This window comes from Equus quagga, chromosome 16 (genome assembly GCF_021613505.1).
Source record: "Equus quagga isolate Etosha38 chromosome 16, UCLA_HA_Equagga_1.0, whole genome shotgun sequence".
NCBI classification, from domain to species: Eukaryota; Metazoa; Chordata; class Mammalia; order Perissodactyla; family Equidae; genus Equus; species Equus quagga.
Window position 1 is genome coordinate 67,637,027 of NC_060282.1, and position 72,089 is coordinate 67,709,115.

Here is a 72,089-nt window from a genome sequence, read left to right on the forward strand (position 1 = left end):
TAAATTTGAATTTCAGGTAAACAATGAAGAACTGTGTAGTGTAAGGATGGCCCATGCAATATTTGGGACATCCTTACACTAAACATTTACTTATTATTTATCTGACATTCAGACTTAACCGGGCATCCAGTAGTGCGTCTGGCAACCTTACCCCGACTCATCCCCACTTCTACCCTCGTGCCCACATACAGGAATGCATCAAGGGCAGGGAGCTCACCCAGGACACCCAATCATCAACACACAGATGCTGGGGAAGGTTGTTCTCCACTCAATTATGCAAAACGGTTCTCCAATCCAAATCTCAGAGAATTAGGCTCTTAGATATTTTATAATAAGCTTTAAAAAATGCAATGATATTTACGGAATGTTTTTCCTAATTACAAAAGTAGTCTGTGTGTGCTTTCCAAAGATGGCTGCGACAATGTCTCCCATCTCACCTTTCTACAATGCAACCAAGAGATGGCATCTATGTCCCTTCTGCCTTGAATATGGACAGGCTGATGACGTGTACCCAATAGAAGTAGCAGAAGTGACATCATGTAAATTCCAAGGCCAAACCAGAAAAGGCCATGCAGCATCTGCCTCGCTCACTGTACCAGTCACTCTTGGAGCCCTGAGCTGCCAGGTAAGAAGTCCAACTATATGGAGGCCACCATGCTGGGGGGGAGCCACGCCACATGGAGAGGCCACAGGTTGGCGCTCCAGCGGGTGGATCCAGTCTTCAGATCCTTCTGGCCCATGGATCAGACATGTGAGTGAAGGAGACTTCAGATGGTTCCAGCTCCTGGCTGTTGGGTCACCCCTAGTCTCCAAGCCTTCCCAGCAGGAGACTGAAGTGACAACACGTGAAGCAGACATGTCGTGCTGTCTCAGACACAATGAAGCAGAGACGAGCCGTCCCTGCTCCAACCTTTCCAAATTCTTGACCCATAGAACTTGTCAACGCAGTCAAGTAACCAGTTGCTTTATGCCACTGAGTTCACAACGGTCTGTTATGCAGCAATAGTAACTAAAACGTAATACATGCTCATTGCAGAAAAATCAAAAGAGAGAAAATAACCACCTGTAATTCAACATGCAAAGGCAAGTGCTTTCAAAGTTTTGAGGTATGTGCTTCCAATACTTTCCTCCAGCTCTATGTGCACTTTCCCCTGTTAAACAGACACGGTGTCATAGCACAGGTCTGATTTTTGCCGTCAACAGTCCTACTAGAAAAAATTCTTTCCATCTCACCGAACAATTTAGTCTTTGACAGTAACAACTGAAATGGCTATTACCAAACACTTAGGTTGTTTCCAATTTTTTATTATAAATTCACAAACACTGAACATCTCTATACATACATCTTTCTGCTTATCTTTTTTTACCTTAAGATGAATTCGTGGAAGTAGAATTGTTAGGTCAAGGGCTTGCATATTTTTTCTTTTTTTTTTTCCTTTTCTTTTTGTGAGGAAGATTGGCCCTGAGCTAACATCTGTTGCCAATCTTCCTATTTTTTAAATGAATCGTATTTTATGTATTTATTATTGATTTATTCTGAGGAAGACTAGCCCTGAGCTAACATCCACCACCAATCTTCCTCTTTTTGTTGAGGAAGATTGGCCCTGAGCTAACATCAGTGTGCATCTTCCTCTGTTTTATACGTGGGACGCCTGCCGCAGCATGGCTTGGTAAGTGGTGCACAGGTCCACTCCCAAGATCCAAACCTGGGAACCCTGGGCCGCCAAAGTGGAGGGCATGACCTTAACCACTACACCACCAGGCCGGCCCCAAGGCTTGCATATTTTTTAAGGTTTTTGATACATAAAAAGTTTCCTCCAGAAACAGTATTTTTTTTATTCATGTGTTAAATCATTTTATGTCGCCAACAACAGTGTATGATTGCTCACTTTTTCCCACTCTCACCAGCAATGGAGATTCCGATCATTTAAAATTTTGCCAACTTTATGAACAAAAATGATAATTTATTGTTATAATATTACCCAGTGAACACTTTTTCATGTTTATTAGCCATTTGTATTTGCTTTTTGGCATGAATTGCCTCATGTCCTTTGCCCATTTTTCTATTGGAATATTAGTTGTCTCTTAGTGATTTATAAAAATTCTTTGGCTATTAATTATATTAATCCTCTGTCACATATGTACAAAAATTGTTCTAATTAGTCATTTGTCTTTTATTGGGTATGCATTTCAAATACCAAATATATTTGAAAGATAAAATAGCATCAATGAAATTGAATATTGTTACGTGCTTAGCTATCCTCTGAAATGTCAGCTGATTATCCCTAGAGGTATATTTATTGATGTTTATCAAGTTCAGGGGAAGAAACTAAACACAAGAAGTGGAAACGAGCAAAAGTACACACACACTGAAAGCAAGCACAGCCCTCTAGTTGAAATAAAAATGTAGTGGGGGGGCCAGCCCGGTGGCACAGCGGTTAAGTGCACACGTTCCGCTTTGGCGGCCCGGGGTTCACCGGTTCAGATCCTGGGTGCAGACACGGCACTGCTTGGCAAGCCATGCTGTGGTAGGCGTCCCACATGTAAAAAGGAGAGGAAGACGGGCACCGATGTTAGCTCAGGGCCAGCGTTCCTCAGCAAAAAGAGGAGGATTGGCAGCAGTTAGCTCAGGGCTAATCATCCTCAAAAAAAAAAAAAAAAGAGACATGTAGTGGCTAAGGGCACGGGACTTATTATTATTATTAAATTATTATTATTATTATAACAATATCCAACACTCACTTTGCTTAGCACTTTATATGCATTTTCTCATATAATTCTCAGTAAACTTTTAGAGAGGTATTATTAATATTTCCAACTTATAATTGAGGAAAAAAGGCTTAGCAGGAGTCAAATGACTAGTAGTTGCTATACTTTGATGTCCAGCTTGAGTTCTCCAAAACTAAACTTTATTGCCTGCCCTGGACATCCTGCCTAACCTCTCCAAGCCTCAGCTTCCACAAGTGGTCTTCTGAAGATTAAATGACACCTCGTACATATGATTCCTAGCACAGTACCTCGCACATGATACGCCCTCAATAAAAGGTCCGTCATAAAAGAGAAGTGTTGGCGAGGATGTGGAGAGACTGGAACCCCTGTGCACTGTTGGTGGAAAGGCAAAATGGTGCAGCCGCTACAGAAAACTGCAGAGGATCCTCACAAAATTAAAAATAGAATTACCATAAGAGCCAGCAATCCCACTTCTGGCTATTTATCTAAAAGAAGTGAAATCAGGATCTCAAAGAGATATTAATGCTCCCATGTTCACTGCAACACTATTCACAACAGCCAAGAGGCAAAACAGCCCAAGGTCCATTGACGGATGAAAGGATAAAGAAAATGTGTCTATACATACTATGGAATAGTATTCAGCCTCAAAAAAGAAGGGAATCCTGTCATATGGTACAACGTGGACGAACCTTGGAGACTTTATGCTGAGTGAAATAAGCCAGTGACAGAAAAACAAATACTGCATGGTTCCACTTATATGAGCATTCCAGAGTAATCAAATGCATGTCATTGCATTTAATCATTATAACTTGTGGGGCAGATAATTATTATATCCATTTTGCAGATGAGAAAGCTGAGTTTATTATTGTTCTCACCACCATAAAATAAAATTAGAATAGATAAACAAGGAGTAACCTTTAAAGTTAAATAAAAAGCATCTGTCATCATCCTCATCATCACCATGTGACCTGTCACACCAAGAGAGCCTCGCCAGCATATAAATATACCTTTCTACACCAATAGACGTTTTTTCTTAATCGTGCCCCATCATGAAATTTTAATACTACGGATATGCTGTTTACCCACTGTGTCCCTTCAGAGGGCCACAAACCAATGTACTATCTACTGAAATAGCTAAAATATTTTGGTCCCTGCATCCTCCCTCAAGAGTCAATTATCACCCCTTCGGGCGTGATTCAGCCCCATGACCCTCCCAAGCCTCGCTCCCAGGAATGCCTGGTCTGTGTTAACCACAGAAGCCTCTGACGGGCACGTCCTGCGTAACCTTCCACACTCACATCCTAACGTGGTTCCTTTGAGCAATATTGCCACGCAAACCACAGCAGATGCAGGACAGCCCACTCCAAACCCGGCCCCCTTCTGACATTTAGAAGCTTCATAAAAACAAATATGCAAATTAGGGCAAAAATATTGATCATCTATTTTTTTCTACAACTTTTAAAGGGGAAAAAATTCTCACTGATAATTTTTGAAAAGATGAGCCTGGGCAAATTATCTTGTCTGGGCTAAATCAATACAACTTTCCACGTGTTTGGCCCACCGTTGTATGACATATAATTGGTCTAACCATGAAAACTGGCAGAGAAGTGATGTTACACAGTAGTTTGGAGCTATTACATTCTTGGCTAACGAGACTTCTGTGTTACATTGCATTGCACTGCAAGATGAGGAATTCTCTCGGTCTCCTACATTTCGACTTAAATGATCTAATGTTCTGCTCAAGGTCGAAAAGACCATGTGTTCATTAATTGTGGTGAGATGGGGTTTTTGCTAAGTATTAAGAAAGAAAAATGATCATTTAACAACTAGGACGGAGGGTAACCATTGCTGAAAATAGTATCCTCAACCAGCTTGGAGGGTTTACTATGGAAGAAAATGTACTCAGGCAAACGCCAGTGACTTGCCACTTTGCCAGAATATTCTTCCTGGTGTGTGTTTTGGACCGAATTCTCTTATATACCAAACACAGCCCCACTCCACCCTCAAACTATTTCGAGTGAATTGTGCTTTGGTAGCATGCCCTCGGCCTCCAGTGAGGCAATATTAACAGAAATAACCATACGACGTTCATATTTATTGTAAGAATGTTGTTGAGGATATTGTTCGCCACGTAATACAATGTTCTTTACAAGTCAGTAGAAATTTATCTTTGGTTTCAGCCCGAGGAACAGTCGTCCTTCTCCTGGGCAGCCAGTTTATTATTAGATATAAACCATGAACAGCAAACCTGCGTTTGCAGATATGATCTTTGCATTTTCAACAGTTCAAGTCAGATGCGCCTCAGGTTTAACTCACAACCACCGCCAAGCTGGGGTAAGGAGGAAATTCTTGCTAATGAGTGGGTCTGACACCCAGTGTGCATGTGTTAGTACAGCTTTGCTGTTGCCTGAGGTATGCGGAGGGACCCTCATTGCTCTTCACCACACTGCCCTTCCTGGCTGAAGTGCTTGCCTCCTCACGCTGGCTGCTGGAAAACTCAGAGCCAATTGTATGCCCCCTTCTAAAGTGAATTAGAATTCACCGCATCCATTCTGGGTTCTAACCCCATTCTTCATCTTAATTAATTCACCATCTTAACGCAAGTGAGTTTAGAGTTTCCAGGTGCCCTTTCAATGAGCTCAGTGGGCTGCACGGTGTCATTTCCCCCTGAACAAGGTCAGAGAGCTCAGCCCTGTGGGAACCTGAGCTGAGCTCCCAAAAGGACAGAACTGGGCAGAACAGAGCAGCTCTCCGTGGCTCAGGGCCACTCCACAGTCGGAAATGCTTGCTTCCAGGAAAGAGTTCAGTCCTGGCTGAGGAGAGGGATGAGGAAAAGTAAAGAGGAAGTGGAAATACTCACCTTTTCCCCACACTGAGCAAAGAAAGTGTCATCTTACCCAGCAAATCAGGAGCAAAGCGTCAGTTCCAGAAGTTGTTTTGCGAATTACTTCTGGGTATTTCCAGCAGAGGGCGCTCTGGGATAGGTAGAGAGAACAGCAAAGCAGTCCACTTTTTCCTAGGGAGAAATCCCGAGAAGGCACACGTTGGTTGCCTACCCAGCTCCAGAATTTCTATACAGCAGGCACTTGGGGTAACATTCTGGGTGGAAGCCGGGAGACATTCGAAGGTGTGTTTACATAGAAGGCCGGGATGGATTGGAATCACCCATAGAAATCCCTGGGGCTTTAGCAGCCCTTCCCAACAAGTCATCAAAATAGGTAAAATATTTCCAGCAATTAAGACCTATTTTATTAATAATTTCCCTCAGGGGCCTGCCCGGTGGTGCAGCAGTTACGTACGCACTTTCCGCTTCTCGGCGGCCCGGGGTTCCCCAGTTCGGATCCCAGGTGTGGACATGGCACCACTTGGCACGCCATGCTGTGGCAGGTGTCCCACATATAAAGTAGAGGAAGATGGGCACAGATGTTAGCTCAGGGCCAGGCTTCCTCAGCAAAAAGAGGAGGACTGGCAGTAGTTAGCTCAGGGCTAATCTTCCTCAAAAAAAATAATAATAATAATTTCCCTCAGAATGCTCATACACTGCTAGTGGGAATGCAAACTGGTGCAGCTGCTATGGAAAACAGTATGGAGATTTCTCAAAAAAATTAAAAATAGAACTACCATATGATCCAGCTATCCAACTACTGGGCATTTATCCAAAGAACTTGAAATCACTGATACAAAGAGATTTATGCACCCCTATGTTCACTGCAGCATTATTCACAATAGCCAAGACATAGAAGAAACCTAAGTGCTAGTCAACTGATGACTGGATAAAGAAGATGTGGTATATACACACAATGGAATACTACTCAGCCATAAAAAAGATAAAGTCATCCCATTCACAACAACATAGATGGACCTTGAGGGTATGATAAGTGAAATAAGCCAAACAGAGGAAGACAAATACTGCTTGATTTCACTCATACGTGGAAGAGAAACAAATACACAGACAAGGAGATCAGTTTAGTGATTACCAGAGGGGAAGGGGGGTGGGGGGTGGGCGAAAGGGACAAAGGGGCACATATGTATGGTGATGGATAAAAATTAGACTACTGGGGGTGAGCACGACAACGTGTATTCAGGAATTGACAAACAATAGTGTACACGTAAAATCACACAATGTTATAAACCATTATGAGCCCAATAAAATTACTTTAAAAAAATAACATAAGACAATAATTTCCCTCAATATGTCCTATCAAAGGGTGTTCCTGTGCTTCATACATTCACTTAACAATCTCATTTTAAGTGCCTTTTATGGGCAAGCAAGATGCCAGATGCTGTGGAAATGTGAAATGTGTAAATTCAATCTCTGTCCATGATGAGTTTATAATCTAAAAGTGGAGTCTAGACAAATACACAGACTACCATACTCTGAGAGTCAGAACATGGCCAACACCATCAGAAATGCACAAATAGGGAATGGTAGAAAAGGAAAGTTCACACGGAGCTGAGGAGAATAGTGACGACACCATTTGTGGCTAGGGGCATACCCAGTCAACAGACCTACAAAGGACCTATTATCATAGATATCAAGATGCCCCCTGAGGTGAGAACTGATTAAAAAATCATTACAGTTAGTCTTGTAGAACTTCCAGACTTGGTACTAGGACCTTGCGTGTCTTTAATCTTCGTGACAACCAGACAAGGTAGACATTGTTGTTCTGGCAGATGAAGAAGCTGAGTGCAGTGGTCACCTGTCAAATGTCACCACAGCCGGGAGCTGGACATAAGTCAGTGGAAGTCAAAATCTTGTTCTCAGTACTCTCTTCTGCTTCTCCCAAGTGTGGCACTCTCCAGTAATTGTGCTTTAGTAAGAGACAGTGCTTTGAAGGGGAAAGCAGGAAGGGGAAAGCATTTAAGCGTCAAAGGAGCAAAGCCCTGGGAAGCCATGGGCCTTTTAGGGAGAAGAGAAGGATTTTTGAGATGGTCCCGACGACGCATCGCAGAGGCACACAGCTCTCTCGGTTACTCCCACACCTCTGATTTACACACTATACTTTCTCCCTCAGCAAAGCCACGAGTTAGCAGCCTCTTTTGAGTATTAATAATAGTGTTTTTCAGATGGCCTTAAACGGATCGGCCCTTGTGCTGAAAGCCGCGTCCTAACGGGAAAACGCCGGGTCGCTTTTCCAGAAATCCTGCAGGTGGCGCCCACGCCCTGGTTTCAGGAGTCACGGTTGGCAATCGGCACACATCAAACGTGCAACTCCTTTATTCTAAGTGGGAGAAGAGCAGCAAGTATAGCTCGGCTCTCTGTACCGTCACCTAGAACTTCTTCCTTTCAACAAGGCTGTGTTCACCTGGACAGGATCAAACCCGGGCTCTTCCAGCCGCCTCCCAGCCCAACAGCCACAGGACCCCGGGCAGCCCCTAACCTCCAGGGGGTCCCTGTTCCTCACCTGGAAAATGACAAGGGGAATCTAGGCAGCCTCGAAAGTCCCTTCTAATGCATAGATTTTATTTCAATTAATAGACCTGCCTGAAAATGTAAAATTACACATGTCGCTTGTATTATTGTTAGACCATACTGCTCCAAGTTGTTCAAATTGGCTGCCAATCTATGAATCTCTCCTGTCAAATTTGTCCTGTTGGGCTTTCAGATTCCAGTGTAGAACTTATATCAATCCCCTCTACATTTCTGTGTCTCAGATCTGATTTATTATTCTAGCTAGGCAGTGTGATCTTCTGGAATTTTGATCCCATATGTTGATAATCCCCTTCAACTTAATGTTATCCACAAATCTGATAAGGAAACTTTATTTATATTAATCCAAATCTTTGATTAAAATATTGACAAAGTCAAGGCTGAAGACAGTATTAGAAATCACTTTTCATGTTAGAAATGGCCCATTAATTAAGCATTATCTTGGATGTGCTTTTTTTTTTTTTTTCGAGGAAGATTAGCCCTAAGCTAACATCTGCTGCCAATCCTCCTCTTTTTGCTGAGGAAGACTGGCCCTGAGCTAACATCCATGCCTATCTTCTTCTATTTTATATGTGGGACACCTGCCACAGCATAGCTTGACAAGCAGTGTATAGGTCCACACCGGGGATCCAAACAGGCAAACCCTGGGCCATGGAAGCGGAACGTGTGAACTTAACCGCTGCGCCACCAGGCTGGCCCAAGGATGTGCTTTCTTTTTGAGCTAAATAATAATTCACCTAATTGTAATAGCGTGCAATCCATCATTTTCCATCTTCTACTGCATTGTCCCCATCGGCCCATCTCCTGGCAAAGAGGTGATGAGCGGAAAGCTGGGGGCAATCAGTGAAGCTTGAGGTCAGGGTCAGGTTAGGCCTGGGGCTGGAGTGGAGGCATCTAAATAGACTAAAACCGGGCAGTGACCGAGATAAGCAACACTGCAGCTTAAAAAAGCAGACAGTCCCAAAGTGGGCTGGGCTTCCAGATAGCAGGGTGACAAGTTCAGAGGCCCCCAGGCCTAAATGATAGGATTGAGACCTGCAAGAGAGCTCACCAGGTGGGAAGCAGGCGCACCTGGGTGAAGTCCAGGGCAGGTCAGCCTCTCCCTTTAACTCCAATTCCCTTTGTCTCCTTGTCTTTGGGGCAGAGCATCTTAAAGTCAGAGGAATCTTAGACATCTTTTCCTTCAAACTTCTAGTCTGTTCTACAACATCCTCGCAAAATTGGCAGTTCAGGCCATCTAGGGCTAACATGCCTCCACCAGCAGGGGGCTCACTATTTCACTGGGAAGAGTTTCACTCGCAAAAAACTTGAATTGCTAAGGAATCCTTCCTTAAATCAAGTGGAAATCGGCCTCCTTACGACTTCAACTCGCTGGTCTTATTTCTGCCTTCTGAATAAACCTAACTCTTCATCGTAACAGATACAAATCAAGGCAGTAAGTGAGTGTCAGCCTGCAAAACCAGAAACCAGTTTAAGAGGAAAAGTGTTTATTCGGGATCAAAGAATGGCAATGCAGGAAGCACAGATTCAGGTAGAAACCCAAATAGTGTCCCGATTACAGGAGAGGGGCTCAGGGTTTTTACGGGAAAAAGGAAGGATGAGGTGAGTTTATTAAAGAAGAGTTCCCTGGCGCTGGGTGAGGTAGGGCTAGGTTTGTACTGCACAGACTGGCTTGAGAGTCCATCAGGCAAAAGGCTAGACTCGTACTTCATTGATTCGTTAGCGATTCAGTCTTCAGCAAAGTCCAGTATCATCAGTCCTTACAAACAGGATATTCTCGTCCTTACTGACTTCTTGGAATGTTGGTGGTTTGGGCCAGTTTGGAAGATAAAGAAAACAAGACGTGCAAGGCAATTCCTCTGAAATGGCTGCTCTGGCTCTCTTTTAATATGGCTCCACTCGTGTCACCCTTCACAGTGAGCTTCTTAATTCTGTTCATATCCAGACAATCCTAGTACTTTCAGTCATTCTTTATTTGACGTGGTTTCGAATCTCTTTACCACCTCAGGTGCCCTTCTCCAACACACTCTAGTAGCCTGTCCACTTCCCTCATAAGTGCAATACCCAGTACTGAGCATGGTACTTCGGCAATGTGTCACCTCCCTTCCTCTTGACATTAGACTTCCTCTAACATGGTCTAATGATTTGAGGGAGTCACATTATACTCTTCACACATTCAGAACTTGCAGTCTACTAAAATGCACAGATGATTTGATGCAGTGCTATTCATTGCATGTGTACCCCCATGCGTCTATGTCAGACAACACTAAGTAATGGGACATATTGTTCCGTGGAATCCAGACATGTCCTCAGATTCCTTCTCAACACAATCTCCTGTCAGCCGCTGACAGGTGACACACAGATGCAGTGTATTTGATACCTAAGGGCCAAGTTAAACCACCCCCCGCCTGGACCTCTGCAGCTGACTTTTATGTAACCAATCAAAGGCCTTCACATTTATCCTTGATTGAATTTATTGATGTTAGATTTGGCCCATCAAGTCCATTTTCATCATCTGCATAACATAGTGCTTAACAGAATATCTATGACTGCATCCGAATGGTTCCCCCATCCTGTTTTTCTTTTATTATGGCTCCCTAATGTTTACTGGAAATTATCTATTTTATTTGCTGATGTATTTATTGAGTGGAGTTTTATGTTCTCTCTTTAGTTTAAAAGTATTTCCATTTTATATTAAATTAACTGCTTTTTTTTTTACTTATGTGGCATGACTTTTTATGTCCATTTCAATTATAAACTTTTACTGGGAATCTCCGGGGTACAAGCAGCCACAAATATGATGCAGATAATGTGCCATGCTCGCAATACCCTCTGGGAACGTCAGCAGGAAGGCACCTCTCCCTTCTCTTAAACTGGCCTGATCCTCAATTCATCCCCAAAATATTTTACCAAGATCGGTAGTCTCCATGATCACCAACTAGCATTTTCCTCTTTCATTTTCATTGTCAAAGAAACCATTAAGGTCCGGGCAGAAGGCTGGAATCCTTTAAGAGCATAAGCTGGTACCAAGCTTTAGTTTTCCTCTGCCGGGTATCCCACAGGACTATGCAGCTGGAAGAGTGTGGAAATGGAATGTTCTGGTTTTGAGCTTTTGCACTGCGTGCAACACACACTCTCAGCCGAGGTGGACAAAGAATCATAACGTTTTGTTCTCTGGTTCCGACAAGATTACAATCGAGGCTCGATGTTCCGTAATATGAGGCTCCTCTTGAGGGCAAACCAGGTCTTTCAGAAAGATGTATTTTAGTTCACTGGCAAGGGGCAGGTCTTTGGTCCCTGAGGCAGTACTGCAGTCAAGTGGTGTCCTCACGGCTAAGAATTCGGATTTTTCTACACCCAGCTTACTCCCACTATCACAGAACTCTGTATCCGAGAAGGTCAGGACACATTAGACGGATGCTGAGTCGAAAGCCAGTCTCACTTCCCACAGACATGCAAATTGGGTATTCTAGGAAACAGAATACGGTTCCCATGGCTCCTTCACCTCTCCCTGTCCTTTTTCCAGCCACCGCATTACTGGGGACGTGATACTCTGCTGGACAGTCTATGCTCTAATTGAAATTACCCGAAGACAACAGTGTGATGAAGTGGTTTGAGCAGAGAAGCTGCAAAGAGAGATCCATTTTCCAATCCAACTAGGAGGCTAACGATTATGTGTCACTCTGGAAAATCATCACCTCTTTGTTGAAATGAAAACTAAGTCCAAATGCATGTTGCTTTGTGTTGGGTCAGACCCTCTAACCTTTAGGGGGAGAGGTCAAGGCCCCCTTCCCAGCCTCACTCCCACCCCTAGAAGGGGCTCTGATGAAGGAGAAAATAGTGTCTATAAGATGCAAAATTTTAGGGCTGGCCCGGTGGCGCAGCAGTTAAGTTCGCACGTTCAGCTTCTCAGTGGCCCAGGATTCGCTGGTTCAGATCCCAGGTGTGGACATGGCACCGCTTGGTAAAAGCCAAGCTGTGGTAGGCGTCCCAGGTATAAAGTAGAGGAAGATGGGCATGGATGTGAGCTCAGGGCCAGTCTTCCTCAGCAAAAAGAGGAGGATTGGTAGTAGTTAGCTCAGGGCTAATCTTCCTCAAAAAAAAAAAAAAAAAAAAGAGAGAGATGCAAAATTTTAAAACATTGCTAGCGATTAGAACTCTGGGAGGAGACCCAGAGTTCCAAAGGCCCTGCACCCACCAACAAGTGGAGGGAAGAAGGACTCCAGCTTGTGGGGTCCTCTCCCCTCAACAGGCCCAGCAGGACCCCTGTGGGGCCGAGGTGAAAGGAAGCAAGCCCAGAGAAAGTAGACTCCAGCTTGCTCTTCCCTGGCCTTAGGATGTGAGGAAGACAAACTCTGAGGTTCCCATACTGTCCTCCTCAGCTTGTCAACAGGAGAGCCAGGAGGGATTTGGGGCAACCTAATAGCAGGAATGAAAAAGGAGTATCTGCCCGCATGGTCCTGGGTGGGGGCTGCGAGGAGACGGGCTGTGGGGATGTGGAAACCTGTCTTCCGAAATGGCGGGCGTTCTGGAACCAGGCAGCATTATAATATAGTGAAGATGGAATCGTGGAGGCAGGGGGCCTGGTCTTCCATCTTGGCTCAGCCTTGCACCAACAGTGTGACCTTGAGCCTCGGCTCCGTCATCTATATAATGGGGATAATGCTGGCACCCACCTCAGAGGGGTGGGGATGAAAGGTGGGAAGCACATAAAGAGATTACGGAGAAGTGAGGGCACAGTGAGCGCTCCCTGAGTATTAGCCATTGTGATTATAACGAAGCTTTTCAAGCCGAGGACAGAACACACTAATTCGATGTCAGCATGATCAGGGCCCTTAATTCATATTATAAAGACCCACATGGAGCCTCCTGGACAGGTGAGCACGAGCCGGACACCCTGGGGCGACCCACAGAGAGAATATGTAATAATTGAGGAAGCTTCTGGGCGAGGTCTTATTACGAGTCACGTCGACTTCCACCTCCACCCTCAGCAGCAGCTCAGAACCTGGAACCAGTAAATGCTAGATGCTGATGATAGGAAAGTGGGAAAATCATACAAAATCCCTCACCTCGTGGTACTTACGTTCTACTGCGGGGAGAGAGAAAACAAATAAATAAACCAAAACAAATATTATATAATGGTGTGAGTATCACAGAGGAAAACAGAACAAGGTAAGGGGACAGAGGGTGCGGGAGGCGGGACTTTAAATGGGCTGGAAGGTCTTCTCCGAGGAGAAGGCATTTGGGCAGAAAACTGACTGAAATGAGTTGCAAACTGGATATTTGGGGGAGGAGCTCCAGGCAGCAACAAGTGCAAAGGTCCTGGGGCTCAGAGCACTTGGTATTCAGTGCCTGGGGAGGCCCGTGGGCTGGAGAGAGGCAGCTAGGGGCTTCATTAAAAAGGCAACTCCCACCTGCACTGTGTTTACTCCTTCCTTTTTCATAGTGCTTGTCACCTTCTAACAAACTTTATAGTTCAGCTATGTAGCTATTTATTTTTCACTAACTCTCCCTGCTAGAATGCAAGCTCCCGCCACACAGGGATCTCATCTCTTGGCCTCGCTGATCCATCCCAAGCACCTAAACTGGCCCTGCACAGAGCATAGAACATGCAATAAAGGCTTGACGAATGAAGCCCTGACCTGAAGGCCGAAATAAAGACTCAGGGTTTGTTCTAAGGGCAATGGGACTTTGAGGAGGATTTGAGCAGGAAAGTGACATGATCAAATTTATTTTCTGGATCGCTTTAGCTACTGTAGAAGAGAAAGACCAAGACTGGCTGAACGAATGGACGATTGAGTAAACCCTAGCACTCACAACTCCCGCGTTCTGGGGGAGGAGTTTTGAGGTCCACCTCAAACGGGAAGCTGCCCTGCTACAGTCAGAAAGCAGAGCGGTGCCCTCGCTGCGTCCCACCCGGACCCCAGGGCTCGGCGAGGCCCTGGGAGAGAGCAGAGGAGAGGGCTGCGGTGCAGGGCAGCGGGGAGACCCTCCCAGAAGAGGCAGGGGACTTCCAAAAGTAGCAAACCTCTGCACCGGCACAGAGGCTGTTTCTGTGGTTGGAGTCTGGAGCAGGTCATGGGAAGCTGCAGAGACGGAGCCAGAAAAGAACAGGGCAGCCGAGGGGGTCTGGGCACGATCAGTGGGGAGATGTCTAGAGACATAGCCAGCTGAAGGTCCCCCCAGCTTCTGCAGGAGGAATTGGAGGTTAATGCTGGAGCTGTGCTGTAAGGTATTTCTAGTAGAGAAACTCACGCTAACCAGTGGTTTCGGAAAACAGAGGTCTCACTCTATTGCATGGTCCAACCATTCTCAATTAACCTTTTTTTTTTTTTGAGGAAGATTAGCCCAGAGCTAACATTTGCTGCCAATCCTCCTCTTTTTTTGCTGAGGAAGACTGGCCCTGAGCTAACATCCGTGCCCATCTTCCTCTACTTTATACGTGGGACACCTGCCACAGCATGGCTTTTGCCAAGCGTGCCATGTCCACACCCAGGCTCCGAACCGGTGAACCCCGGGCCACTGAAGCAGAACGTGCACACTTAACTGCTGAGCCACCGGGCCAGCTCTCAATTAACCTTTTTGATGTTATTATAAGGTCCTGAATTAAAGAACCTCTTTGGGTATGGATAAAGTTAACAGTCTCCTGGGGTGGAGACTGCTGAAAATTTCTGTCAAGATTCCAAGGTCCAAAGAATAGCACCCCCAACAGAATGGCACCTCAGTACCACCTGGGATGCCACCGTGGTCCACACACTTGCCCTTCTGTGTCAGGTGATTTTTATTAAGCAGCTTTAGGCAATCACAGGATATGTGACAGAGAGCAAAGGCTCTGTGTATCTTCCATAAGAGGTCAGACTCACTCGCTTTCTACATTTAATTTTTCAGTGCACAGTGATGGCTCGCCTCATTCCGTATTAGCGTGTGCTCTAATCAAGTGGGCAACCCGCCTGCAGAAAGACACTCGTGCGGCATAAATGTTCACACGTACAGGAAGGAGCTCGTGGAATTTTTCCTCTTCAAAACGTGCCTATAGTCTCCCATTGCCTCCTGGCTCTGGTTTCCTCTTGTGGCTTCTACGATCCTAGGCGAGGGATATTTTACATTTTCTAAAACCTTTTAAAAGCTTGAAGTTTGGTAAATTAGACAATATCGTCTTTCTCCTTTGGAAGAAGAAATGGCAGCCTTGTCTTTTACCTAAATCATTTTATGGGCCATTAATTGAATAGATAATGTTTCCCAGCAAAGGCTGAAGGGTCATTTACCATTTTCAACTCAACAACCACCCGTGGTCACAAGAGAGCAATGCGGAGAGAGGTGACACCGAGCTTTTATGAAGAGCCCGGACCTGGCTGGAATTAGAAAGCCACGCGTTTTAGTCTCTTATTCTGCATTTATACATGACAAAAATGAGATGACTACCAATTTTTCACTATAACGAGTCTTGAATTGGAAATTCTGAATATCAAAACGTCTGCTGGTATGATAGTTTCATTTTAGAAAATCTGAGGATCTATTTTGCTCTTTGATATTCAAGAAATAGCTAGATAAAACACCAAAAATTTCATCCCAAATGCCCATCCCTTGTGCCCTTGAGTGTCTCCTTGTTTCTTTTTTCTTCATGAGGAAGTTTGGCCCTGAGCTAACATCTATTGCCAATCTTTCTCTTTTCCCTTGAGGAAGATTGTCGCTGAGCTAACATTTGTGCCAATCTTCCTCTGTTCTCTGTGGGGTGCGGCCAGAGCATGGCTTGATGAGCAGTGCTAGGTCCCTGCCTGATCCAAACCTGCGAACCTCCGGCCGCCGAAGCAGAGCACACAAATTTAACCACTATGCCATCGGGCCAGCCCTCCATGTCTTCTAGTAAAGATATCAGGGCTTCTCACTGCTTTGCTAACCAGGATCAGAGGTGTACCTGGGTCTCAGAAAACAACTCTGCAAATGGCTAGATCACTAGAATCAGCAGAGAAAAAGGGACTCTCATTTGAAAAGATGTCACACAGTCAGAATGCTGAGCCCTTGGAATAAAATACAGCTCCATACCAAATCACCCTTCCGCACTCTTCCTTTACCAACTGGGATCGCCTGATTGTCTGATGAGGCCACGCTTCACTGTAGCAAAGGACCTGCCACGAGCAGAGGGGCTGCCACCGCCACTGGCACGGTCAGTTTCTTCCATCACAGGGGAGCTAGCATATCCTTTTTTTAAATAATACTAAAAGATACAGAACATAAAATTTACTATTTTAATCATTTTTTCTTGTGGGAAACTATGCACAACATAAAGTTTATCATTTTATTTATTTTTTTTTTTTGAGGAAGATTAGCCCTGAGCTATCTACTGCCAATCCTCCTCTTTTTGCTGAGGAAGACTGGCCTTGAGCTAACATCTGTGCCCATCTTCCTCTACTTTATATGTGGGACGCCTGCCACAGCATGGCGCTTGACAAGCAGTGCCATGTCCGCACCCGGGATCCAATCCGGCGAACCCTGGGCCACCGAGAAGCAGAAGGTGAGAATTTAACTACTGCACCACCGGGACGGCCCCACATTTTAATATTTTAAGTATACAGTTCAATAGCATTCATGTTGCTGTGCAACCATCAACACCATCCATCTCCAGAAGTTTTTCATTATCTCAAACTAAAACGCTGTGCCTATTAAAGTCACTCCCCATTCTCCCTTCCCCTAAGCCCCCAGCATCCACCATTCCACTTTGTCTCTAAGAATTTGTTTACTCTAGAAACCTCATATAAGAGAAATCATACAATATTTTTCCTTTTGACTCGCTTATTTCACTTACCATAATGTCTTCAATGTCCATCCATGTTGTCTCATGTATCAGAATTTCCTTCCTTTTTAAGGCTGAATAATATTCAATTTGGTGTGTCTACCACATTTTGTCTATTCATTCATCAATGGACATTTGGGTTGTTTCTACCTTTGGCTGTTGTGAATAACGCTGCTATGAACATGGGCGTGCACATATCTGTTTGAGTCCTGCTTTCACTTCTTTTGGGTGTATGCCCAGAAGTGGCATTGCTGGATCACACAGTAATTCTATGTTTAATTTTTGGGAAGCTACCATACTGTTTTCCACAGCGGCTCTGCTATTTTACACTCTCACCAGCAACACCACATCCTCTTGATGCCTATTCATCAATGTATTACCAATGTCTTTGGCTTAAAATATGGCCATTTTTCAATTCTGCCTTGTTGTCCATCACGTCAGAGAACGAGGACACAGAGACAAGTATGGCCCTGCAAATGGACTTCATGAAATGTTCCTCTCAGGGGGTGGTCAGCAATCAGCACATTGGTGGTCTGGGTAAAGAGAAGATTTTGATCTAGTGTTACACAAGCTCAAAATAAGGAAGAGAAATCCTCCAGGTTGCACCTGAAGCCTGTTGGGCACACATTCTCCCCATCCCACTCCATGCTCAAGATGGAGGCAGAAGCTCTGATGCAAAGTCATGAACGGAGTTCCCAAGAAGGAAGAGGAGGGTGGAGAGCTTTCCTGGAAGAGGGGTTGAGATGGCGCAGAGACCTGAGCCAGCACACCTGAGACTTCCCTTCCCACCAGGGAGGTGAGCGCTTCTCGGCAGAGCCAGGGCGGGGTCCTGGGGGGAGTTCCTGTCTGTGCTCAAAGACTGAGGATTAAAGGCAGGTCTTGGAGGTGTGATACCCAGGGCAAAACCACAGCCAGATTTTAAGAATTTACGTTTGCTTCAACTGATCTGTCTCTTCTCTTAGGAATCTGAAACCCAGTGGTGGAGACTGAAGGATGCAGCCAACCCATTAGAGAAGGGAGAGGCTTGGAGCCTGTTAGGGGTTGAATTGTGTTCTCCAAAAAGATAAAGTAAGGTACTCACCCTCCGTCACCTGTGAATGTGGCCTTATTTGGAAATAGTTTTGCAAATGTAATCAGGTTAAGATGAGGTCATTAGAGTGGCTGTTAATCCAATGTGAGGGGAGACGGCCATGCGAAGACAGGAGACAGAGGTTACACCAAGGAACGCCTGGGGCTACCGGAAGCGGGAAGAGACAAGGAAGGCCCCTCCTCTAGAGGTTTCGGAGAGCGCATGACCCTGCCAACATCTTGATTTCTAACTTGTAGCCTTCAGAACTGTGAGAGAACAAATTTCTGCTGTTGGCAGCCGTCCAGTGTGGGGGACGTTTTTGTGGTAGCCTTAGTAAATGAACGCAGAGCCCAACCCTAGACAGCACACCCAGCGACACGCGTTCACATCACTACTGTTTCCATGTTTATAATGAGAATTGTTGAGCTACGGAGGTTTTCTTGAGGAAATGATCACTTGTCATCATTTCAGATTTCCCTAAGTGTTTATGGGCCCTTGAAATCATAATCTTAGTTAAGGAAATTGTCTCTGGCTGGAAGGTTTTCTTTGTAATACATGTACATTTCTAATCCCTGCCCTTGATTCACTTTCATACAAAAATTATAAGCCCGATTTTGTTCAGATGTGCCTGAGCCAGAGTTGTACAAACGAATTAAAGTCAGGAGTGATTTAGCATGATAAAAGGAAAGTGAATGGACTCCACATTCTCTCTATTTCTCTTTGAAGATACAACTTTGCTGGGGGATGTTACACAGGTGGTTTCAGAAGCTCATTAGACTTTCCAGAATTCCCCCATGCTTCCTGAAAGGTCATTAAAATTTTCCAGCCATTTTCTCCAGTAGTCAGGGAGGGTCTGAGACCCTGTCCACCACTGTGGCCTTATCAGCTCTCTGAAATGGTGGGGCTCTGCAGCTCCCACACGTGAAAAGAGCTTCACAGGTGTTATTGGCTATCATCTCTTGTGTGTCATCTGCCCCTTTAATGCAGTGAGGGCAAAAGGCATGAAGCATCTACCTAATGAGCGATCTGATGAGTTCATTGCTAGGAGTAACTGAAATTAATTGACCGATACTCTTTGTATGCCACGTGGTTGGTGAGAAGGAAAATAGGATGGGAGTAGAAAATCAAACAAAATCAGAGTGGAGAAGATGGAAGAGAGAAGTAGTACAACACCAGAAAAATTCATTATCCTTTACATACTTGCACAACACACATACACAACATGAAGAGGAAAAGGTGCCATGTTTAACTGTGATGTCAACAAAAAATGGTCATGAATAGACAGTTCACAGAAAAGGAAGCATAAAAGACCTAAAATATGTGAAAAGATGATTAGTTACACTTATCATATGACAAGAATATGTGTGTTAAACTATGAGTGGAAATGCAATTTCTCATCTATCAGATGGGCAAAAATTCAAAATTATGACAACATACCCTTCGACCTGGCAATCCTACTTTGGGGGATCTACCCTAAGATACGCCTACACACATTCTAAATATACAAGATTATTTGTATCTGTATTATTTATAATAGCAAAGGGCAAAAACAATCTAAGTGTTCATCTATGGAAAACTTGTTAAATTAGCTATGGCTCATCCATGCAACGGAGAAAAGAATGGGGAAGCTTTACATGTACAGGTGTAGAAAAATCTCCATGCATGTATTGTTACTTTTTTTAAAAAAAGGTGCAAAACAATTAAAATATGGTGATATTAAAATATGTGCTCAAATTCTTTGATACTTCGGTAGGCAGAGCCAATGCCCCTCCCCTTGAGTGTGGGCTGGGCTTGGTCACGGGTTTCTCGTGAAGAGACTAAAAGCAGGAGCGATGGTTTGTGACTGCAGAGACTACGTTATAAAAGGCACTACCCCTTCCTCCTTGCCCTTTCTCTTGAATTGCTCCCTCAGTGTCATGAGGACACGCTGACAGTCCCATTTGGCAAGGAACTGAGGCCTCCTGCCAATAGCCACATGAGTGAGCCATCTTCTTGGATGTAGACCCTCTAACCACAGTCAAGCTTTCAGATGACTGCAGCCCTGGCCAACAGTTTGACAGACCTTATGTGAGACTTTGAGCGAAAATCACCCAGCCAAGGGGCCGGCCCCATGGCCAAGTGGTTAAGCTCTTGAACTCTGCTTTAGTGACCCAGGGTTTCACCGGTTCAGATCTTGGGCATGGACATGGCACCACTCATCAGGCCATGCTGAAGCAGCATCCCACATAGCACAACCAGAAGGACCTACAATTAGAATATACAACTTTGTACTGGGGGGCTTTGGGGAGAAGAAGAAGAAAAAAAAAGATTGGCAGCAGATGTTAGCTCAGGTGCCAATCTTTAAAAAAGAAAAGAAAAATCACCCAGCCAAGACAGTCTTGGAGTCAGGACTCTCAGAAACTGTGTGAGATAACACACGTTTGTTGTTTTAAAATGCCAAGTTTGGGGGGCGGGGGGTAATGTTTTATGCAGCGGTAGCAAACTAATGCAACAGTGTTTATAGCAAGCTATTTTTTGCGTAATAAAGTTGAAAATTTTATATTTATATTTATATTTATATATATTTATTTATATGTTTTTATGTTTCTTGGTTTTGCAATAAAGAAACACTGCAAGGGTACCCAAGGATTAATAAAAGTGGTTACCTGTATAAAGATATGTGGAGTGGGGAACAGGCTAGATGGGAATAGGGAAGAGAAAAAGACCTCTCAAGTTCTATGTTTTGATATATCTTCTTCTGTTTTTAAATTTAAATTAAGTATATATATATATTTATATACGTTTAAAATAACTACTTTATTTTCTTTTTGAGAAAGATTAGCCCTGAGTTAACTGCTGCCAATCCCCCTCCTTTCACTGAGGAAGACTGGCCCTGAGCTAACATCCATGCCCATCTTCCTCTACTTTATATGTGGGATGCCTACCACAGCATGGCTTGCCAAGGGGTGCCATGTCCTCACCTGGGATCCAAACCAGTGAACCCGGTCCTGCCGAGAGGCAGAACGTAAGCACTTAACCGCTGTGCCACCCGGCTGGCCCCTCTGTGTAAATTCTTAAAGACAGCTAATAGAGCCAAAAGCCATAGAAATGGTTCTGTTTTTTGTTTCTTCTCTTCCTATGATTCACACCTTTTATAATTCAAGAAGCTTATTTGGGAAATATTTATTGAGTATCTACATGTACAAAACCTCTGTAATGTGATTAAAAACTAACGATATCATTGATATTTGGCAATAAAACAGGAGAATTCCAACAAAACAATCTCACCCACTTGAAAGAAAGGCATTTTAAAGGCTTAAAAAATCATAACATATAAAATATGCATTATATATTATTTACTATCACATATGCTAGATGTTGTGTGTGTGTAGATAGAGAGAGAGAAATAGACAGAAAATCTCCTTCAATTACTTTTTTTAAACAACACGTGAGTATGGAAAATCCAATGTTCCAATCTGGGGCTGGTCTTGGTAATAGCTTCCTGGTAGAAGGAATCTGATCAATGTCATTCATATGCACCGACCTCCCCCGACTGTTTGGCTGCACAGAGTAATAGTTGTGCCTCCTCTCAGCCCCTGACGGAAGCTAACTCCCCAAGCTCTTGTTTCTCTCTCTATCACCTGGAGTAAAATGAACCAGTATCAGACCGTGTTTGGGAAGTACGATAGTTCCATGTAAGAATTTTTCTCCAAATCGTGGCCAATTTTCTAATTCTAAATTCACGTTTCTCCAAAATTTTTTTTTAGGATGTTATTTTTCCTTTTTCTCCCCAAAGCCCCTCGGTACATAGTTGTGTAGTTTTAGTTGTGGGTCCCTCTAGTTGCGGCATGTGGGATGCCACTTCAGCATGGCTTGATGAGCAGTGCCATGTCCGCACCCAGGATTCGAATCAGCAAAACCCTGGGCCACAGGAGCAGAGCAAGCAAACTTAACCACTTGGCCACGGAGCCATCCCCCTCTCCAAATTTCAAAATAGTATTTTTTTAAAACCCGCAGTTTTAGAATCATTTTCTGTATGGTCCATTAAATAGCATCAACCTAAGATTAAACAAACTTTCTTGTAGAACAATGTACTGTTTGTTCTAGAACCAACAAGTCATAAGGATGCCCATAACCATGCTTGGATGTCTTTGTCTTATAATTACACCCTACTGGTCACCAGGAGGAAAGACAGAATATAAGTATTAATAAATTTATTAATTTATGTGACACTTGTTGAGAACTTTCTACATGCTCTGTTCATCTGTACACCTTGCTGTGCTGGCAGCCCATGCACTAAAAAATAGAGGAAGATTGGCACAAATGTGCTGGGGCACATCTTCCTCAGCAAAAAAAAAGAAAACCATGTATAAAAATAGAGTGGGATAAGTAAGTACGTAGCACAGTGTTTAGGTGTTACATAGAAGAGTCAAATCATTACACTGGGGAAGGTGATAGTGGAGAGAAGCTACGCAGGACACAGGAACTCAGTCTTCAGGGAAAAGGACTTATCCAAGTCATTGTGACCACCGAGATCAAGGAGTTTATAATATTCCCACCTGCGAAAATGACACGAGCATGTACACAGAGGCCTGGAGCAGCCCAGATCATGCAGGAAACCTCAAGTTAGTGGATTCATCTGGAGTAACGGATACTTAGCACTGAAGGAGGCCAGTGGACAGGGCCAGACGGTAAAGTGTGCTGTAAGCTTCAGTAAGGAGTTCGAAATGTCTTCTGTATGCAGTGGGGGAACAGGAAGGAAAACTGAAAGCAAAAGACAGACTTGATGAGGAGGTGTTTGAGAAAGTCATTCATGAGGCTCTTGATTAAGGCGTTGCCCACTAGATGGAAGAGGGGAAATTTGAGAGAGAATCTGAAGCTGGAATGGAGCAGGACCTGGTGACCAACTGGATGGGGAGGAGCAAGGAAAGAGGAGTCCAGGGTCCTGAGTAACTCCCAGGTTTCTAGTGATGCCATTAAGCGACAGTAGACAATTCAGGAGGGACGGTTGGTTGGCAAAGGAGTTCAGTTTGAGATATAAAGAGTATGCATTTGGAAGTAGTAGGTTTGGATCTTAGGAGAAAGATCTGGCTGAAACTATAGAATCACCAGTGGTAGTAGAAAGCACCGAAGGATGAGCTTACTCGGGAAAGGCCTAGAAAGAGATGAAAAGGCTGAGGGCCAATCCAGGAGTCATCTCACACGGTGAGTATGTGTGAAGCCTGAGACACGGGCGCGCTATCCCAGCTCTGCCACCAAAGGGAACTGTGAGACTCAAATGAGAACACCGGCCTGTCCCCCAGCAAACACTCAGTAAAGGTCGGTTGGTATTATCTCGACTGGAAGACACCCCAAAGTTTTCACAGGTTCGTGGATGTGTAAGTGTAACTTCCATATCTAATAATATACACACTAAATAACAATATGCTTCTTTCTATTAAGCACTTGCTAGATTTCAAACAGTGCTGGGCATCTTGCATTAGTCTCTTCAATTCGCGTAGCATTTCTCTTCTACAGTATCATGTTTATTATTCCCATTTTACGGATGAAAAAGCTGAAGCATTGAGAGGTTAATTTACTTGCTCAAGGTCATACATTCATGGCAAGCACAAAGGGGGATGGGATGAAGGCAGAAGGCCTTGGCCAGCACGAAGCTACGAAAGAAATAACAAAGTTTGCTCTCTGTGCTCCCCATCTCCCCCTCGGGCCCGTTAGAAAACTTCTCTACGTGTAAAATGTCACTGAGATTAACTCTAGGTAAAATCATAGCCCCATGGTCCCAACCATGAGGACAAATGATTGCCAAAGGTGACATAAGCAGGAAGTAGATTTCCTGAAATTTTCTCTTGTAAATTTATGATATTATTTGATGTTTATCTTGCCTCTTTACACAAAGTAACAAAAAGATAACTTGTGAATGATTAGACTACATCTGGCACACAGTAATTATATTCAGGAGATAGAAAAACGATTGCTATGTGTTAGCATTATAACAAGAATAAATTATCTAAGTGTTTCACTTAACCCAGTTTATCTGCTCCCAATCAAATTTACAAACGGCACAGTTCTGTGTTCCAAAGGGCCATTTTAACTAACGAACATATCTCAACTCTTAATAAACATTCACAATCCCACATAACTTCTATTTTTTTCCTCATTGCTGAATGACTAGTAATGTAAGTTAAAGATTTTTTAATTGCTTCTTTTTCTTGCATATTTATTTGCATTCCTAAATTTACTTAACAAAAGATCTTCGCATTTGCATAGATCAATCTTGAATGCAAAGCCTATAGAATATACTTGCAAGGGGACAATAGCTCCGTGGGGTTAAAGTATTAGAGCGTGACTACCTTTCATTGTTTAAAAGACGAGCTAAGTGCTTCGTTTTAACCTAAATAGAGACCCCACTAGCATAAAGAACCAAAGTCCGTCACGGACCCCTGCAATATCTCTACACGATTACAATGAGACGAGAAACTCTGAAAACCCCTAAAGGTTTTAAAAACTTGCCAAAAAAACAAATCATCAGTGTCACTCATGGCTAACCGAATTGCAGCAACTGCAATTATTTTTACCACATACTAATTAGATTTATTAGGTCATGGTGTTTGGGCCGGGACTTTTCCTAAAGCAACAGACAAGTCCAATCTGGAGATTATTAACCAAGTGGGTCTATATGCCATAAAGCCCCTTCTGACCTTTTTATTTTTTCATGAGACATTCATCAATGAATGGATTAATAGGACCACAAAGGGAAAGTGAAGCATTTGTGTGCAATAATTTATCCTCTAAAAAGAATGGTTAACTGACAGATTCTATTGAATGCCAAAATCCAACATAAAATTTTATTCTTAAACTGACGCAGCTTAGGAAAGTCGTTATAAAATAAACATTTTTAAAAGTCCACAGGGAGAAAGCCTGGGAAAGCATGTCATGAAGTCAAGAGTCGGTGGTTATGATTCTCAATTAATTCTCCAGGAAATTTACTAAGCTTAGTCATTTATTCATAATCGACCCTAGATTTCTGATTAAAATGGGAATGCTGTGCTAACTCCATTCAAAAAACATTGGGGCCAGGGGTAAGTTATTTCACACGTACTTCTGTAATATTTGAGTTTTATAGGATGAGCACATCGTACTTTTGTAATCATACAAAGCAAGAATTTATTAAATTAGAAAAAATTGACAAAATGTTGCCCTTCACCCTTTTTTTCAAGAAAGAAAAAGGAATGTATGCAGGATGCAGGCTATCTTTCAATGACTCTAGCCTAAGAAATTTGTAGTCACTACTCGCCCCTTACAAAATTTCTCTGAATTACACCTTCCCAGATATCTGACTTTTCATTTCATTGCCCCACAGCTCACCCTCCAAAATGTTGTGCTAGACAAAAACATATTGTCTGAGTTATTTTTCCGCACAATGTACAAAGCTGAATCTTAGAGTCTCGATTCACCTCAATGGATAAAAACTAAGTCTATAAATCTTGAAAGAAGCAGTTCTGAAAACAGAACTTTGATTTTCTTACATTCTTGTTAAATTCTGATTGCCTTTGCCTAGTTACTTGTAAGTTTAATTTACATCTAATATACCACTTGACTACTCATTATATTTACACAAATACTTTAGAAAGTATTGAAAATATAGCTCAATTTGTGCCGTCAATTAAGATGAATCTCCAATACTTATTTTTCTCCATCTGTAATGAATTTGACCTTTTCTGCCTAAAGATAAGATCCTGAAAAGACCATTTGTCCTTTTCCTTTTGATAAATTGTTTTCTTCGTGTTACATTTGCACACTTTACACCATGAAACAATAATTAACATTTTCACAAATTCTCCTCTCCTCTTATGCACCAACCTGAGTTGCACGTTCTAACCTTTCTTATATGTCTGTGACAATGAATAGAAATGTTTATTCATAAATGCATAAGTTCTCTTGCTGACATGTATATTCCAAGAAGCCAGACATAGAAAGGAGAATCCAGTAATACACTGAAACTGTAGGATTCCACAAATAAATCTCCGACAAATGTAGGTAACCAGTGTTCATTCTGAATTGCTCTCTATGAAAGTTACTTTAATTGCACGCACACAGAGGACTAGGCTAGAGTAAATTAGCGTGTTTGTCTTGCCAGAAGGAAGCTAAGAAGCTAAGAGGTAATGAGTTTTATTAACTCTCATAATGTCTGCAAAGTAGCGCAGCATCAAAGTATCGGATCCCTTTTTAGTCACTCCCCGAAGACCTGCTTACAGGAGCAAGCGCATCAATGCCTAATTGATCAGCACAATGCCGGCTGATGCATTCCGCTTCCAGTCACTAGCTGCGTTCTCCCACCGTTTCCACAACCTGCAATGAACCTACGGAAACACGCACCACGCTGTACAGGATTCAGCGAGACCTGTCCCCAACGCTCATTTATTTAGAATTGGAATACCTTTGTCCATAGACACTATGATACAATCATATGAGGTTCTCTGGCGGGGGCAAAAACTTCCTAAGTCATTCTGATAATTTACACTAAAAAAAGAATTGAAAGCAAAAATGAAACTAAACAAAACTTGAAAACAAAGGATAAGAAATCGCTTTATTTATCGGTAATTCTAGCGCTTGAGAAAAGTAGAATTAGAGATGTAGGCAGACTTGTTCAGGAGATTTGGAGGCGAGCATTGCTCTCTAGTAAGTGTTCTCGTTAGGACGTTTGATTGAGAAGTATGGCTCCCCTTTTCTCGGACACAGCGGCGGCACTATTAGCATATCAGTCAGGATGAGAAGGAACCTTCATGGTAGTTAACTCAGTTTCAGATGAAGCCACTGCGCTAGAATCAGCGGTTCTCAGGGAGGGGTTCCCAGGCCGGCAGCAGCATCTGGGATCTGGTTAGAAATGCAAATTCTCGGGCCTCGCCCGGATTTACCGAAACTGGAACTCTGCGGGTGGGGCCCAGCAATCTGTGTTGTAACCAGCCCTCCAAGGGATTCTGAGGCAGGCTGTAGTGCAAGAAGCACTGGACTGTTTCCCAAACTATCCTGGTGATAAAAAATAACCCGGGGCCCTGATTAGAACTAAAGATTTCCAGAACTCCCCCTGGAGATTCCTTCAGCCGAGCCACTCCAGGGCCCGAGAGTCTGTACTGAAACCTGCAGGCAGGATGCTTCTCCTCCTCGGGCAAATTCGGGAAGCCGTGGCCTGAGTTCTCTCTCCAAGACTACTTTCTAGGTCTGGCCTGCCTTTGTTGCTTGAGTAGAACAGCATTTTGAAATAGAGAAAGAGAACAAAAGTGAGGGTGAGATGAAAAGGGTCAGGATTAAAAAGATTCCTCCTCCACTTCAGGGTAGAAGTGAAGGACAGAAGCAGGCTGAGGCAGGTCGAGAGACTGTGTTTCTAGTGTAAAGAAACGGCCAGCGAAAGAGGAAGGGAAGAAGGGAGACGCAGGCCAATGTCCCTGTGTGTGGAGATAAAGGAAAGATGGAAAATAGACTTTTGTTAGACTTTGGTTACTAACTGAAATGTCTTCCAGACAGAATGAGATAAGGGAAATTGACTACTTACCCTGGCGGAATATTCTTAAGTCAGTGTCCATAATTTAGGGAATTGGGTGCACGCAGCATTGTGATTTCCGTCGTGCATACAGCTCTGGCACTCTACATTAGCTTACTTTCCACATTGATTCTGGAAACAGTGCCAATGAGTAGGGCCCCCCATGCGCAGGCAGAGGAGCAAACCCTGTAGGACTCCAGGCCTCTGCTGACCCATGCCTGAAATTACACCCCTCAGATTTCTTTCAAAGCTTTTTAGTCTTGGATCTCCTTTAAGAAGGCAAGAATTAAGTCTTATTTATCTCAAGAATTCGATTGCTGGTCCTGCATAGGTCAGCCACTTTGGGAAAGAAGACCTACAGGCTATATCTGAGTAGAAGCAGCCTACATTTTTGGTGGCTTAAGAAAGCCCTGAGGGCTGTCTTGTTTGTTTAAAAATGGATAGAGAACCAGGTTAGAGGGTATGAAGATAAATAATAAATGAGTGACAGCTCAAGACCACAATTAGGCCAAGGTTAATAAGCCTCAATCCCAGTGGGTAATGAATCTCTCTTTGGAAGGAGACTCTACAGAAATGTCTCTCACTGATGTACCTGCTGGTATTTTTTTCACTTAAAAAATTTTTTTCTAAATCAAAAAAGTATAATCTTGATGAATTCAAGAACCTATCTGCTTAGTGTTAATGGAGTCACTTGGGAGAAGGAAGGTGAGCTTTTTCGTCCCGTCTGTGACAGATAGCCAGCCCTGGATTGGCAGCTGCTTTAACAGTTAGGTTTATTCTAATTTATATTCCACGCAATAAACCAGTGTAATATAAGTTAGTGTGTCAGTGTGTGAATTTTTAAATCTGACTTTGTCACAAAAGCATGATTGTGAAACATTCATCCTGAGCATCCCTCATCTGTCCTCAGCCATAACACTCCATCGCTGAAATGGACTGAGAAAGAGCGTTTAGACGCAGATGCTTTGAGTATATATATTTATATATAGTCAATTCCTCTTCACCAAGTTGGCTACAGAACGATTTTCTGCTCCTTCCCCATGTCTCCCTGTCATCACAGGGAAAAAAGATGTTGATGAGAAATACCCATTAATGGGGCCGGCCCAGTGGCATAGTGGTTAAGTTCACATGATCTGTTTTGGTGACCCAGGCTTTGCCGGTTTGGATCCTGGGCACAGACCTATATACTGCTCATCAGGCCATGCTGAGGTGGCAGCATCCCACACAGAAGAACTAGAGTGATTTACAGCTAGGATATACAACTATGTGCTGGGGCTTTGGGGAAAAGAAAAGAGGAAGATTGGCAACAGATGTTAGCTCAGGGCCAATCTTCCTCACCGAAAAGCATACCTTTAAAAAGAAAACAGCACACAGAGGCACTCACAACTAGAACCTACAACTATGTACTGGGGAGCTTTGGGGAGAAGGATAAGGGGAAAAAAAAAGAAAATTGGCAACAATTGTTAGCTCAGGTACCAATCTTTAAGAATAAAAATAAGAAAACAAAAAACTGGATACCATCTTCAAAAAAAAGAAGGAAAGAACCATTTGCTATTCTCTTCTGAAGAGTAGGATACAGAATGTAAGTTTTCTTAAATCAAAAAATGCCATAATCTCCCGTAGAAAGGATCAATGAAACAAAGAACTGGTTCTTTGAGAAGATAAATAAAATTGACAAATCCCTAGCCAGACTTACAAAGAAAAAAAGAGAGAAAGCTCAAATGAACAAAATCAGAAATGAAAGAAGAGAAATAACAACAGACTCCACAGAAATACAACGGATTATAAGAGAATACTACAAAAAGCTATACGCCAACAAAATGGATAACCTAGAGGAAATGGATAAATTCTAAGACTCTTATAACCTCCCAAAGCTAAGTCAAGAAGAAACAGACAATCTGAACAGACCAATCACAAGGAAAGAGATTGAAACAGCAATCAAAAGCATCCCAAAAAATAAAACCCCAGGACCAGACAGCTTTCCTGGGGAATTCCACCAAACTTTCAGAGAGGATTTAATACCTATACTTTTCAAGCTATTCCAAAAACTTAGGGAAGATGGAATACTTCCTAACACATTCTACGAGGCCAACATCACTCTGATACCAAAGCCTGACAAGGACAGCATGAAAAAGGAGAACTACAGGTCAATATCGCTGATGAACATAGATGCAAAAATTCTCAACAAAATTTTAGCAACCCGAATTCAGAAATACATCAAAAGGATCATACATCACGATCAAGTGGGATTCATACCAGGGACACAGGGATGGTTCAACAGCCGCAAATCAATCGATGTGATACACCACATCAACAAACCATCAACAAGGCCATCTATGACAAACCCACAGCTAACATCATACTCAATGGGCAAAAACTGAGCGCCATCCCCCTGAAAACAGGAATGAGACAAGGATGCCCTCTATCATCATTCTTATTCAACATGGTACTGGAGGTTTTGGCCAGAACAATTAAACAAGAGAAAGGAATAAAAGGAATCCAAATAGGGAGTGAAGAAGTGAAACTCTCGCTGTTTGCAGATGACATGATCTTATATATAGAAAACCCAAAAAAATCCATTGGAAAACTATTAGAAATAATCAATAACCAGAGCAAAGATGCAGGGTATAAAATCAACTTACATAAATCAGTAGCATTTCTATACTCTAATAATGAACTAACAGAAAAAGAACTCAAGAACACAATTCCATTCACAATCTCGACAAAAAGAATAAAATATCTTGGGGTGACTCTAACTAAGGAAGTGAAAGATTTATACAATGAAAACTACAAGGCTTTCCTGAAAGAAATTGACGACGACGTAAAGAGATGGAAAGACATTCCATGCACATGGATTGGAAGAATAAACATAGTTAAGATGCCCATACTACCTAAAGCAAACTACAGATTCAATGCTATCCCAATCAGAATCCCAATGACATTCTTTACAGAATTAGAACAAAGAAGCCTAAAAATCATATGGGGCAACAAGAGACCCCTAATTGCTAAAGCAATCCTGAGAGAAAAGAACAAAGCTGGAGGCATCACAATCCCTACTTCAAAACATACTACAAAGCCACAGTAATCAACACAGCATGGTATTGGTACAAAAACAGGTGCACAGATCAATGGAACAGAATTGAAAGCCCAGAAATGAAACCACACATCTATGGACAGCTAACCTTTGACAAAGGAGCTGAGAACACACAGTGGAGAAGGGAAAGTATCTTCAACAAATGGCTGGGGAAACTGGACAGCCACATGTAAAAGAGTGAAAATTGACCATTGTTTTTCACCATTCACAAAAATAAACTCAAAATGGATCGAAGACCTAAAGGTAAGACCTAAAACCATAAGGCTTCTAGGAGAAAATATAGGCAGTACACTCTTTGACATCATTATTAAAAGGACATTTTTGGATACCATGTCTTCTCAGACAAGGGAAACAATAGAAAGGATAAACAAATGGGACTTCATCAGACTAAAGAGCTTCTTCAAGGTAAGGGAAAACAGGATTGAAACAAAAAAACAACCCACTAATTGGGAAAAAATATTTGCAAGTCATATATCTGAGAAAGGGTTAATCTCCATAATATATAAAGAACTCACACAACTCAACAACAAAAAATCAAACCACCCAATCAAAACATGGGCAGGGGACATGAACAGACATTTCTCCAAAGAAGATATATGGATGGCCAATAGGCACATGAAAAGATGTTCATCATCGCTGATCATCAGGGAAATGCAAATCAAAACTACACTAAGATATCACCTTACACCCATTAGAATGACAAAAATAACTAAAACGAAAAGTAACAAATGTTGGAGAGGTTGTGGAGAAAAAGGAACTTTCATGCACTGCTGGTAGGAATGCAAACTGGTGTAGCCACTATGGAAAACAGTATGGAGATTTCTCAAAAAATTAAAAATAGAAATACCATATGATGCAGCCATCCCACTGCTGGGTATCTATCCAAAGAACTTGAAATCAGCAATTCCAAAAGTCCCATGCACCCCTATGTTCATTGAAGCAGTATTTACAATAACCAAGACGTGGCAGCAGCCTAAGTGCCCATCAACTGGTGGTTGGATAAAGAAGATATGGTATATATACATACAATGGAATACTACTCAGCCATAAAAACGGATAAAATTGTCCCATTCACAACAACATGGATGGACCTTGAGGGTATTATGTTAAGTGAAATAAGCCAGATAGAGGAAGACAATCTCTGTATGACTCCACTCATATGTGGAAGGTAAACATGTAGACAAAGAGAACAGATTAGTGGCTACCAGGGGAAAGAAGGGGTGGGGGTGGGCACAAAGTGTGCAGTGGTGCACCTACAACACGACTGACAAACAATAATGTACAAGTGAAATTTCACAAGCTTGTAAACTATCATAATCTCAGTAAAAAGTTTTTTAAAAATGCCATATTCTCATTCTATACAATTTATGCATACAGATCTAAACAGAACTTTCAGGAGTTAAAAATACAGCACAAAATAATTTTCCTATTGTACAGATCAAGAGCTCTAGAAAACCACAAATGTGGTCAGCCAAGTAAAAAGGGCATGAAGGATTAAAAAAAAGCACTCCAGGGCCCAAAATGCATAAGGTCGTGGACAGATCTAAAAACACCATATGGCTTCCTTCCAATATCCATCTTTACTTCACCTCTAAAGATTTAGCTAAAACAAAAGACTAGAATCTTAGTTTAAAATGCAGTCATTTCCCATCTGGTCATTTGTCTAAATTTAGAGTTGGAAATGAAGGCTGTGATAGTTGTTGTTTCTTGCCCAATAAAACTCATTGTTCACGTCTTTAATTGACTATAGAGTAGATGACAACCAGAGTTGAGGGGTGTTAAGTATTGTACAAATTTAAGAGTACACTACATGATTCAGAACAAAAAGAATTTTTTACCTTGTTGTGCTTTCTCCTTTGGGCTCAATCCCATTATTCTTTACCCCTCTCCTAAAGGCTGATATCATCCTTCACTTGGTCTGTTAATATGTCAACTGGGAATAGAATATATAACTATGAACAAGAGCACAACTTTGACAAGTTGGCCATTGAAGTCAGTATTTTGGGCTAAGCACATATTAATAACCCACAATTAGAAGGGACATCTTCTAGTATCTAGGTAAAAGCCAATTGATCTGCAATTATTTTTCCAGTTATTGTAATATACACTTAAAATGTAGGGTGGAAAACATCAAGCTTGCATCAATTAAAAACCTTTCCAAGAAGCTGAAATTGCATTAGTTGTGTCATACGGTGACCAAAAGGAAAGCTACAGGGGCCAGCCCGGTGGCACAGTGGTTAAGTGCACACATTCCACTTCCGCAGCCTGGGGTTCGCCGGTTCGGATCCCAGTTGTGGACATGGCACCACTTGGCAAGCCATGCTGTGGTAGGCATCCCACATATAAAGTAGAGAAAGATGGGCACGGATGTTAGCTCAGGGCCAGTCTTCCTCAGCAAAAAAAAGAGGAAGATTGACAGCGGATGTTAGCTCAGGGCTAATATTCTTCTTCTTCAAAAAAGCTACATAAAACTATCATCTGCAAATCCATACTATGTATTACCTGAAAATCAAGATATTTACATAGTAAATTCTATTACTCAGTGAAATAGTTGAAGAATGAGGTGTTCTGATCAAATAACCTCATTATGGTTAATATGTTCATCATATTGGGACTATCAATATTCAAACAATTGAAATAGGATTATAATCTCATAATACCCAAACTATAGTGAATATAATGTATTCTTTCTCTGTGTGCTTCTGGGTCTTCATTAAAAATACCATCATTGTGTGACAGAGATGAAAAGGTGCTGAGGTTAAAAAATAAGACAAACAACGCAATTAAAAAATGAGCAGAGGACTTAAATAGATATTTTTCCAAAGAACAAATACAAATGGCCAACATGCACATGAAAAGATGCTCAGCGTCATCAGTCATTAAGGAAACACAAAGCAAAACCACAGTGAAGTTATCACTTTACACCCACTGGAATGGCTATAATATTTTTAAAAAGGAAAATAACAAGTGTTAGCAAGGATGTGGAGAGATTGGAACCCTCTTACGTTGCTGGTGGGGATGTAAAACGGTGTAACTGCTGTGGAAAACAGTTTGGCTTTTGCTCAGAAAGCTACACATAGGATTACTATAAGATCCATAAATTTCACTCAAAAGAATATACTCAAAAGAATTGAAAGCAGAGATTCAAACAAACACTTACATGAGAATGTTCATAGCAGCACTATTCACAATAGGCAAAATGTCGAAATAACCCAAATATCCATCAGTGAATGAATGGATAAACAAAATGCGGTATATCCATACAATGGGCTGTTACTCGGCCACAAAAAGGAATGAAGAATTGGTACATGCTACCATGTCCATGAACCTCAAAACATTCTGCTGATCCTGGGGGTCTAATGTAGAGCATTGTGACTGTACAGTTAATAATACTGTATTGTATACTGGCGAGTTGCTAAGAGAGTAGATCTTAAAAGTTCTTATCACAAGAAAAAAAATTTGTAGCTATGTGTGATGATGGATGTTTATTAGACTAATTGTGGTGATCATTTCACAATACATACTGATATTGAATCATTATGCTGTACACCTGAAACTAATATAAAGTTATATTTCAGTTATAACTCAAAAAAAATATTTTACACACAAACACACACACACACACAAACCATTATGCTGGGGCCAGCCTGGTGACACAGTGGTTAAGTTCACACATTCTGCTTCAGCAGCCTGGGGTTCACCGGTTCAAATCCCCCGTGCGGATAAAAGAGGAGGATTGGCAGCAGTTAGCTCAGGGCTAATCTTCCTCAAAAGAAAAATTATGCTGAGTGAAAGAAGCCAGAAAAAAAGATCCAATAGCCTATGATTCCATTTGTATGAAATATCCAAAATAGCTTAAATCTAGAGACAGAAACCAGATAGGTGATTGCCAGAGTCAGAGGGAGAGGGCAACAGAGAGTGACTGCTTAGTGGGTATGAGATTTTCTTTTGCAGTGATGAAAACATTCTGGAACCCTCTAGAAATGGTGGTGGCACAGCAGTGTGAATGTGCTAAATGTCACTGAACTGTACACCTTCAAATGGTTAATTGTACATGGTGTGACTGTCATCTCATCTTTTTGTTTGAGAAAGATTGGCCCTGAGCCAACATCTGTGCGAATCCTCCTCTATTTTATGTGGGAGGCCATCACAGCATGGCTTGACAAATGGTGCTAGGTCTGCAGCTCGATCTGAACCTGTGAACCCCGGGCTGCCAAAGCAGAGTGCATGAACTTAACCACTATGCCACTGGCTGGCCCTACCTCATCATTTATTTTTTATTTTATTTTTTTTTAGATTTTATTTTTTTCCTTTTTCTCCCCAAAGACCCCCGGTACATAGTTGTATATTCTTCGTTGTGGGTCCTTCTAGTTGTGGCATGTGGGACACCGCCTCAGTGTGGCTCGATGAGCAGTGCCATGTCCCCGTCCAAGATTCAAACCGACGAAACACTGGGCTGCCTGCAGTGGAGCGTGTGAACTTAACCACCCGGCCACGGGGCTGGCCCCCTACCTCATCATTTAAAGAAGGGTCAGTGTCCTCCGAAGTGCAATGCATGGACCACAGGGTCCATGAACAAGGTGATCTCTTGGGGTGCAGAATGAAGATACTTAATTCATATTTGTGTTTATTTAACCCTTTAAAAATTTCTATTTTTGTATATGCTTTATAATGTACATAAGAAATTACTATGGACTAACTGTACATAATTTCTAATGTAAAAATATAAACATATTGATGGTGTTTATCAAAAAGATTTTACTGTTAAGTGTGCATAATTCAAAAAATTGGAAACCACTAACCTAGAGTTACACTTTGATGTCAGTTAATCCAGGAGGGCTCTGCTCTCGGTAAGGACACTGCCTGAGTCACGTGTTCCCTGGGTACTGTTTCCACATGTTTGTAGTAGGCACAAGATGTGTTTAAACATCCAGCTTAAAATTTGCCAGGCTAAAATGCTTGGGCTTTCTTTATGTCATAGAAGTATGGTGCTTTACCTTCCATTTGCTGCAGCAGATCCAGAATTTTTTCCAAGATAAAAAGGCAGCCTCGCCTGTGGGGTTTCTCTGCATCCTCTCATGGGAGGGCAATCTGCCCTTCAGGCCCGTGTGTCTGCATCTGCATCAAACGACGAACGTCAGGGTGGGAGTCCTCTCTCCTGCTTGAATGGCCGTTAAGCCCAATGAATGAGTCTGCTGCCCAGGCAACACACTGTGAGGTGTGCTCTCCTGGCACTTGTTAGGGACCCGACCTCCAACTCAATGCAGTTCAACGCTTTGCCAAAGGCCGTCCAGAGAAATGGGGTTCATGTAGAGGACGTTCTGAAATGTGTGGAGACCTTCAATTCTGCTCTGATAGTCCACATTTTGCTCATCAGCCAGAGCTTCAGAGAATGGTGAATGTAGACCACGTGATCTTGTACCCGTTTGCTGGCGTTATGCCATCAGCCTATGTTGAAGGATGTTCTAAGAAGGAGCTCTAAAAGCCTAATTATTTTATTTTTATACAAAAGGTTCGTGAGGCTGCCTGGGGGAAGCACATTCAGGTGGAGGGAAGAGCAGCATGGTTAAGGAACAGCAAGGAGCCACTGAGCCCTGAACAGAGTGAGCAAGGGAGAAAGTTTGGGGGGGGGGGTGCATCAGAGGGCACAGGGCAGATGGTGCAGGTTTTGGAAAAATAGCAAAACAAAGAATGATTTATATATGGATAGTGGGAAAAGCTGCAATAATTGGTATTACACTGGAAAGTCGTTAAAAAGCCATTTTATGACATAATCCATCTGAAATAATAATGAAAAATGAGAGAGTATTATTTGTCACTCATTTGTCTATTCCACAAATATACATTGAAGTCCCTACTATGTGCCAGACTCTTGGGGAGTTTACACTGTGATAGGAAGGGATGACAATAACCATAAATAGGTTTTATAACGGTATTGAAGATGATAGGTGCTATGGGCAAAAGGCTGTGCCAATAATGAGGATCAGAATGGGCCACACTGACAACACAACAATTGGGCAAACACTTGAAGAAAGCGAGGGAGTGGGACCTGCAGGTCACTTGGGGGGCACTCTGCGCAAAGGCTCCAAGAGAGGAGCATGCCTGGCGGGTGACTGGAGCCCAATGGCTGAAGTAGAAATATTGGGAAGAGAGACGGAGGGGCACTAAGGGGCTAAATCCTATAAGGCCTTGCAGGCTATTGGGGGGACTTCCGATTCTCCTGGGAACTGAGGAGCAGTTGGACGTGAAGGCCTGACTATGCAGACACCGGCCAGAGCCCATATGAAAACGGAACTCTGCCCCACAACCTGCAGCAATGTGCCCAGGAGACCAACCCCTCCTCTACAGTAACCGGGCCAGGAAGCCAGCCCAAGATAACCCAGATTTGTAGGAAGCTGGATTGCTATCTCCAGTAACAAGCCAGGAGCTAAATAATAACTTCTGTAACAATCGGCCCAAAGTGGTCAGGACTTGATTAACAACTACCAGCTTCCCTGACTTTTGTCCATTTCCAACTTAGGACCAACCAGAGAAGGCCAATATGCTCCCCTAACCACTCACATAGGGTCCCAGTTCTAACGGTCTGCCCCCAGCTTCCCCAGGCCGACAAGCTCTGATCAGGACACACCTGCAGCCTTCCCTTTTTTCACAATGAAGACTTCCCACTCCTCTGCCTGCTTTTGACTCTCTGCCGCATACAATGATGGTGGCTGACGCCCCTGTACAGCAAGCTCTGAATTAACAGACACAGCTTTTCTCGCTTGCTTCGTCTTCATTTGTTTCACAGAAGGGTTTGAACAGAAGAGTGACATACATGATCTGCCTTAGGTTTAAAAAAGATCAGTGTCACTGTTGTGTTGAGAACAGACAGGACCCGGGCAGGGAGCAACGGAGGTGGCGAGGACTGCTCTGACCAGACATTTGTGTGAGGCAGGGACCCCAGGATCAGCTGACAAATTCAATGAAGGATAAGAGACAGGGTGAAGGAGGACACCAAGCTTTTCGTTTCTGTCTGCCTGTTGGCTTGTTTTTGTCTAAGCTATTGAAGACTGGAGTGGCATGAACCGAGATAGGTCTCGGCTGGAGTGGGCTAGGCAGGAAGACCATGAGCCTGCTTTTGCACTAGTTAAGATGGAGATGTCTATTGGATCTCCCAGTGGAGATGTTGGTGGGGGGGGCGTCTACGGTCGGAGAGGAGGTCCAAGCTGAAGATACAAATATAGGATTTGCTTGGGGGCCGGACCAGTGGCACAGTGGTTAAGTTCGCACGTTCCGCTTCTCGGCGGCCCGGGGTTCACTGGTTAGGATCCCGGATGCGGACATGGCACCACTTGGCAAAAGCCATGCTGTGGCAGACATCCCATATGTAAAGCAGAGGAAGATGGGCATGGTTAGCTCAGGGCCAGTTTTCCTCAGCAAAAAAAAAGAGGAGGATTGGCAGCAGTTAGCTCAGGGCTAATCTTCCTAAAAAAAAATAAAAAAGATTTGTTCACATAAGGTAATTCTCAGAGCTATGAGACTAGAAGAGAATAAGTCCAAGCACTCAATGTCCGTTGTTCTGAAATACGCTTTCTCTGTTTTTTACCCAGTGAAAGTAGATCTGCTTCCCTGTTTCTAACTGCTGCATTGTGCATTGGAACGGACATATCAGTTTAGTCGTCCACTCCCTTACTGTTGGATATGCGGTTTTTTCCAACATCTCACCATTACAAACACCATCATAAACACCCTCTTTGTGTACACGTGTGAGCGTTTATCTAAGGGCAATAATACCAAGGAGAATTAAATATTCTTTGAACGTACGATTTTAAATGGCTTAGTAACATGCACACTGTTAAGGTGGAATTATGTGCCCCCAAAAAGATATATTGAAGTCCTAACCCCAGTACATCAGAATGTGACCTTATTTGGAAGTAGGGTCGTTACAGATGTGATTAGTCAAGATGAGGCCATATTGGAGCAGGACGGGCCCTTGATGTACTATGACTGAGGTCCTTCTAAGAAGAGAAGAAAGACTGACACAGAGGGAAGATGTCAGGAAGCAACAGAGGCTGAGGTTGGAGGTACGCAGCTGCAAACCAAGGCACGCCCAGGACTGCTGGCAACACCAGAAGCTAAGAGAAAGGCGTGGAACAGCTTTGTCCTTAGATCCTTAGAGAGAGCCTCGTCCTACCAACCCCTTGGTCTTGGACTTCTAGCTTCCAGTACTGTGAGAGAATAAGTTTTTATCGTTTTAAGCCTCCCCATTTGTGGCCCTTTGTTAGGGCGTCCTTAGGAATCTAATACACAGACACACCATAATTTATTTAACCATTTCCTTATTCTTGTACATTTAACATCTTGCCAATTTTTTCCACCATTGCATACTATTACAGGGCAAGAAAATCCTCACCTGGGAGAAAAATAGTGGCTGACATTTGTACATGGCTCCATATGCGCCAAGCACTGTTCCAAGCACTTTATGTATATTGTCTCATTTAATTCTCACAACAATTCTATTACATAGATACTAACATCCATGCCCATCTTCCTCTACTTTATACGTGGGACGCCTACCACTGCATGGTGTGCCAAGCGGTGCCATGTCCACACCCGGGATCCGAACTGGCGAACCCAAGGCCGCCGAAGCGGAACGTGCACACTTAATGGCTACGCCACCGGGCCAGCCCAGATACTATTATTATCTTCCCGATTTTACAGATGAGGACACTGAGGCACGGTGAGGTTAAACGCCTTGCTGAAGATCACACGACTAATGGAACAGCAGAGAAGGTTTCTAATCCAGGTGGACCTGTTTCAAAGTCTGAGCATTGACTGCTCATTAAAAAACATCGGGGTAAAAATATCTTTCTCAGTAACACTTGTAACAAGGGTTGAAATTTATACATGTGCAACTGAAAGTTATAATAGAAAGTACTGTTCCTAAATTAAAGTCAAAAATGAAACGAGCAAGAGAGAGAGTGTGGTGACCCACAGACAGCTCAGGAGGAAGGAGAGTCCCACAGGACGGAAAGTCCTTGGACACGCCAGCCAGCAAGATCATCCACACCCCTCTCTCTGATTAGATGCTCCCCAAACAACCTTCTGATTGTCATCTGGTTTCCCACGTACATGTGCCTACCAGAGAGAAAGTACTATAATCCATAAACATGGCACCTAGTGCTGGTGACAGGTGTATGTCTCATTGTAAATTAAGAAATTGGCTTTCTATTGTGTGTGCATGTGTGTGTGGAGGGATGTTCTTCTAAAAGGGTGGGAGGGTATTCTGAAACAGGTTTTAAACTGTTTCGAACAGCTCTGAAGCCATCCTTTCTGATCATCCTGCTCCATCACAGGGAGGGTGAGGAGAAATGCATATGTGTGTCGAACAGAAGACAGGGTGGAGGAGAGAGCTATAGCTCACTTAACAAGCAGCAACGGGAGCAAACTTTAGAAGTCATTAAATACGTTATGTGATAGCTTCATAAAGCTATCCAGGGATGTGTGAATTCACTCTTAACTGAAAAGTGCTTTGTGAAGTGAGTTTTCTCTTGGTGTAATAAGGAGGAGTAGCTACGTATCTTATTTTGGAAAAAGAAAATAAAATGTAAAAGAGAATCCAGGTCCCCATGCGATCTTTCTCCAGATTTTTTTTCAAATATATTCATTTCCAAGGTGTTGCCACATCCAACAGAAGAATGGTCAGCTGGTTCATAAGATCTCCTGTAACGATTTGCATTCTGTGGTTATCCAAATGATTTATTATGTTGTGTTTTTAAATTGTATTTTTTTGTGGCCTGTGTAATTATATTTCTTAATCCAACAATAAAAAATTAGTTTAAGAATTTTCACCGAAAAGAATGTACACTGGAGCTTCATTCTTCTGGAAAAACTGCAGCCCAATAGGATGTGCAGGATGATGTTTTCACTGTTCTAGATTCCAAGAAGCTGAGGAGAAATAAAAAACAGCTGCGCTGGAGCTGGCCCCGTGACCGAGGGGTTAAGTTCACGCGCTCCGCTTCGACGGCCCGGGGTTTCACTGGTTCGGATCCTGGGTACGGACATGGCACCGCTCATCAGGCCACGTTGAGGCGGCGTCCCACATGCCACAACTAAAAATCCACAACTATGTGCTGGGAGGATTTGGGGAGAAAAAAAGCAGAAAAAAAAAAGATTGGCAGCAGTTGTTAGCTCAGGTGCCGATCTTTAAACAAAACAAACTGCACTTTTTCTCTGTTCTCTTGGGGAAACTAGAGCTCTAGGATGGAGTTACCTCAACTTAAGACGGCCTCTTTCATGTCACCAACCGTAACTGTCACCACCCCCAGCACTGGATGGCCACCAAGCCCCTGCCTGGTGAAGTCTATGGACCTCCTTCTCAAAAGAATATTGTTAAATCTACAAAGTACAGAGCGTTACCAAAAAAATGACATTCAACACAGAGGTATTCAAGTATAGTCCGTGGATAGAATCAGAGGATCCACGAAATTGGATACGATAATAAATACATCTATAGTTTCACTCATCTCTAACGGAAATTTATCACTTCCTCTAATGACAAGTGTGGTCAACAAACAGCAAGAATGTAATCATCACCAGAGACCGTTACTAAGAGAAGCCACAAGTTTCTCATATCATATTACCATTGTTGCATACATCTTGATATATAATTTTTATAAATTATATATGTTAGTATAAACATGCATAATACTCTGAAATTTCTTCACTTAGATCTGCTGCTAAATCTTATTATCTAGTGTATTAATAAATAAGCCAATATATCATTTTTAATATTTTTCATAACTACTCCAACATAACTCATTTCTCTTATAATCTTATACATTATATATTTTATTTATAGCAAAATACACAAATCTTAGAGGTTAGCTCGGTGGATTTTTACAGATGCATACATCCCTGGAACCAGTACTTAGTTCAAGACACAGACACTTTTATCACCCGGAAGCTTTCTCTGCGCTCCTTTCCAGTCAATAACTCTCTCAGCAACCCCTGTTCTGTTTTCTATCACCACAGCTTAATTTTGCCTGTTCCTGAGCTTCATATAAATGGAATCATAGAGCATATACTCTTTTGCTTCTGATTTTTTTATTTAACATGTTTTTGAGATTATCCATGCTGTTTTACCACTAGTTTTTAAATTTTTTATTGCTCTGTAGTCTTCCAATATATGACTATACCACAGTTTGCTTACTCTTCACTTGTGTTGGTACCAGTTTGGGACCATTACGAATAAAGCTGCAGTAAACACTGTGGTATAAATCCTTCTGTGGACACAGGCACTTACTTCACTTGGGCACACACCTAGGAATGCCATTACTGGATCATAAAGTAGGTATATGTTTAACATTATTAGAAACTGCCAGTCTTCCAAAGCGATTGTAGGATTTTACACTCCCAGCAGCCATGTATGAGCACCCCTAATCCTTGCCAGCACTTGGCATTGTTAGTCTTTTTACTTTTAGCCATTGTAGTGGGTGTGTGGTGCTAATTCATTTGATATATATCTGATATAATAATATAGTATATAACATATCAATATGTTATATTTACATATAATGTATTTATATATATTATATTTGATGCATTTAAAAACATTCTGAGCAGGGGGTCATCACACACACAAAATTTAAGGACCTCTGTAAAAAGACTATTTTCACAAATTCCTGGAACCAGTAGAATTTTTTTCCCCAGGTAGCTGAACACTGAAGAAAATTCTTATTGTGCTAGAATCCAGACTGTCTTATAGTTACAATAATTAGTCCAGAAATTTGAAGGAAAATATTAAAATATTGTGTTAGTATACCAAGCTTAACTGCTTTAGGATGAGACAAGGTCCTGGCTCCCTGAGGAGTTTCTAATCTAATGGGAGAGAGCAAACACGTCTTGGTCCCCAAATAAATCAAAGAATACATCTATTAATTTAATGGTTTTACCAGACCTAAAATGTCAAACAACTTGATGTGTGCAAATCAAAACAACTTCCCTTCTTTACTTCTAATCTGTTGCAGCATATTTCCATTTTTAGAAGTTAAATGATAAAAAATTAATTTATCATATATTCTTCAAAGTGTCCACCTATTTCTTTCAATGCCCATCAAGGAAAATTGATGGAGGAAAGGAAATATCACACTCTACTGGGTGACTGAAGAGCATTTAATAAAGGGACTATGGGTCCAGCCTGGTGGCCTGGTGGTTAAGTTCAGCACACTCTGCTTTGGCAGCCTGGGTTCAGTTCCTGGGCACACACTACACTGCTCATCAGCAGCCATGCTGTGGCAGTGACCCACATACAAAATAGAGGAAGACTGGCAACAGATGCTAGCTCAGGGTGAACCTTCCTCAGCAAAAAACAAAATAAAATAAAACGACTATGTACAAAGCAGAGAGAAGAGTTAAGGGAAAATGAAACATAACACAGAATCCTGCAGCAAGAAGTGGGAGGCGGGAGAGGTAACAAAGAGCAGGAAGAGGGAGCCATTTCCAGAAGCCAGAAAGGGTAGCTGTATGGTGATATGGTGGACAGACCCTAACACGGCCCCCAAATATCCCCACCTCCTGGTACTCACACTTTTGTGTAATCCCCTCCCCTTGAGTGTGGCAGGACCTAAGACTTGCTTCTAACCCACAGAACATGGCAAATGTGAGAAGACATCAATTCTGTAATTACATTACATAAAATGAGTGCCCAGTTCCTTCTCACGCTGGCCTTGAGGAAGCACGCTGCCATGTTGTGAACTGCCCTACGGAGAGAGCCACACGGCAAGAAATGAGGACAGTCTCTGGCCAACAGCTAGCAAGAAACTGAGGCCTCAGTCTGACAGCCTCCGAGGAACCAAGTGCTGCCAACAACCACATGAACTTGACAACGGATCCGTCCCTGTCAAGCCTTGTGATGAGACCGCAGTCCTGTCGACACCTTGACTGCAGCTTTCAGAGGACCCAGCTAAGCTGTGGCCCTGGATTCCTGAGCCACAGAAACTGTAAGACAATAAATGTGTCTTGTTTTAAGCCACTAAGTTTATGGCAACATTGTTACACAGCAATAGGTAACTAATATGGATAGAAACATCAGCTAGCAGCTGAGCCTTCAGTAGAGGATGCAGACAACCCATAGCACCACACAGGGAGGGAGGCAGGGGAATAAACTCTCATCTCACACCCATCCTACTGGAGTTCCCAACTGGCCAAACTCAAATGGAAGCCAGACAGAAGGGAGCCTATTACTGCAGTCCATACAGAGCATCCTCACAGGATACAGGCAGTGAGCAAAACAGTGGACCATGACCCCGGAAGGGCAAATGGAAGATAAACAGCACAGTAACTTTACTAAACTTTGTGGGGTTTGGGTGGTTTTTTTGTTTTGTTTGTTTGTTTTTTTTGAGGAAGCTTAGCCCTGAGCTAACATCTGCTGCTAATCCTCCTCTTTTTGCTGAGGAAGACTGGCCCTGAGCTAACATCCATGCTTATCTTCCTCTACTTTACATGTGGGATGCCTACCACAGTATGGCGTGCCAAGCGGTGCCATGTCCGCAGCCGAGATGTGAACCAGCAAACCCTGGGCCACCGAAGCAGAGCATGCAAACTTAACCACTGCGCCACTGGGCCAGCCCCTAAACTTTGTTTTTAAAACTAAAATACTTACTTTTTAACCAATGCGAGCATTTATCCATAAACAAATTAAATATATGAATGACTCCTTCAATAACACAATCATATGTAAGGTATATGTGGAGAGTCATCTATATAGTCTCATTTTTATTTCCAGTATAGAGTTTCATTAAATTATATTATGATACAGTAAAGGCACACTGCTTTGTTAAGAATTAAATAGAAAAGACAATAAATTAAATAGAAAATGCAATAAATATTTCTTAAAAAGAAAATAAATTTAGATACTCCTACTAGTTAACAATTTGGAGGATAAGTTCTTTAATATAAATGTAGATTTTAAAATTATTGTAATATGAAACCCAAGGTATTTTAAAATCTAGTAGTCATGCTTCTAGCTGTGTTTTTTAGAATGTAGCTGAAAGGTACAATTTTTTTATTCCATAGAAGGTTCTTTTTCTCCTTCCTAAAGTAAACTTTCTTAACAAAGCAATCAGAGTAGATCTCCTGGCTGTTGGTTGAAACTGCTCAAAAATTGTTTCCTTTTGGGGCTGGCCTGGTGGTGTAGCAGTTAAGTTTTCACACTCCACTTCAGCAGCCCAGGGTTCACTCGTTCGGATCCCGGGTGCAGACCTACACACCACTCATCAAGCCATGTGTGGCGGGTATCCCATACATAAAGCAGAGGAAGATGGGCACAGATGTTAGCTCAGGGCCAATCGTCCTCAGCAAAAAAATGGAGGGTTGGTGGCAGATGTTAGCTCAGAGCTAATCTTCCTCAAAAAAATAAAAATTATTTCCTGTCAATCCAGGGAGAGATCACCTTGTTAGATAAAGGTCACATCAGGAAACTGAGATGTGATCAGAAAGGGAACCGTCCTGTAAGAGGCCTGAGCAGTTGCCTTCAGGACTCTGATAACAGAGACGCCACCCTCGTTAAACTGGAGCATCTCCTGAAGTAAAAATACTATTAAGGAAAATTTATACTTTGCTCTAAAAATACTTAGCTCTCAAAGATTCTTTAAAAAAAAGCAGTGGGGAATTTGATTGCTTAAGTATTAAACTGGTTTTTTAAGAAAAGTCAAAAGGAGAATACAAAGAAAAATATGGCTTGCAGCTTTAGAGGAAGCGTATTTTCCTGTCTGAACAAGCTGGTCCACAGCCTGGGCAGCGCTCCGTTAATGCAGAGAAGAAATACCTTGAGGAAACAACAAGCGGTACGTCACCCCCAAATCACAGTGCTAATTACCTCCCCGAGGTTTATTTGGGTAAAAATCACCCTTCATTAGATTTACGTCTTCAGATGTTGGAATACTAAATTAGGTAGTTGTCTTACTAATAAGATATCTTGGGTATTACCTGTGCATGCCTATTCAGACCAGTGGTTCATGAAAAAAGGAAATGGGGATGTGCTTATGGGTGTTGGATAATGTTGGTGGCAAGATCAAGAAGCCACAGGAGAGTTCTGGAAGATGCGATTGAAATGTCATTTTCATAATCAGGTTAACAAATCTTCTTAACAAGGACTTACGAACGCTGAAGTTCAGCTTCACTCCCCTCTGGGAGGCTGCTGTGTTGGCTTCCCAGGGCTGCTGGAAAGTTCCATTGATTGGGTGGCCTAGAACAACAGAAATGGCTTCTCTCACAGTCCTGGGGGCTAGAAGTCTGAAATCAAGGTGTCAGCAGGGCTGCACTCCCTCCATCGCTCCACGGAAGGGTCCCTCCTTGCCTCTTCCAGCATCTGGTGGTCCAGGTGTTCCTCAGCTTGTGGCCACATCACTCCACTCTCTGCCTTGTCTTCACTTGGCCTTCTGTGTCTTCTCCTGCCTCTCCTAGGACACTTGTCATTAGATTAGGGCCCACCTGAATAAGGCAGGATGATCTCACCCTGAGACCCTAATTCAAGTACTTCTGCAAAGACTTTTTCTCCAAATAAGGTCACATTCACAGGTTCTGGAAGCTAGGATGGGGACATATTTGGGGGGAGGCCACCATTCACCTCACTACAGCTACTGAATCTGAATATTTACTCCTTTGGATGTTAAATATCTTATCTTCTCAGTACAGCGATGACAAATCGCAGCAAAAAACAAAGGCTAATTTATGGGCGGCATCAGGGAGACATGAGGGCAAATGTCTTGCTTATACATTTACTTGGATTTTCTGGTTAATTCTTTCATGGTTATTTGTTAGAAGGCCAGATCCTGTAGGTTAACTAAAATTGGAGCAAGCTATGATAACCAAAAATTAATTTAAATGAGAAATCTTTGGTAAAATTTCTTTCCTTGACTTATCTTTTTTTTTCCTTAAGGAAGATTAGCTCTGACATCTGTTACCAATCTTCTTCTTCTTTTTTTTTGCTTGAGGAAGATGAGCCCTGATTGACATCTGTTGCCAATCTTCCTCCACTTTTTATATGTGGGTTTCTGCAACAGCACGGCTGACGAGTCGTGTAGGTCTGCACCTGAGGTCTGAACTCACAATTCCAAGCTGTGGAAGCAGAGCACACTGAATTTAACCACTACTCCACAAGGTTGGCCCCTTGACTTATCTTTTGTGACATCCTTTTAGGCTCCGGTCCCTTTGTGAGTCTCTGTCCAGTGCACCTACATGTCCACCACTCCCTGAGCACGGAATCGCATTTTAACTGATCATCAGGTTCCTCATGTAGAGCAGACATATTTGGCCAGTTTCACTCCCTGCTTCTGAGCCCATAACCATCATTCGGGTGCTGGACGTGGTACTTTCTGAACGTCAAACCTTGTGACTGAGTTTCTATTCAATAACGCTTTCATTCGCTCGTAGCCATGCGTTCTTTAGGGAACCAAAGTCACAGAGCTGCTGAGTCAAATGACATCTGTATTCAGAATTCAAGTTTCAGCCAATAACATCTTCACTATTAAATATACTTGTTTTTAACTCGGAGCGTTTCTAATCCATGCGGTGCTGTGTAGCAGCTATTCCGCTTCAGTCTTAAAGCATCTACATACATATATACAAAACATATAAAAATATATATATCAGATGCTCTCTTCCCCAGCCCAGCCGCCCTTGCAGCAGATGCTCCCTTGTTGGCAGACCCAGGCTCTGCCAACAAATACCTGCCAGGGATTTTAAATCTCAAGATGTAAATGTGGAAGCATAAGCAACGCCATTAGGAAAAGGGGGTGGCCCCAGCAGGCAGGCCCAGCTACAGGATGTGGAGGGCCCAGTGCAAAATGAAACTAACGGGCTTCCTGTTAAAAGGGCAGGAAAAAAGTGCCATTAGAAATACCAAAATATAAAGCTTTTTCCTTTAAAAATATCTCATAATATATAAAATGTAACACAAGTAAAAACAAAATTAAGGGGCTGTCCCGGTGGCACAGCGGTTAAGTGCGCATATTCCGTTTCAGCGGCCTGGGGTTAGCCGGTCCGGATCCCGGTGCAGAGAGGGCACTGCTTGTCAAGCCATGCTGTGGCAGGCATCCCACATATAAAGTAGAGGAAGATGGGCATGGAGGTTAGCTCAGGGCCAGTCTTCCTCAGCAAAAAGAGGAGGATTGGCGGCAGATGTTAGCTCAGGGCTAATCTTCCTCAAAAAAAATAAATTAAATAAATAAATAGTCAAGCTTAAAATTGAAAAAAAAGGTGTTTTTGGTGTCATAATTTCACAAACACAAATAATGATACCTTATTAATGTCATATGTTGATTGATCATAAGATGTTTCTGGCTCCCTTTCCTGCAAATTCATTTATTATGTTATCAAAATTTATACTTTTTCAACTTCATTTTCAACTGGTATAATTGAAAGTCAGTCTCGGTAAATGCAAGATCATAAATAATTTTTGATAATTTTTCATTTTGAGAAGGACTTTTCTGCTGATGGAACTGTTCCTGGAGTTGAGTTGTGTATTTTATGGGCTGTGGCAACTCCGGGATAAACTTCTGGTAAATTATCTCAAAATAGATTTTAGTACCTGTATAGCTGATGGTTCTCATGGAGTCATTTTTTTAAGAAGATTTAGCTCTTCATACAAATCCTTCGGTGTAAGTCAAAATTTAATTTTAAATGCAGATGTATACGATGGCATTGCAATGCTTCCCCTGACATTTCCTGTACAAGAAACAGAGAGTGGCTTCACGATTTGTTCTAATTCAAAATGCCTGTCTATGCATTCTATCACTGCGTCTTCAACTACAAGAGAAAAATTAATTTTAAAATGGGCTTTGTCAATAATTCGTTTATCTGAAGCATCCTATTAAAATAGTGGGTTTTTCCATCGAATGCGACAATCTTTAAATTTAATTTCTATTGCTAAGCCTAAACTTGGCAATGCTGCATCAGTTTTCAAACCCAGAGATCCTGAACTCATCGAAGATTCTAGTAACTCCTGATTCACTTCACTGCAATGTCCACCTGTACGCTTTTGTCTTGTAATAATTTACTGTCAAAATCTGCAAGCCGGAGGGGTGCTGCAGGGAAGGGCTCCAGGGACAGAGGTGCAGAGGCCCTCCTCTCTCACACCTGCGGGGGCCACCAACGTAGCCTCCACTAATCTGCGCTCAGGCGGCCGCGCCGCCGCCCGGGCTTGGCCCCAGGTTTGCGCGTGCGCACCGGGCACGAGGCCAATGGCTCAGGCGCAGGCGCCTCAGTTCCCTTAGGCGAGGGTCCCCAACCTGCGGCCCCGGTGATCGCTCCGCTGTACAGTCGGCCTTTGCTTTCAAAACACAAGTTCCAAGATAAAATTTTTTCTAATTTCAAGACTGCAACAGCAGCAGAGCATTAGACCAAGTGCGAGGGCCCTTCTCGAGAGGGGGTCTCTCGCAGGCCCATAGAGCGTCTGGCAACCGTGGTGTCAAGCAGGACATCTGATGCTTGCACCCAGCCTTCACTTTTGGAACAAGTTTAAAGTAAAGGGGATTTCAGATGAAACCAAAGGAAGGGAGTACTTGTGGCCTTAAAAATGATGGGGATTCTAGCACCTATTGGCTGTGTGCCCTTGGGCAAGTTGTTTAACTTCTCTGGGCCTCAGCTTCTTCATTTGTAAAAGAAGATAGCATTGTTCCATTGTTAATTTCCTGGCTTTGACCACTGTGCCTTGGCTAGTAAGAGGCTAACATTAGGGAAAGCCGGGTGAGGGGTTGCTGGGAATTCTCTACAATGCACTTGCAGCTTTTCTGCAAGTAGGAAATTACATCAGCAGCAGAAGGTTTGGAAGGAAAGGAGCCCTCCCACCCGCTGTTGGAAGCAGAGCCTGCAGGCACTGACAAGTCCTGGCTTCTCCTCGACGTTTTGTGGTGAACTAGCTGTACGTCCTTGCACACGTTGCTTAACTTCTAACCCCCTACCTTCCTGGGAAAAACATGGCTGCTGAATTAGGTTCTCAATGTCCTTCCTACTGTTGAGCTGTTAGAACAATTGACAGGCTTCTAGGTTCTCATTTACCTCTTTAGCTCTTTCTTATTTTGATTTTTTTTTTTAATTCATGCTTCCAACCCTCCCTGGCTGTGTTTTCCTCTTATTTTTTGTCCACTCAGTCTGTCTTGAGCTCATCCCAGGTTGGTACTTACCAGTGTCCATGAGCATATTTACATAAGCAAAGCACTTCTTTCCATAGGAAGAAGCCCATTGCTGGCATATCCAGCTGAAAGAAGGTGACCGTCACCCAGCTGTTTTCAGCTAAGCTGGAGTCCCTCAAGCTTGGTGGCACACTGAAATCACCTGGGGAGCTTTCCAAACTCCTGATGCTCCGACCCCCCCACAGAGGTTGTGGTTTGGTAGGTCTGGGTGTGACTTGGCCAGATTCCACTCTTTATTCTTGGTGCGTTTGTGATGTTCATCCAAGCCATTGCTCAGCTGCCATGATAATCGATCCTATTGAAGCATATTCAGTCTTTGCATAGGACATACAACGCCCGTACTGTATCTTCTCCTCGCAGGTAAAATCATGGCCCAAGAACATGCAATAATGCACAAATTACACCAAATGGAAATTGACATAGTTATATATACTTTTTGTTCGTACAATATGTGCATCGATACTTTTTTTTGAGATTATAAACTCCAATGGGACAGAGACCTAAACTTTTTTAATAACAGTTTTACTGTGATCTAATTCACATATCATGGAATTCATCCATTTAAAGTGTACAATTCGATGGTTTTTAATATATTCACAGAGTTATCAGGGACCTAAAACTTAACCTTCATTGCACAGGAAAGCAAAATGTGAAAGACCCAATCATTTTCGTTTGATTTGGCTAAGTTGTTTAGTATTTTTTTTTTTCTCTAGGCATGCTATTCTATACAAGCCTCGTTAAAGGAAAGAAGCTAATTATCAGTGATAAAGTCATCTTTAATGAAAAGAAGTGTCATTAATGAGAAAAAAAAAATGTCAGTTTTCTCTCAATGCTCATTCATCTTCCCCAAAAGGACACAGAACCCTTGCGAACAGTGATGATTAGATCTGAAATTTATATGCTCTGCTTTATATACTCTTTGATTAATCCATAACAACCAATTACCACTGCTTACCTTTATTATGAGATTTTCCCGGCACCATTACACTCCTGACTGATGAAAATGTGAAGAAGAGTCTATTAAGAACATGCACAATTTCATTCTAGTTAGTGCCAAATGGTTAATTGTCTTCCAAATTTAAGGCATCATGTTGTGATATACGAGACCACGACTATGTACAATGAGTCCATATAAGCACTTAGGAGAGCGATTAGCACAAAGTAAGTGCTCAGTGAGTAGGGCAATCATGTCACAGAAACCAGGACACTTCAAGGTAGTAGCTGTTTTTTTTTTTTTTTTTGAGGAAGATTAGCTCTGAGCTAACAGCCAATCCTCCTCTTCTTGTCTTTTTTTGCTGAGGAAGACTGATCGTGAGCTAACATCCATGCCATCTTCCTCTGTGTTATATGTGGGACACCTGCCACAGCATGGCTTGCCGAGCGGTGCCATGCCCGCACCCGGGATCCGAACCGGCGAACCCCGGCCACCAAACCAGAACGTGCGAACTTAGCCACTGCACCACCAGGCCGGCCCCTGTTATTATTATTATAGAACATCTATCTATTTTGTAAAATTAAAATGATAATACAAATAATGGCCTTTTTTACAATATTAATTTATAATTAAATCTTGGAAAGAACTGGCACATAGATTCTTCATGATTTTCTGTTAGAATTAAGGTGCATAGAAATAAAACAAATATTGTCATCTTTGGCTGCCACTTTTTTTTAATGAGGTCACATTGGTTTACAATGTTATGTGAATATCAGGTGTACGTCATTATATTTTGACTTCTGTATAGACTGCGTCATTTTCACCTCCATTTTTTTTATTGAGGTCTGCCACTTTTCAATCACACGATACCCCACCAAACCCAGATTAGCCACGAAACCTGTTAGTTATTAAACAGCTGAAAGAATACATGTATGTGAGCCTAGTCAGTTCTTCTTGAGCCAAAGCACCAGTTGGTCTGTAGATACCAGGCTCTTACATGTTTGGATTTCTGTGGCAATTAATCTGTCACTTTTCGACATGTGATCAATTCTCTAATAATTGAACGCTGAGAGGAATGGGTAGACAATGAGTCTTTGTACCTGAGCTGTGAGGAGGTAAAGCACTAATGAATTTTCCAGGTCACAGAAGCTCCCATCATTAACACTTCTAATCATCTGAGATGGAGATCTTCCTAAATGTGTGAGCCTCATAAGGATGTTTTCCAAGGAAGTCTAGGTCCTTCTTTTAGGAAATCTGCTTTTGCATCCAGAAAAAATATGGCTACTGGTCAGCCCAGTGCTTTGTATTTCAGAGAGAAGAAAACATGAATGCGGTGTCTGCTCTACACGCCAAGGATGAGACTCTTGCAAAATCACCGTCCTCCTTGTGCCTCCTCGACCTGGCTGCCTCTGTTTCCTTCATAGCCGGGGAAGGAGCCTCTGGAATCAACCTCTCGCAGCTCCTCCATCATCATTTTCTAGCCTGGACGATGTGTCCTCTTTTGCATTGCGACTCCTCACAGATGTTCTCCACCTTCATGGCACATGTCTGAGCATCCCCAGGGCGAGGCACAAGTCTTGGTTCGCCACCTATAACTTTGCCCTTTTTTCTCTCACTCAAGAAAGCATATTGGAAAGCAAGTGGTTAAGAGGGATATTATTATACAGACAATCTCAAATTTGCTCTGATTTTCTTTTTAAGCAAACCAACTTGAGTATATTTGCAAATTTGGACATATTATTGAAAAAAACCAAATATTTCTGAATTACCTTACAATTTACTCTGACACATTAGTGTGTGTATTGTGACACTATGATTGAGAAATGTTGTCCCTTGTCTTGGTGGATCCTCAATGAGGCCGTCGTTGCCTTTCTTCCGAGAATATTCTTTATTGCCTATTTATTTATTTGTTTGCTGTTCTTTTATGCATTCCACAAACATTTAACGAGTATTTTCTATGCTACATGCTAAGGATGCATGTTGATCAAGACCAAAGCCCTCTGCTGCCAAGGAGCTCGTATCTATTGAGGGAAGTTAAACATGTCAACACGCGAAATTAAGATGTAAGTGTCGACAAGAATACAGATACAGACACTACATCTGACAGATGGATGAATGATAAGCAGCTGACGACAAGTGCTCTGTAGAGATACAAGCGATCCAAGGGGGCTCTAAGTCTCCCGTGGGAGAAAGGTGGTCAGGTAAGCTGAATCTGAATGAGTTAGAGCCCTTTGCCAGCCAGGCTCTGTGGTTGGATGCAGTTCTGGAGTAACAGCGTGGGTTAATGAAGATAAGAGAAAGTTGTGAATTTTGGTAAGATAAGGGATATAAACAGGACTTTTTTTTTTTTAAGAGTGAAGCCAGGAGAAAATAGAGACCTGGGAGGGCTACTGAGGAAAGTGGGAGGGTGTTAAGGATCTGAGCCCTCCCCTGTTCACCTGTCCGCTTTTGCCCCCAGCCTCCGCAGCTCCCCAAAGCAGCTGACTTAAGTCTTATTAGTTTTGATCCAAAAGCATGGTAATCATTGAGTTCCCTAAAATTTCTGAGTTGCAAAAGTTCTTCCTCCATACAAAGGCTTGTATCTGAACGTTCCTAAGAGGATTACACATAATAGCCCAAAACTTAATTAGGGGTATATCCAGACAATAGAATATTCTTCAGCATAAGAAGGAACAAACTACAGTAGTCTCCCGTTATCCATGGTTTCAGTTACCCTTAGTCAACCATCCAAAAATATTAATTGGAAAATTCCAGAAAGAAACAATTCATAAAATTTAAATTGTGCACGCCGTTCAGAGTAGCGTGGTGAAATCTCACGATATCATAGTGCTTGTGTTCAAGTAACCTGTATTTTACTTAATAATGGCCTCAAAGCCAACTTTATTATTGGGTATTGTTATTAATCTCTTACTGTGCCTAATTTATAAGTTAAACTTTATCATAGGCATGTATGTATAGGAGAAAACATAGGATATACAGGGTCCAGTACCATCTGTGGTTCCAGGCATCCACTGGAGGTCTTAGAGCACATTTCCTGCGGATAAGGTGGGAACTGCTGTGCTGATACTTGCAACAACGTCGGTGACCCTCAAAAGCATTATGCTAAGGAAAAGAAGCCAGATACATACCGTATGACGTATGCATCTACCTATTTCTATGAAATTTCTAGTAAGGTAAAACTAGAGAGAGCGAAAGTGGATTGGTGTGGCTGAGGCAGGACTGGGGACTGACTGCAAATGAGCAGGCAGGAGCTTTTGGGGATGATGGAAATGTTCTCAAACTGGATGGTGGGATTGGTCGCACAAATATAAATTTACTAGAAATCATTTAACTCTGCACTTAACAATAGGTAAATTTTATAGTATGTAAATTATACCTCAGTGAGGCCATTTTTAAAATGTGCTGCCCACTTCCTGGCCCTTTTAAGAAAATATAATAAGCATGATTGAACCTTTTCTTCAGGGTCATCAACATAATAGAACATATCAACATAATACAACATAAATACGTTTGTATTATCAGTATAGTGGAGTAATTCAATGATAAGCTGTGTCCCTAGCAAGTTACAAAATCTCTAGAGCCTCAGTTTCCTCATCTGTCAGATGAAGGTAATAGAAGTATCCATCACATAAGATTATTAGGAAAATTAAGATAAAACACATAAAGCGCTTGGAACAGAGTCAATAAAAACTCAGTGACAGTAGCTGGTACGATGCTTGTGATACCATCCCGTGATTAACATAGCAAACTACAGATCATGGGAGCACTGTTTATCGAACAACTGTGTTTATCAAAAAACAGGCACTTGGCTGAGATGATTCCATTCAATCCTTGTAGCAGCCTTGAGTGATCAGCCACCTCACAAGGAGGCCCTTCAAGACTTGAAGAACAAGCCCTGCCTCCGGTAAGCGACAGTCATAATTCAACTTCCAATTAGTCTGACTTCCAAATTCACGCGCTTCTTTCCATTATACCAATGGAGCAAGAATGATAAGAGAGTGGCTAAGTCACTACTGCTAAGGGGGTTCTTTTGACTCAGTACGTTAATTTTCATAGAAAGGCCAGGGTTAGAACAGCGTAACGCTTTCAGGAAAGTCCCACTGAGATGAAGGTCCAGGAAAGACGCTCCTCGTTTTAATATTTCTTGTGAAATCTCCAGCAGGGGACACCTCACGGACAATATTTCTCAAAATTTTTCATGTGCTAGAACACCTGGGAATAGAGTTCCCATTATGAACATGAAAACTGACATGAAAAAGGCAATGTAAAAAATATATACTTTGTGCTAAATTATATATTGTTACACGTCATGTGCTAGCTGGCAAGCATTATTTCTAATCAAAATGTATGGAAGAAAATTTTAGGCGATGAATGAGTTTTTTTACAAATTGGTGAATCTTATCGGTCAAAGGTATGTGGGAGTTCTTTGTACTTCTCTTGAAATTTTTCTCCAAGTTTGAAACTATTGCAAAAAAAGTTTAAAATAATTGGCGTATAATTTTGGTTTTTGATTATCAATTCAAAACAAACTTAAATTTGGTTGAATCTAAATGGAAACTTTTTACCATAGCGCTAAGACTTAGAAATTATGAATGCCTTCACGAGACAAGAGACAGGAATATGAAAGAAAGATTTGCATTTAATGTTTGCAACCCAACCTCCAACAAAACCATTTTCTCTCTCTGTCAGAGCTTTCTCCATTGTTGACTCCCTCCCTGCCCACTGAATGCTTGGCTGCACCAGCCCAAACAACTCATAGGATCAAGAATTGCTTGAGGAGAAAAGGAAGCTATGAAGTGGAGGCAATGATGCTGATTATTTTTTATTCTTATCCTAGAAGACTAGCCCAAGTTGGGCCCAGTGAGAGACAAGAAGCTTGCTAAGAAAACTCCCCCTGAACTTCTGCCAGCCATTTAGTCGATAATATTGATTTGTGGTACCCTCTACATAGTAGAATGTAGTGGTTAGAAACATGGGCTTGGGAAGCAGACAGAATAGGGTCAAATCCTGGCTCTACTTTCTTAACTCTGAGCCCATCGTGAACAAATCACTTCACTTTCTGTGTCACAGTTTCTTCACCTGTAAAATGATATGATAGTAGTAGCTATTTTGTGAAGATATATACATTATATGCATTAAAATGTGTTCAGTGCTAGAACCCTGCTCAATTAATGTTGCTATGCACTGAGCTAAGTGCTGGAGAGAACAATAGTGGACAAGATAGGCGTGGTCCCAGCCCTGCAGGAGCTTATGCCCTTACAGTGTGAACTGCAGGCTTGTAAAGTATCAATTACAATAACATGTCTTAATTGCCAAGGTTGGGGCACATAGGAAAATAATAACTAATATTCACATAGCGCTTACTCTGTGATGTGTACCTTTAAAAGTGCTGTACAAATTACTAACTCACTTAATCCTCATAATAACCCTGTAAGGAAGGTACTTATTAGGCCCATTTTGCCAGTGAGGAACAGCGGTACAAAGAGGTTAAGTCACTTGGTCAAGATCACACAGGAAGCAACAAAGCCAAGACCCAAACCCAGGCAGTCATACTTGGAGTCCTAACCGTGCCATTCTCCTCCATTAAGTACCTAAACTCAGATGTGGAGGATGAGGGAAGATGTCCCAGAGGAAAGTGTCCATGCGAAAACATGAAGGCTGAGTAGGGGTTACCAGGCCAGGAGTGGAGTAAAGAGGGGGCCAGGGAACTGTCACAGGTAGAAGGAATATATGTGGAGTAGAGAAAGCGTGGTACAGCCGTCCAGGAACTGCAGGACTGGTGAGAGGTGAGGCTGGAGAGATGAGTAGCTCCCAGGTCTTGGGATGTTAAATCAGAATGTTATATTATGATTTAGAGTGTAGACTTTATGCTGAGAGCAACTGGGAGCCACAGATGGTTAACGCACGAAAGGGGGCATGATAACGTTGATACTTTAGAAAAATCATTGAGCTTGCAGAGGGGAGATTGGACGAGAAGGGCACAAAACTAGAGGGGGGTGAACAGCGGGAGGTGACGTGGCCCGTATTATAGAAGTGACAGTGAAATATAAAGAAGTGGAAAGTTTATAATCCAAGAGCTACGTAAAAGAGAGAGAGAGAAAGACTGAAGAGTTAAAATAGACAGATGTTGGTGATTGATGAGCTTAGGAAGGAGGTCAGCGAAGAGGCACACATCTTCCCAGACTCCAGTTTGAATATATTTGAGTGGATGGTTGTGCTCAATGGGGGTGCCCACATAGCGATCCCAGAGGAAAGAAGAGATTTAAAGGGAAATATGACTAAGCTTTTGAACATTTAAGGAAGAAACAGTGGGGTTAAACCTCGTTCTCCTTTTAGGTTCCCACGTACATGGTAACTGCTTAATGAACAGTTGTTTAATGAATGAGTGACCGGATGTACATATGGTTCTGAAGGTCAGGAGAGAGATTTGGGCTGAGATGAGAGAATCATTAGCAAATAGCGTTGGAAGCCACAGAGCTGCAGCAGTGTGCACAGTGGGAACAGGGTAGAGAGTAGGACAGAGTTCTGTGGGACGCCAGCATTCAAGGGAAGGACTGAGGAAATGAGGCCCATAAAGGAGACTGAAGAGGCGCTGTCAGGGGGATATGAAGAAAACCACAAGAAGATGGTTTCTCCCGTCAAGGGGAGAACATGTAGCAAATGCTGCTGAGAGGACTTTCAGGTGAGTGAGAGAAGAGGCCGTTTGTTTTAAAGACCAGAAAAACCATGAGTCCTTGTCAGGAAGCTTTCAGTGGAGAAGAGAGAGCAGAGCCGATCGCAGGGGGAAGGGCGGGAGGTGGGAGGTAGAGACAGTGGGTGTGCAAGATTCTTTCAAAACATTTGGTTGTGAAAGGGAGAAGAGAGCGCGCGGTGAAAGCCGAGAAGGGAGCTCTTCTGGGGAGAACCTCGAGTCTGTTGTCTTGTGGTTGGTTTAGAGGGAGGATTTAGAATTGTTGATGGTGAGGAGGCTAATGATAATGATGATAATGTTATTGTCCCTGTTGTTGTCTGAGATAGGGAGACTAGGGAAATGCTTCCAGTGAAGGGAAGGAGAGAGAAGGCTTTCATTCTAAGGAGGGAGGAACCACGGCGAAGTCTAACCCAGAACACGGGATTAGTTTTAAATAGAATAAGGGCGCATTTCCCCACGTTTCTTGAAGGTAGGAGGACAGAATGAGGGCAGAGTGTAATTTAAGCACAGAGAGGGGCAGAATTTGAAGGCACTCTCCTCTGATGGCTTCTATTTTCTCTGGGAAATGGGGGATCTGGTAAATTTGCTTGACAGCATTGGAAAGATCCGAAAGGTTCTAGGAGAGTAGAAGTCTGCAATAATCAATAATCATTGTGACAAATGGGAAGGCCAGCTCACAGGGCGGAGAAAGAGTTGCCAGGCACTGGGGAGGGTCCCCCTGAGGGGGAGGCACATGCTGAGCAGGGGTCAGACACTTTCTCTCCAGCAGCCCTGGGAGAGGCTACAGAAGGCAGAATGGAATGATCCAGAGTTTGGGTTTTGCCTGGTGAATGTGGCAAAAGGACAAGGGATGAAGGCATTTGGCAGGAGAGTGATCAGAGAAATCCAAAATTTCATGTCTTTTTTAAACTCATTTTTTAAAAATTATTTGAAAATCAAACCACAAAAATGGAGATATGTAAGGAAAAGTAAATCTCTTTCCAGCACTCTTAGTTTCTTAAACATCCTTCTAGAATATTTCCTTGCACACACAGGCATAAGTGTGTATGTGTATACATTTATTTACATAAGGTCTGCTGGATACGGTTCTGCATCCTCTTTTCATATGTAGCAATATATCTTGGAAATATTTGATAAAGCACACATTTTTCTTTTTCAGTCAGCCTAATATTCCTACAGGTACCATAAATCAGTTAACCCTACAATAGATGTTAAATTCTATTTCTGTACTCCCTGTTCTGTTCCACTGATCTGTGTATGTTTGATCCATATATTCATGCATCAATACCAAACTGTTTCACTTACCGTAGTTTTACAAAACATTTTGACGTCATTTAAGGATAGGACTTCCTCATTCCTTTTTATTTGTTTATTTTCAGACTTTTCCCAGTTAATCTGGGGAAATTGCATTACATTGAATAGATGAATTAATTTAGAGATACTTCTCATTCACACTTAGTAAGATTTAGTAAGTACTGGAGGGACCCAAGGAATAAGAGTTTAGATGGGACAGCAAAAAGTGGGAACATTCAGATGTTAATTAGCTTAACGAGCCCACACAGACACTAGGAGTCCCGAAAGAGAGAGAAAGCGGAAGAGAGACTTTCCAGAGAGAAAGGGGGAACCAAGAAAGATGAGGCTTACACCCCCTCCCTCTGTGATCTGGCTTCTGTTCTCTCTACTCCACTGAAATGCTCCTGACAAGGACGCTAGGTTTTCTGGTTCCTAAATACAATGGGCTCTTCTGTGTGGCTGGCCCCTAAAATATAGCAGTGCTTTGCCAATATCCTCATTGACTTGTAAGATCAGACCGAGTTTGAATGGCTGCAAACATCAGCTTCTTTGAGTTTGGTCCATCTGCCCAGTCCAAGACAATCTAATTCACACACAATGATGTCTAGATCACACACAATAATCTCTGCCTTTACTTTCATGCGTGCTCCTCCCTTTCACATCTCTCTCTTCTCAGCCTCCTCCCCACTTCATCCTTATTCTTTTCCGCTTGAGTTTTAGAATGGTACAGTGAGGTATTTTGAGGTGGGAGATGTGTGCAGACAGACTGAGGGAGGCCCAGGGGATAGAAAATATTCCCCCAAAATCTCCAGTGTTTGCCGTACAGCATAATTTCCCTGAGTAAGCAACTCTCTACAATTTATAAGACCCAAGTGTCGAGGGAAATTTTGAAAGCAGCGGTACTCCGTATCTGTTGAAAAATCAGCTACTGAATTATTTGTTGCTTATAAGTCAAAATTGCTGCCATCGTTAATGACAACTGCAGATTAACCTAAAGAACTCATTTCTGCGGAACCTGACAAAGACTAAATTTGTTATAAGTAAGTATAGTTTCATTGACATTTGATCTAGGGCAAGTAAATTACCCAATGGGGTGATTTATGAATTCATTCAGCTTAATTCTCTGATAGGAAGCTAAGCAACGTGCTCTGGTCATTGGGTCTGATTTATATCAGGAAAGTGTACAAAAGAAAATGGAGGTTCTCTATCTTGCTCTTGTCCTCCCCTGGTCTCCTGTTACTATATAACAGGCATCCTCTTCCTTTAATTACCTTCTTCATGGCCTGAGAGCTTTGATGACTTGATTAAGCCTTGCAGTGCAGTTCCAGTCCCTACCCATCTGATTAATTAGCCCAAACCTTATTAACTTCCTAATTCTGATCAATAAGGCACTGATGCTAGACCTTGCAAGGGCAAACTAAGGAGGCAATTTTATTTCAAGACACAGAGTCCCTGCTATTTTTTAACCATCTTTTTTTATCTTAGTTTTTAATGCCAGCCAGGTTGGAACACAGTAAAACAATAATAGCTCTAAGAAGACTGCACACTCTCCGGGCGTAGCCGCTTCACTTGCTGCCGCAGTACTGTCTGACGGCACTGTGTGGGGACCTTGCATTAAGAACACAGGCCTCCGTCTTTCAGGACGTGAGGTAAGTGAAGCTCACGGCCAGAGAAAGAATCTGATGACGATGACGATGCTGGTAGTCTTTCCTTCTCTGCAGGAAACTGACAAGACACGTAACAAGAAATTCCTCTTCCCCAAACTCAAACTCAGAACGGAGTTCGCTAACATCAAGGGAAAGATTCCAATATTGTAGACCAGCACTATCCAATAGAAGTATTTTTAATTTTCTAGTGGCCACATTCAAAAAGTTAAAATTAACAAGTGAAATTTTGGTGTCAGTCTGGTGGCGCAGCGGTTAAGTTCACACGTTGCGCTTCGGTGGCCCGGAGTTCGCCGGTTCGCATCCCGGCTGTGGACATGGCACTGTTTGTCGAGCCCATGCTGTGGTAGGCGTCCCACATATAAAGTAGAGGAAGATGGGCACGGATGTTAGCTCAGGGCCAGTCTTCCTCAGCAAAATGAGGAGGATTGGCAGCAGATGTTAGCTCAGGACTGATCTTCCTCAAAAAAACAAACAAAAACAATATCTCAAAAATATTATCATTATAACATGTAAACAATATAAAATTGTTAATGAGATATTGTACTTTCTTCCAGCTTTATTGAGATATACTTAAAATATAACTAAATTTAAGGTGTACAACATGACAATTGTATGTCTTGCGAAATGATTACCACGACAACCGTGGTTAACACCTTTATCACTTCACATAACTACCTTTGTGTGTGTGTGTGATGAGAATACTTAAGATTTATTCTCTTAGCAACTTTCAGGAATATAACACAATATTGTTAACTATGGTCACTATGCTGTACATTAGGTCACTAGAATTTATTCATCTTGTAACTGGAAGTTTGTACCCTTTGACCAACATCTCCCCATTTCCCCCAGGCAACCACCATTCTACTCTGTTCCTACAAGTTCAGCTTTATTAGATTCCACATATAAGTGAGATCATACAGTATTTGTCTTTCTCTGTCTGACTTATTTCACTTAGCATAATGCCCTCAAGGTTCACCCATGTTATCACAAATGGCGGGATTTCCTTCTTTTTATGGCTCAATAATATTCCATTGTATATACATACACCACATTTATATATATATACATGTACCACATTTTCTTTCTTTCTTTTTCTTTTCTTTTTCTTTTTTTTTTTTTTTTGGTGAGGAAGATTGGTCCTGAGCTAACTCCGTTGCCAATCTTCCTCTTTTTGCTTGAGGAAGATTGTTCCTGAGCTAACATCTGTGCCCCTTTTCCTCTATTTTGTATGTGAAATGCTGCCACAGTGTGACTTGTTGAGCATGTGTGGGTCTGTGCCCAGGATCAGAACCCATGAACCCCAGGCCACCAAAGCAGAGTGCAGGAACTTAACCACTATACCACCAGGCCAGCCCCTACACCACATTTTCTTTATCCATTCGCCTGTCAATGGACCAGATATGGTGCTTTCTTTTCCACACAAAATCTTTGAATTCGGGTGTGTATCTTATACTCACAGCACATTTAAATTCAAACTAACCACATTTTAAGTGCTTAATAGCCACGTGTAGCCTATGGCTGTTGTACGGGACAGCATAGTTCTAGATCTCAAAGTGAAGCATGCCCCAGATTCACCTGGAAGGCTCATTAGAACACATATTACTGGCCCCGCCCCTAGAGTCTCTGATTCAGTGGGCTGGGGTGGAGCTAGAGAATGTGCATTTCTCATAAGTCCCCTGGTGATGGTGATGCTGCTGTTCTGGGGACCCCACTTTGAGAACTACTGCTTTAGAAATAGGACTGATTTCAACCTGTCTTCTCCAGGTTACGGGGATCTGGGCAAAAGCACCATCTTCTTCCACCAAGATACATTCATGACTTGGTCTCAATTCTATTTCCCTCCATCACTTTCCTGGTCTAGCTTCAATCCTCCAACTTTCCTCAAAATCACATGAAATTCCAAAGTATAAAGAGTAGACTAGAGGGGTCGGCCCCATGGCTGAGTGGTTAAGTTCGAGAGCTCCACTTCAGCGGCCCAGGGTTTCCCCAGTTTGGATCCTGAGCGCGGACATTGCGCTGCTCATCAAGCCATGCTGAGGCGGCATCCCACATGCCACAACTAGGACATCCAACTAGAATACACAACTATGTACCGGGGGCATATGGGGAGAAGAAGCAAAAAATAAAAATAAAGGTGTAAATACCAAAAAAGAGTAATTAAAAAAAAGAAAGAATAGACTAAAAATGGCCTTGAACTTTTAAATGATTTCAGCTTTTGCCATATGCCAATAAGTGGAACTACTTTGTGTGTTCGTGGTCTGTCTCCAGAGGCTCTTTCCACTTCCAAGGGCAGGGCGACCCATTACAGAAGCCTCTGAGAAAGGCTTGGCTTGCCCAAGGCCACAGTTCTGTGCCCCAGGGGAAGTGCCAGCACCCCGAGCTTTGGACTCACTCCACGCCCCCATCTCTCCTCTGCCGCCTCAGGCTGCCTTCCCCTTACCATCTGCTTAAGAAATTTACCACAAATTAAGTGCGGTGTCTTATCTTTGTCTCTAGTTCTTTTCTTTACTAAATAAAGTCCGTAGATAATACAGCCACAAAGCAAACAGTTCAGAAATTACAAAAGGAAGGACAGTGAAAAAGTGATGCCTTCCACCCATCTCCTAGTTTCCCTAACCAGTTGCCCTCCCGGCAACTTAACCCATATTAGGTGTGTTTTGTGTGTCTTTTCAGAGATAATCTATCCATAAATTTGTGGAGATGCTTTTAAACATGCACAATTATATGTGCATTTGCACTTTTTTTACATTTTAAAAAATTTATTTTATTGAGGTCACATTGGTTTATAACATTATATAAATTTTAGATGTACATCATCATATTTCGACTTGTGTGTGTATACTGCATCGTGGTCACCACCAAAAGTCTAGTTGCCAGCCGTCATCATACATATGTGCCTGCATTTTTTAATTGAAAGACAAAAACAAGAAGCTAGTTTGCAGTTTCAGCCCTACTCTACGCCCATCTCTAGGATGTAAACCAATCAGAAATGAGTCATATCATAAACACAATTCCGGAACCAATATCTACAGGACAGGTTTTCACAAAAGTGGATGCAGTAGACTGACTTTTTAATGCGAAAGGTGGGATGTTATAGAAAGGTGAACTGCAACCAAACTAATAACCCTGAGGTTTAGGCAAGGTAACTTGAGGACTGAGCAATGTTCAACATTTTCATTCCAGAATGCTTTGTTTTTTATAGCTCCTCTCTAATCCTAAACAAAAAATTGTCATTGAGGGTTAAGAAGGCATATACCAACTAAAATAAAATCTGATATTAAGACTGAGAGAGGGGCTGGCCCGGTGGCACAGCTGTTAAGTTCACACATTCTGCTTCTCGGCAGCTTGGGGTTCACCGGTTCGGATCCCTGGTGTGGACATGGCACCACTTGTCAAGCCGTGCTGTGGTAGGCGTCCCACATATAAAGTAGAGGAGGATGGGCATGGATGTTAGCTCAGGGCCAGTCTACCTCAGCAAAAAGAGGAGGATTGGCTGCAGATGTTAGCTCAGGGCTAATCTTCCTCAAAAAAAAGACTGAGAGAGCATTCATCTTTTTAAAAAGAATATAAGATTAATAGCAAAGAAACACTTAGATATCTTTCAGCTGCCATCAAGGAAACAGGCACACAAGCATGCTCCATAAATGTCTTAAATGACTATGACTTCTATAGACAGCCAACAAGCCATGCCCCCACTAAAACTCAAAAGTGAATTCCCAAAGCTTAGCCCCTTCCTTTGCATTCTGAAGATTGCAGAAAGAATATTGTATTTAAAAAACAATCTCTCAACTTTGAAAAAGCAGCAGAAAAGCTCCTCATAAAAAACGGATGATGCTCAGAGGGGTAATTAGGTCAGTTTGTTGTTTGTTTTGTTTTTGCAGAGGAAGATTAGCCCTGAGCTAACATCTGTGCCAATCTTCCTCCACTTTATATGTGGGTCACTGCCACAGCAGGCTGACAAGAGGTGTAGGTCCACACCCAGGATCCTGGCCGGCAAACCTGGATCGAGGAAGTGGAGCGTGCTGAACTTAACCACTATGCTGCAGGACCAGCCCCAACTGTTTTAATCAACAGCTGTGTGTTCCTCTCTACCAGGCACAAGGCACTGTGCGCAATTGCTTTAGGTGAACACGGCCACTGCCAGAATAATTCGTAAATACGATCTACCCACTCACACTCTCACACTCCCTCCGAATGTTCTCCCCACTGTCCAGCCTTCCAGCTGCCTCAGTGCCACTGTCCACAGTGCCATCAGAACAATCTAAGACACCAGTCTGGAGTCGTTCTTTAAAACTCGTCAGTAACTTTCTACTCTGGTGTTCACAGCTTACAAGTGTCCTGCCTAATTCTTTTTTTTTTTTTAATTTTATTTTTCCTTTTTCTCCCAAACCCCCTGGTACATAGTTGTGTATTTTTAGTTGTGGGTCCTCCTAGTTGTGGCATGTGGGACGCCACCTCAGCATGGCTTGATGAGTGGCGCCATGACCGCGCCCAGGATCTGAACTGACGAAACCCTGGGCTGCTGAAACGGAGCGTGCGAACTTAACCACTCGGCCATGGGGCCGGCCCCCTGTCTAATTCTTGATTTTCATGTCTTTCCTGCTCCCAACCTGCCACTTTACCCTTCCTCACTGGGAATGCTTACTCCTTCATAAAGACGTTTTCATTTTTGCCTCTGCCTTTGACCATGCTGTTCCCTCCTCCTGAGAAGTTTTCCCCTTCTCCTTTGCTTGGCTGGCGTTTGCTGTCCCTTTAAGACTCAGTTTAGGCATCACCTCCTCCAGAAGGCTCTCCCTGACCACCTCCCCCCATTGTTACAAGTCACGAAGTGAAGATTATACCTACTGACCTGAGAAAGTTGTCATGAGCATGAAAAGAGATAATGGTCATAAAAGAGCTCTGAAAATAACTGAGACTTTAGGATTCTTGGACAGTAGGTTGTTGGCAGGATAATAGCAGAGTGGGGGGTGGGGAAAATAGGTGTGCTTCTGGAGTCAGACAGACAACCTGCCATTAGCACCTGTGTGACCTTAGACAAGTTCCAGAACTTCTCTCAGCACCTTGGTTGTTACAACTTTAAAATGAGAGTCAGCCTCTTTCTCTGTGACCACCAAGCAAGTGGAGGTTCCCAGGGTGTTGAAAATTCTGCCTCCCACGGACCGTTCCCATAGTCAAGTCTTCAAACTGGAGCGCACATACCCCTGGGGGACACGCAGACTTCCAGGTGTTATATGACCTTGGATGGTCTTAAAGGAATTATCTTCCAGATTCTTTACTTCCGTAGTTACCCAGCTTTGCAACAGCCCGACAAAAGAAAAATGCAACACACCCATCCAAACTAAATTGTGGTCCATCGCTCTAGGACGTGACGCCCTCCTGGGGCCCCAAACAGGAAGCCTTTTAACGACCACTCCAGTCACCTTAAATTCTTGGGGCTTGCATTTCCCTGTCTAATCACACCCCTATTAAAGGAGAAGCACAGCCTTAGAATTGTGGTATTTTGATCTGCGTTGAGTAGTTTGATTTTAAATGTACAGTAGAGTAAATGGTAGAATAAGGACAATTTCTGTTTGACTTTGTTTCTTCCTTCTGTGATCACTTGTCAGAGAATGCTTCATTCCTGAGAGACAGTACGGAGAAAAAGGAAAGAGGGCATCAGTAAGACATACTGAATGCTGAAAAAGACTTGAAACACAAGCAATTCTTTTTCAATTGTCTCAATACTCAATCTTAGGACTCAACACTCTGGGGTGGGGGTGGGGATACCTTTAAATGGGCAAAATAATGTGGATTAGTAAAACCGATTCCTTTTAAATGTGACTGGAATTTTTTTTTTTTTTTTGAGGAAGATTAACCCTGAGCTAACATCTGTCTCCAATCCTCCTCTTTTTGCTGAGGAAGACTGGCCCTGAGCTAACCCATCTTCCTCTACTTTATATATGGGATGCCTGCCACAGCATGGCTTAATACATGGTGTATAAGTCTGCACCCGGGATCCGAACCAGCAAACCCCGGGCCACCGAAGTGGAATGTGCAAACTTAACCGCTGCACCACCGGGCCAGCCCTGGAGGTTTTTTCTTTTTGAAACTGCCATATTATTCAGGACATGCTGGATAAAACCCTTAAATAAAGCTCTCATGTGATTTCTTTCAGATTTGATGTATGTTGTTCTTAAAGGAGATAAAAATTACTTTATCAATTCAGATAATGACATTTGTCAATTATTATCAATCTTCATCTTAATTCATTTTATAAAATGTTTGATATTGTTTGATATCTTCTACCTCCTATTAACTCAAAACGAAATCATGTGCTAGCTGTCAGATCAACTTGTTTTTAGGAGTATTTCTCTTTCATTAAGTACATGAAAAAATTTAATCATGATTCATGCCAATAAAAGGAATATTTTCAGTAAGCTTACTTTTCATATTTAATAATTACTTATCAAAATACACAGTATACTTATGTTATTTATAACAATTAGGAACAAATAATTATGATAACTCAATGTAGAATAAACTTGTTAACACTTAGTTACCTCCTGGTCACAGAAAAAAAGACACATTTAAAATTTTATATTTCATGGGAAATTTATTTATTTCCATGTTCCATTGTGAGAGAGACATGTTCTATATGAAAGTTTTTGGGTTTTTTTTTTGAGGAAGATTAGCCCTGAGCTAACTACTGCCAATCCTCCTCTTTTTGCTGAGGAAGACTGGCCCTGAGCTAACATCCATGGCCATCTTCCTCTACTTTATATGTGGGACGCCTGCCACAGCATGGTTTTTGCCAAGGGGTGCCATGTCCACACCCGGGATCTGAACTGGTGAACCCCAGGCCATCAAGAAGCAGAATGTGCAAACTTAACCACTGTGCCACCGGGCCAGCCTGAAAGAGATATTAATAAAATGATTTAAGCATAAAAATATATAATAGAATAATCTATGGAGTAGGTAAAATACAGTACAAAGAAAAAAATATATATAAATTTTCCAAATGTTAAAAAAGAGTTTATTAGTATATTTTTAAATGGATAATGCCAGGTATTAAATCATCCATTTACTGAGATGCTACCAGATACCTTTTAAAGAATGTATAACCTTTTTATTTTATTTATTTGATCATTTTTTTGCTTGAGGAAGGTTGGTCCTGAGCTAACATCTGTGCCAATCTTCCTCTATTTTGCATGTGGGACGCCGCCACAGCTTGATGAGCGACGTGTAGGTCTGAGTCCAGGATCCGAAACTGCGAACCCCAGGCCACTGAAGCAGAGCACATGAACTTAACAACCACGTCACCAGGCCAGCCCCAAACCTTTTTATTTTTAAAAGTCAATGTTTACAATATGCCAGAAAAGTCATCCTCTGTAATTATTTAAAGTTAAGATGAACACAGTTGGATGTCAAGTTTAAAATGTGGAGACAGTATCCGTGGTTTCCCAAGGTTATTTAGGGAGTCTGTGAGCAAAACCTCTGCAGGAGCGCCCCCCTAGGATGTGGCAGGCTTGTGGCAAGTGTGACAAGCTGGGCCGTCACCCTGCAGGCCCACCACGGGGAAGCTGCCCAGGCCCAGCGCAGTGTCTGATTTTTTTGTGATGAGCCCTGTGGATCCACTGAGGCTGGTGTCCGCTCACCCAGCGGCTCAGTCAAGGCTGGGCATAGTCGGACCCTGGGAGACCCACAGCCCCTTCGCCACAGCTGCGGTCACCGGGGTCTGAGAGGAGTCACTGGGGTCGGAGAGGCTCTGGCAAAGCGCATCAAGGCCAGGCTAGCTTCAATACTAATTTGAAAGCCAAGAACCCAGTGAAAGCCACGCTCTGCCTGCTATTTCCAATGGAAGTAATAGCAATGCCTGTCACCAGGGCACAGCGTGAGGACTACGTGAGCTCATGTAGGGGCCTAGCATCTCCTGGAACTAGCTCAGTCAAGAGTTAGCCTGGGATGTCTGCTCCCAGTGGCACAACGGAAGGAAAGACAGACATCTGAGCTCTCACCCTACTCCTGCCTCTGGCTAGGATTCCATCAACTAGAGAAACCATCAAGTCAGAATCTCTGACTCCTTCAAGAAAAACCCTAAATCTCCCATCTGCTGGGCTACTGGAAAATGTTTTCTTTTGCCAAAAGGCCAGAATTTGGGCAAATAAATGAAAAGGACTAAGATTCCATAAGAAGAAGCTTGATCATTTCACCCATAGGTCTACTATAGAATGTGGCGGGTGCCAGCCAAGCGTGCCAGGCAGGGCTGGGTGCCCGCCTCGTAAATGCTGACATTCCCCGTGGTCCAGTGTCCATCCGCTTTTACGTACACCTGTCCACACCTCCTTGGCAATCTCAGCCTTTCTTCTGATTCGAACTGGGAGCTCCCAAATCTACATGGCCAGCCTCACGCCTGAACCCGATCCTCAGACTAGGCTAACAAACAGGCCTGAGAGCACCCCAACTTGTCCTAATAATCTGCATCCACTTTAAACCATTGTCTCGTTGAAGCCTCACGTTCGACCTATGATGTGCCTATTAACCCCTTAAAGATGAGAAGGCTAAGGTTTAGAGAGAGTGAGGAACTTGCCTAAAATCATTTTCCTAATGAGAGTGGTGAAGTCACGGTTCTAACCACTTTCCATCTCTTCCCAAAGACCATGCACGGCCTTTGCTCTTCCACCATCTCAGGCCTTCCCACCACAACCGCTGCAAACGTTTCTGCCCCTCCTGCCATCCTGCCCTTTACATTCATAGCGGCAGCAGACTCCTGGTTTGCCCTGCACACCTCCTGCTGTTTCGTGCTTTCTCCACGCCTTATGCAAACGGAAAAATATAAGGGAAGACCTAACCAGTGTGTGTGTGCGCGGAGGGCCAGTGGGGGTGGCAGGGAAGCCTTCCTGGAGGAAGAGGCATTAAATGCTGAAATGCTGAAAATTAAAAATAAATTCACCTGGCAAAGAGCATGGATGGGAGAGAGTGGAGGAGATTGGTTCAGCCCGAGGGAACGGCACGTGAAACGACCAGTGGCCTAGATCAAAAGAAAGGGGAAGATAGCTCCACTGGAAGTTGGAGAGGCCGGCAAGAGCCGGGTCAGGCCGGCTCTGTGTGTGTGTTAACGCGTTTGGACTTTCCTAAGAGCAATGGAATGCCGCTGCAGGGCTCTATGCGACTGAGCGATAAGCTCAGCTTTGCGCTTTTCAGATGTCAGGCTGCTGTGTGGAGAAGGGATTGGAGGGTGTAGGGTCAGATAAGAAGACACGGATTCAGAAGCTGTTCTAACAGCAGGTGAGTGAAGAGTGGCTTGTACTACGTGTTGGCAGTACAGAGGCAGAGAAGTGGGAAATGCAAAGGACGCTTTGTTGTTATGTGCCGTCAAGTCGGCTCTGACTCCTGGCGACCCTACAACTGAGTGATGTCCAGGATGTCCTGTCCTCAACATCCCCACTCAGCTCCTATAGACTCATGTCCATGGCTGCCCTTATGGAGTCAATCCCTCTCATGTTTGGCCTTCCTCTTTTCCTGCGGCCTTCCACTTTCCCCAGCTTTATTGTCTTAGGATACTCAGAAGACAGAATTGACAGGGACCAGACCATGTGTCTGAGGGAGAAGAATGACGAAATTGAGAATGAGTCCCATATGTCTGACTTAGCGTCCGAGTATGTAGGTGCTGCTGTGCCTTGAGATAGGGATGACAATATTTGTGAGTGCTGTTAGCTTGATGTGTCTGTGGACATGCAGATGGAAAGGACCAGTAGTAATCTAGACTGGAAATGCAGATTGGGGACCAAATTAATGAGGTGGTATTTGAAGCCAAGGGAGTGAATGAGATCTCTAGAGAGAGTATGCAGACAAGCAGAAAAGAGTCCAATCCAGAACCTTGGGGACCATGCAGCATTTAAAACAGGGACCGCGAGAAGGACAGGAGGGTCTCCACAGGAAGCCATCATGTCAAGAAGTGAAGGGCAGAGAAGGTTTCTAGAGATGGGAGTGGGAAGGCAAACAGCCCACAGATAAGGGCTGAAAATAATCATTTACATTATCACCAAGGCCATTTACCCCACTTTTGAATAGTGTCGTGTTTGCATACACTAGATTCAGGTGACTTAGCCATTACCAAGAAACTGTCAGACCCAAAGATGAATTCAAGTTCCATCATTTGCAAGACAAAAACTACAGTTTTGAAGTGAGAGTGTTTCCTGCGAGTATTTTGAGATTTTGAGGGCAATTTTATCTTGTCTATTGTTTATTGCCTGCCTGGCTTAGAATTGATGTTCGTTAAAAATGTCAGGAGGGGCTGGCCCCGTGGTTGAGTGGTTAAGTTCGCGCACTCCGCTGCAGGCGGCCCAGTGTTTTGTTGGTTCGAATCCTGGGCGTGGACATGGCACTGCTCATTAAGCCACGCTGAGGCAGCGTCCCATGTACCACAACTAGAAGGACCCACAACGAAGAATATACAACTATGTGACTGGGGGGCTTTGGGGAGAAAAAGAAAAAAATAAAACCTTAAAAAAAAAATGTCAGGAGGAAGATGAAAATGTTCTGAAACAGAATAGCAGTGATGGTTTCACAACAACGTAATTGTACTTAGTGCCACTGAGTAGTATATTTAAAAATGGTTAAAATGTCCCGAAAGAATTAAAAGCAGGGTCTCAAAAAGATATCTGTATACCCAGGTTCGTGGCAGAACTATTCACAATAGCCAGAAGGTGGAAGCAACGCAAATGTCCATGGAGGGATGAATGGATAAGCAAAATGTGGTTCACACTCAATGACGGGGATACGTTCTGAGAGCTGGGTCATTAGGTGCTTTCGTCATTGTGGGAGCATCACAGAGTTTACTTACCCAAACCTAGATGGTATAGCCCACCACACGCCTGGGCTACATTGTACTAGTCTTACGGGACCACCATAGTACATGCAGTCCATCATTGGCTGAACCATCGTTACGTGGTGCGTGACTGTATACATAATGGAATATTTTTTTGTTGGTGCTGTCCAGTGGATTCCTACTCCTAGCAACCCTGTGTACAGCAGAGCAGAACCCTGCCCAGTCTTTTCGCGCCATCCTCTCACCTGGCGCTGTATCAGACAACGCTCCACTGTTATTCATAGGGTTTTCATGGCCAATTTTTCGGAAGTGGGTGGCCAGGTCCTTTTTCCTAATCTGTCTAGTCTGGAAGCTCCACTGAAACCTGTCCACCATGGGTGACCCTGCTGGTATTTGAACCGCCAGTAGCATAGCTTTCAGCATCACAGCAACATGCAGCCACCACAGTATGGGTGGCGTGGTTCCCTGACTGGAAACAAACCTGGGCCAGTGGCAGTGAGAGTGCCAAATGCTAACCACTAGACCACAAGGGCTGGCTACAAAGGAATATTATCCGTCCTTAAAAAGGAAAGAAATCCTGACACGTGCTACAACATGGGTGGACCTTAAAGACATTATGCAAAGTGAAATAAGCCAGTCACAAAAAGATAAATGCCGTATGATTCCACTTATATGAGGTACCTAGAGTAGTCAAACTCATAGAGATAGAAAGTAGAATGGTGGGGGCCAGCCTGGTGGTGCAGGAGTTAAGTGCACATGTTCCAATTTGGCGGCCCGGGGTTCGCCGGCTCAGATCCCGGGTATGGACATGGAACTGCTTGTCAAGCCATGCTGTGGCAGGCATCCCACATATAAAGTAGAGGAAGATGGGCACGGATGTTAGCTCAGGGCCA